The sequence below is a fragment of the Dasypus novemcinctus genome, chromosome 13, assembly GCF_030445035.2.
Source record: "Dasypus novemcinctus isolate mDasNov1 chromosome 13, mDasNov1.1.hap2, whole genome shotgun sequence".
Lineage (NCBI taxonomy): Eukaryota > Metazoa > Chordata > Mammalia > Cingulata > Dasypodidae > Dasypus > Dasypus novemcinctus.
This window is the reverse complement of record NC_080685.1, coordinates 19,005,464-19,077,214: the sequence shown is the minus strand read 5'-3', so window position 1 is coordinate 19,077,214 and position 71,751 is coordinate 19,005,464. Positions and strand designations below refer to the sequence as shown.

The 71,751-nt window shown below is 46.7% G+C and overlaps 1 protein-coding gene across 1 annotated transcript; it reads left to right on the top strand.

Moving 5' to 3' along the window:
• Positions 1 to 16,991: 16,991 nt before the first annotated feature.
• Positions 16,992 to 69,682, top strand: TRIM67 (tripartite motif containing 67). The gene is given in 12 exon segments (XM_058275369.1): positions 16,992 to 18,041; positions 54,637 to 54,732; positions 55,784 to 55,906; positions 56,872 to 56,982; positions 58,538 to 58,697; positions 60,936 to 60,957; positions 60,959 to 61,070; positions 63,902 to 64,012; positions 64,014 to 64,041; positions 65,952 to 66,255; positions 67,697 to 67,859; positions 68,889 to 69,682. Coding segments are annotated over 12 exon segments (2,346 nt in total). The 3' UTR covers positions 68,955 to 69,682.
• Positions 69,683 to 71,751: the final 2,069 nt, after the last annotated feature.

The following is a 71,751-nucleotide window of genomic DNA, read 5'->3' as shown; positions in this document are numbered from 1 at the left end:
ATTATTTAGAAATATATTATTTCCAAATATTTGGGAATTTTCTGAGTATCTTTCTGTTATTTGCTTTCTAAATTAATTCCACGTGGTCAGAAAACACTTTAAGTGACTTGAATTCTTTTAAATTTATTGAAATTTTTCATGTTCAGAATATAGTCTACTTTGGTAAACTTTTTGTGGCACTTGAAAAACTATATTCTGCTAATGTTGGAAGGAATGTTTTATAAATGTTGATTTCAAGTGTTCTATATCCTCACTGACTTTTTTCTCTGTTTTATCCATTAGAGTTGAAGGTTCCAACTGTAATTGTGAATTTGTATATTTCTTCTTTCAATTCTATCAGTTTTTTCTTTATGTATTTTGAAACACTGTTAATAATTGTATACACATTTAGGATTATTATGTTCCTTGAATTTATCCCTTTTTAATTATCTGATATTACTCTTTATTTTTTATATTTGTCATTCTGAATGTAATTTATCTGATATGAATATAGTCTCTCTAATTTTCTTTTGATTAGTGTTTGCAAGGTGTATATTTTTGCATACTTTTACTTTTCATGTATTTGTGTGTCTTTATATTTAAAATAGATTTCTTGCTTTTCGTCCATCTTTGCATTTTAATTGGAGTGATAAGGACATTGACATTTAATGTAATAGTTAATATAATCAAGATTAACTCTATCATCTTGCTATTTGTTTTTTTTTTTATTTGTCCCATCTGCTCTCTAATTCTTTTTTCCTCTCTTCCTGCCTTCTTCTGAACTGAGATTTTATCATTGCATTTTTATATCCACCATCTAATATTATTTTCTGTAGTTACCCTAGGGTAAATAATATACACCTTTAAGTTATCACACTCTGTCCCATTCTCTCTTTTCCTCCTGCAACATCGGTTACATATATGGTAGATCATTTGATTTTGTCCCACAACTCTTAAATCCATGCCATATGCATTTGATAAACTAGACTACTTGCTCACAATAAGGTGGAGTGGATGAAGATGAGAGGAGCAGGGTTGAGCCATAGCAACACCAATATTTGACTCCTTTAGGTTAGGCAGAGGTTCATAGGGTGGGTTGCTGAGAACAGAGTTTCAACCAGATCAGCAAAGCACAGGTTCAAGTTTCCAGTCAAACCATCAGTGCAAAATTGGAGGGAGAGTAGGCACTTAGAAAACACATGAGGAGCTGTGTTTCATGTCCGAGATGACGTAAGTACAGAAAAGAGATGACTTGTAGCAGATGCCATAAGCATCTGACATTGAGAATGTCAGCACCTAGGAAGCTCTTAAATATTTTATGAAGGGCTTTGGGCTTTCATTGGGTGTGGAATCACCTATATGATTATCAATTTATATGATTTTAAGGAGCAAGAGGGCCTCAGATGATGACTGTTACACATTTTAGATTGCTATCCTCTGCTTGGTTTGAAGTTCTATGAAGATAAGTCACCCTTACTAATGGTGCCTGGCACATAGCATGGATGCAAACATTTTCCAGTGAATGGTGATCTGAAATCAGAAGGCATGATTAAATTTCCATCCCACCTCTTGATGGCCAAGCACACATGAGCAGTCACTTAATCCTTTCCATCCTCTACATTCTGGTCTATAATGTGGGATGAACATAATCCCACATTGCAGGCTTGTTGTGATGATTAAATGGGGGAATATACAAATTAGGCACAAATCTCATGTCACAAACTGAGGGGGGAAGGATATGTAACTCTTTAAATTATCTCTGTAAGGGAATTTAGTTTCCATTTCAGCCAGCACATTCTGCTGGATGATGGACATTTATCATCAGTCAATTAAGTGTTCCCTCAGTCATTTCCCAGCAAACCCTCAGTTCTCCTCCTCTACTTCCTGGAGTAAATTTAAGTTCCAGAAGACTACACTATGAGAAAGTGTGTCTCTGTAGGTTTCTGTGTCTGTGTAGGGGGTATAAGCATGTAGTCTGTCACTGTCATGCTCACACATGTTGACATCATCTGCTGAAATGTCTGGTTTTTAGTCTAGCATCTGGTCATGTGGTCTTGTAGATTCTGAATAAAAGACCACTCAAAATTGACCAGATTTCCAGGCTATGTCTGAGCCACAATCAGCCACACAAGAAAACCAGCTGGGCTACCTTGCCTGTCTGTCAGGACATTTCAGCTCTACTGCCTTGATGCCCACTGGAGTCCTCCATGGAGGTTGCAGCTTTCCTGGCTGTACCAGAAATTACAGCTTTGATTCCCTCTATGCCCAGGTCCCCTGACCTACCTGCAGGATCTGCCATGCCTTACCCCTTCCTCACCTGAGACCAGTCTGGAGGCAGGTATCTGGGGCCTCTGCTGACATACCAATATCTCACCTCCCTATTTCTCCCTCTACTTACTTCCAGGGAATGCTGTTTGTTTTTTCATTCAGTTTGTTTTTTTCTTGAGGTGGGAAAATTATTCTAACTGATCATATAGTCTTCTCAAACCACTGTTTATGACCTAAGCTATGTGCCCTGAGTTATTTAGAGCTCAGAAATTTTATATACTCAAAACTCAGGTTTTTTGAAAATTAATTTTTTTCTCTTAAAATATTGTCTTTGCAATGAATTAGTAAGATAGGGAATCAATAGATGGATCTGGAACCTGGCAAGAAGTCCACGTGGACGTCAATAACCCCAAGATGGCTGCTGGAAGACACCACCCCCCAAGATGCTGCCATCCAGAACAAGATTTCCTCCAGAAGCCAGGAGAAGCCCCAGATATTCCCCAAAGCCTTTATCATTGGGCCCTCCTGGGGGATTGATGGGTGGGGTAATCAATCAAAACAGCAAACAGATGGGACTCCTCCCCTGCCATTAGCAAAGGGGTGGAATAATTAACAGTTCAAAAAGCAGGTGCAAGGCCTGAACTTGCTCTCTCTCCCCTTTGAATGTCAATTCTGGCCACCTTCTCTCCCCACATGGATCAACATACAAGCAAACCTGGGCATTTATAATCTATAATGGGAAATTGTAGTCTGTGAATCAATCTGCTTTATCACTTTTCAGTCCCTTCCTCTCTACCTGGGACCCATGATCTGTTATTTTCTCCCATTATCTCTTCCTTCCCTACCTTAATAAATTACTGGCCTAACTCACCCAACGTGCCCTTGAAATTCATTTCTGCAGCAAAGTCAAGAACCTAGACAAAATCTGGTAATATATTTGGAGAGCCAGCCCAGGAGCTTATTAGCGATTGAGAATACGGCTGACAGCCTGTTCAATGCCTTCTTTTTGTTCTCCATTTTAAACCGGTTCGCCTACAAGCCCCCACAGGATGTAACCTCAGGAGGGAAGAGGCTGGGGCGCGGGAATTCTCCGCATCGCTCCACACACCCAGGCTTGTTAGATCTGACCCCAGCGGGGAGGGCTGAGGCATAGGGCAGTGGCTCAAATCACAGCCCTGCTAAGACAGAGGTTCCCTGGCAGAGGGCCAGGTGCCACGAAGCTTATTTTTAAGCCTTTTAGCAGCCAGAATCTTTGCCCTCGGGCCTGCCTGCCATTGCCTTCTCCTACCCTCTGCCCTAAGCTGCAGCAGAGGACCGTGGACTCAGCGCCCAGGCCTTTGCAAGCGGCTTCCTAGCCGACCACACCCAGCGACCTGGGGGATGAAGTGGGAAGGCAGTGGGCAGAGCCAAGATGCATGCCCTGTGAGTTCCCTTCCCCAGGGGGATCACAGGCCAGGATACCGTTGTTTAATTAACCTTTACCCATGTTTTGCCTTCCTACTTCTTGCTACTGAATCTCTCAATGCAGGTTCATGTTAGAATGCTTTAGAATGTCTTAAAAACTGTAAAACCTTGCTAGCTAGGAAGTGATTGCCTTAGGGCCCCAAGTCTCTAATCACTCAATGCCTAGATAGTAAAGTCATAAAACTAGGACAGCTTTAAAGACCTCTGTAAGAGGGAATAGGACATGGTTCAACTGATAGAGCATCCGTCTACCATATGGAGGGTCCAGGGTTCAATCCCCAGGGCCTCCTGACCCATGTGGTGAGCTGGCCACAGTGCTGCTGCGCACAAGGAGTGCCATGCCACGCAGGGGTGCCCCACACACAAGGAGTGCACCCCTCAAGGAGAGCTATCCTGCATGAAAAAAAGCACAGCCTGCCCAGGAGTTGCGCCGCACACACTGAGAGCTGACACAGCAAGGTCACGCAACAAAAAAGAGATGTAGTTTTCCAGTGCCGCCGGAAAATGCAAGCGGACGCAGAAGGACACAAAGAGAGCAGACAAGGAGGGGGAAGGGGAGAGAAATAAATAAAATAAATCTTAAAAAAAAAACCTCTGTAAGAATAGGAAGATGAAAATTTTGCCCCTTTTCCAAGAAGGAGAAAAATTCTGCTTGGCAGCTTCAGGTTGAAATCTATTCGACCCCGAGTCAAACACAAGACAGTTTGACAATCCTAAAGTCTCTCTCTTGATTTTTTGGCCTGTCTCCTAAGTCCAAAACAGCCCCAGAAATGCCTGGCAGCAGGGGCTCTATAATTCCCAGGGTAGTGAGAACCAGAGAGCAGCCAAACCTTCCCAGAGATTTAACTCAGGAAATTCTGTTTGGGTAACTGTGCAGTCAGTCTCAGTCCCTGGAATGTAGGGGTGCCAAGAACCAGAGCAGTAAACTCTGAGTGGCTCCCATTCCTTGGGCTCTTCTGTTCAGAGGGCAGCCAAATATCCCCTAAGACTTATCTCAGGCACTTTGTTTTGGGGAAACTGCTCAGAGCGTCTCCCACCAACTCAGCTTGGGCACATTGGTCTGATCTCAGGAATTTGATCAGACATGCCCCAGGACCTAGGTCTCCCACAGGGATGCCTATAGGCCAGGTTCTGAAAATTAAATTCTCAGGACACTGAGAACAGAGCATCAGCTCCAAATTATGTGGAGTGGTGAATATTTTAGTCAGACTAGGACTCGGGGACACCAGATCGGTTGACTAAAAAGTGCTTCTTCATTCTTCCAGGAATAATGGGCGCAGCCTCTAGCATACCAGCAACCCCTGATAGGAGTGTCTTCTCAAGAATCAGGAAATCCTGCCTACTGCTGGTCCACATGGCCACAGCACAGCCAGGAGCAGCCTCTGTATGAAACCCTGAATTCCAGTAAAACCAGTGTAAGAAAAGAGGACAGAAAGATCTGAGGTCCAGAAACCACATGTTGTGTCTCCTTAAAGAAATAAGGAAATAAGCCTCAAACTTAGACTAACTCCCTGCTAGAATCAGCCTTCTCAGTTTAAACTCATCTGTGCCTATAAAAAGTGTGAATAGTGATCAAGATTCACACAAGTTACTAAACCTCTCCTGGAAAATAAAAAGGCTCATATGCCATCAATTAAGATCATAGAGTTCCTAGAAATGCTAAGGGTATAAAATTCTCTCTTCTGTTCTAATCTGTGTTTAAGTTTGTCAGTTTGCTTGTGCCTAGGAAATCAGATTTGGGGTTTGTATTAGTCAGCCAAAGGGGTGCTGATACATAATACCAGAAATTGGTTGTTTTTATAAATGTGTATTTATGTGGAGTAGGAGCTTACAGATACCAGGCCATAAAGCATAATTTACTTCCCTCACCAAGGGCTATTTTCACATGTTGGAGCAAGATGGCTGCTGACATCTGTGAGGGTTCAGGCTTCCTGGATTCCTCCCTTCCTGGGGCTTGCTTTTCTTTCCTCTGCGGGCTTACTTCCTGGGGCTTCAGCTTAAGGCTTCAGCATCAAACTCCAATATCAAAACTCCAAGATCAAGAACCCTCCAACTTAGTCCTTTGCCATGCCTTTTATCTGTGAGTCCCCACCTACCAAAGTGTGGGGACTCAACACCCTACTGGCACAAGAGGTTTACATAATTATTTAATCAAGTAAACCTACGAATCCAACATAATCTAATATTCCCAGAGGAAAAGATCAGTTTACAAACATAATCCAATATTTCTTTTTTGGAACTCATCAATAATATCAAACTACTACGGGATTCACCTGTTACAAATTGGATACTGGTGAAAGGTGACCTAAAAATGAGTCTTTAAATGTCAATACTGTCTTGCAAGTGGATCTAATGTATAAATCACAGGTGGAATTGATTCAAATGCTAAAAAAGCAGAGAAACTTCACAAAGTTGTTCCTAATAAAATTCTTGTGCCTTAGTTAATAAAGGTACCCAACTCACCTTAAAGTAAAAACTTACTAGAAATTTTAGCTAAAAATTAAGATGTTAATGGCAAAAAGTAACTTCAAAGCAGTGAAACCTGTCTGGAAGTCATCTCAATCTGCATATTCAAGTGATGGTAATGAAAAATTATCTTGATTCCTTTAGGAATCTTCAGTTTTCATTTTAAAAATGGAAAAAATAGCTTTCCCTGTACTGCTAAAGTAAAATGCCTAATTAACACCTTCATAGTAAAAGTGTAGAAATAAGAAGCAAAGTACTAAAAAGTTCATTTGATATGTTTACACGTTGCATTGAAAATGTTTTAAAACATGTATAAAAATCAAGGGATAGACTACAGCATTGTCAAACTCTCTTGTGCTTTCAAACCAGGCCTTCAATTCCCTCCAGGTTGCCTCTCCATTTGAGTATTGACCAGGTTGATCACTGAGCCCTAAAACAATAAAGGTATCTACTACATTTCTGGTTGTGCTCCTGAAGTTGATGGAGACTATGTTGCAGTTTCAAACTCCTGCAGCAGCCAAGGATAGCTCAATATAGCCAAATGTACAACGGATATTGCCTCCAAACTGGTTCTGTTTCACAGTGCTAAAGGGCACTATGCACCAGGCTGGTAGAATACTGGAACCTACCTTCCTAGCTTCTCTCTAGGGTCAATGATGATACAGCTTGCTAGCTTGTGAAGGACATGCCAAGTGGAACAATATCACCAGGGTACTGTGAAGAAAACTTAAACACAATTGGCATTATGGTCTGCTCCCAAGGACAGAGAGCATGTAGGATACTGCAAACTTGGAGCTTAAATCTATTAACTGCCCCTCAAAGAGAAACTTTGCATTGGATAGTACATTAATTAGTATTCAGTACTGTGCCTATATCCTTTTCTAGATATATATGCCTGATGATTATGGTGATATCTTTTCTATTAGACCATGTGCAGAGAAATATTGAACATGTCCAAAGTCCTGGTAATCTTCATTTTCTAAGTAGTTAATGTATGTGCCTTTAAGATAAAGGAATGTCCACCTTGCCTAAGAGCAGTGGGAGAAACAGCCCTTTTGGTTAGCCCAGGTCTCCTTCCTAGCCCTTATTCCAGAATTTGTCCCACTCATACCCTGGGGAGGACTGGCAGACCCACATGCCATCCTGCCAAGGCTAAGCATTTCCCACCAGAGGAGAAACAGTAAATGGGGTGGCTAAGACCCACTTCAGCTTAGCCCCTTTGAGATGGCCCATGGACAACCTTTCCTCACCCAGGACCTGGAAACCAGGTTCTGATCAAAACTTCACAAGAAAACAAGCCTCATTCTCAATTAGAGCAAAAGGAACTTTACTGTGTAGTTCTGATCACTGCCACAGCTATTAAAGTTAAAGGAATTCCCAGTTTGGTGCACTAATCCTGAGTGAAGCCAGCTGCCCAACAAAGTTCCAGCTCACCAGAAGCACCTGACGGGATGTATGAATGCCAGTCATTGGACAGCCTGAAATACCTCTTCAAGAGAAAAAGTTAAGTAGTGTCTATGTCAAAGTCAGTTGTTCTTTCTAACTCTAGCCCAAATGCCTATTGCTGGGGGGAGGGCAAACCAGACACCCCTTTAAAAAAAAAACTCATCTGTTTTTTTCCTGTAATTTCACCCTTTATTATAACTACAAGGGCAAAGCCTCACCTCATTCCTCTCCCCTACCATAGGAACTGAGATTGGCAATTTATATCTAACTCAGTTGCCTGTTGCAATCTCTCTCTAGAGTTAACCAACAGCATAAAATAAATGAAGGAAGAATACTGTTTCCCACCAACTTCAGGAAAATGCAGCCTTTGCAGGCACCTGGACTTGTCTATTTTTGTGGTCCAATATCCTCTTAGTCGGACAATACATTCTCATACTTCTAATCAAGTCTATTTCTTTCAGAATCAACATCTTGTTAGCCCTATGGTGAGATGCCAGATCCGTCTTCCTCCAACTGAGATAGAATAGCAGGAGGTTTTACACCTTGTCAGGTAGGGCCTCCTAACCAGCAGGAAGTAGCTGCAGAAGAATGATCATCTCCCTTCAGCACCCCTTTAAGAATAAAGGTATAAACTCTCTGAGGGGGGAATGAAGCAGGCTAGTGAGATAGGGAATCAATGGATGGATCTGGAACCTGGCAAGAAGTTCATGTGGACATCAGTAACCCCCAAGATGGCTGCTGAATGACACCCCCCCCCCCATAAGATTCTGCCATTCAGAACAAGATCTCCTCTGGAAGCCAGGAGAAGCCCCCAATATTCTTCAAGGACTTTATCATTGGGCCCTCCTGGGAGGTTGATGGGTGGGGTAATCAATCAAAACAGCAAGCAGCTGGGACTCCTCCCCTGCCATTAGCAAAGGGGTAAAATAATTAATAATTTTAAAAGTAGGCACACAGCCTAAACATGCTTTCTCACCTTTGGGCCCCTGTTCCTGCCTTCTGTGCCCTGCTCTTGCTATTTTTCCACTGCTATGGTCACCATGCAAGTAAAATCTGGGCATTTATAATCTATAATGGGAAATTGTAGTCTGTAAATCAGCCCGCTTTATCACTTTTCAGCCCCTTCCTCTCTACCTGGGACCCATGATCTGTTATTTTCTCCTATTTCTCTTCCCTCCCTACCTGAATAAATTACTGGCCTAACTCACCTGATGTGCTCTTGAAATTCATTTCTGCAGCATAGTCAAGAACCTAGACAAAATTCAATAACATAAATACTTAAACTTATGTCTTTGTTTTCTGTGTTTTTTTTTAAAACAAATCTTGCTTTCTATTTTTTGTAGTTTATTCCCTCTATGTCTTCTTTGTCTCTCTGATATCTGCCTTATATAGTAAACTCCTCTGGAGCAGAGATTGTATTTTTCTCAATCCTATACCCATTTCCAAATAGATTGGTCTGGAAGTTTTTCCATCTTCCTTTCTCACTCATGCAAGACACGGCGGTCATTTAACCCACTATGCTCAAATACAGTCTAATGTTCCAGCCAAAACAGTGCACTTGCAGTTCCTTCATTCACAAATATCTATTGAAAATCAACCATATGACAGTCACATGGGCTATGCTATGGGGAAAGAAAAGCAAAAGGGCAATAATATCCCATGTTTGTTGAGTACTATGTACCACACACTTTTCTAGGTATTGTACAAGCTATTTCCCTAAATCAGCACAACACTTTGAGGTATGTACTGTTATAATCTCCATTTTACAACTGAGGAATCCAAGTCTCTGAGAGGTTATGGATCTTGCCAAAGTTTTCCCAAATAGTAGACGGTAGGGCCAGGATTCAAACCCAGGCAGTCCAGCTCCTAAGCCCATACTCCTGGCCACTATGCCACCTCAAGAGTCCAGGATGTTTGTTAAATTCCCACCAAAACTTGAGGGATCCTTAGCTAGAAGTAAGTCAAATATGACTGGTATTAAGAAACAAAATCCCACTTAAATGTGTTGTGACTTCCTGTCATAAAGTAATGCTTTTGGCTAGTGAATTGAACAGTGGTACGCTTTTGAGTGCCTTCAGCACTTTGCCATTGACAAGATGCCCTGTCTGGTATATGTGCTCTTTCTCCTTGGTAGGTATATCCTTATAGGGGAGATAAGTGAATAAAGTGCTGTCAGATCTGAAAATGCTGTCATGTTATTACATGACTTTTGCTCTGATCTCTCTTATTCCTACCACGTAATCAATGGATAGTAACTTGGTATCCCATGTATAGTACTTTACAGTTTATAAACCTTGGGGGTTGTTCTGTTTTAATAAGGGAGGCCGCTAGACTTATAGGCATTACCAACTACATTCTAACACCCCATTGATTTTCTGTCTCAGAAAATATTGAGTGGAGAGAACTGGGACATCATGGAGCCATAGCTTCTACTGTGGTCAAGCAGCGGAAGCTGGGAACCCAACAAAGAGAGATAAATGGTCCATTAGAGTTGGTGGTTAGGGTGAGCGTGAAGGAGGAGATGAAGCTTTACAGACTGAGCAGGTCAAGGTACAGACAACAAATAGCAACTGAGAATGATAACACAAAACCAACAAATAGTCAAGGTCACAATCCAGTGGAGATAGGTTGAGAAGCAGAAAAATTTCCACATCTAGACAGAGGTAATTACAGTACCCAACTGTAGCAGTTTGAGATTATCGATGAATTCCGAAAATAAATATTGGATTATGTTTGTAATCTGGTCTATTACTGGGCATGATTGAATTATGATTAGGGCTTTGATTGGGCCACATCATTAAAGCATTACAGATAAAAGGCGTGGCAAAGGACAGAGTTGGAGCTTTTGATGTGAGGGTTTCTGATGTTGGAGTTTTGATGTTGGAATTTGATGCTGAAGACTTAAACTGGAGCCCCAGGAAGTCAGCATGCAGGGGAAAGAGAAGCCAGCCCCAAGAAGGAAGGAATCTTGAACCCAGAGAAAAGCAAGCCCCAGGAACGTTGGAGCCCAGGAAGCCTGAACGCTCGCAGACGTTGGCAACCATCTTGCTCCAAATAGACTTTGGTGAGGGAGGTAACTTATACTTTATGGCCTGGTATCTGTAAGCTCCTACCCCAAATAAACACCCTTTATAAAAACCAACCCATTTCTGGTATTTTGCATCAGCACCCCTTTGGCTGTCTAATATACCAACTAAACAAGGAGGTCACCTTAATTGTAATTTTAATAGGTAGATGGGTCAACCCAATCTCATCTTTCTCATTACACACCCCCTCCCCAAGCTACTTTTAGGTAGGAAAGGAAGGAAGGGAAAGGAGGGGAGAAGAGGGGTGTTTTATAGAACCCAAGGGCAGGAGTGTAACTGAGTCTCAGAAACACCCAAGGTTGTGGGATCGTCTGGAGGCCCTCTTCCTCTCTGTCTCTCCGTTTCTGCTTTATTTTTGTCTCTCTGCCTTTTTTTTTTTTTTTTTTTTTTTTTTGCTTTTTCAAGGATCATAACAGCTCTTTAGATTCTGTATTACAGGCTCTGGATTCCAATTCTACATTCCAGGAAAAAGAGATTCTGATTAGCTGTGCCTAGTGAGATGCTTATCCCTGGACTAAAGAATTGTGCCTAGAGTTTAGGATAAGTTGTATTAGCACCTACCTGTGGATTGGGGTCGATCCTGCCATTTCACCATCTCCCAGTATGTAACCTCAGGCCAGTCTGTATTGCTGTGAAGATGAAATTAGATAATATATATGAAAGAGTACCACGAAAATGTAAAGTTCTGTTACAATTCTCATGGCTGAAATGTGTAAGCATGGGAAAGTATTTTGAAGTCCAAATTGCTTTTGTGGTAATAATATTAGTTTCCATGCATTATTAAAAAATACCCTGGATGTATAAAGAATCCTGTGAATAGAATCAATATGCTTCATCTGGGATTTGATTCTAAAACCTTTTGTTCACAAAAAGTGCAATAAGAGAACAGGCTTTCCAAGACCAGGTCTTCTGATCTGCAGAGAAAGTAGGGCTCAGAACTGGACAGAGGGGCAGTTATTGTTTGTTGTTCAAAAAGTTAAAACAGAAGGTTGTTAAATACCAATCAAGGGTATTTGAAGGGAAAAATGGCTGGGTTTTTAATCTACAAAATCTGTTTTCTAGAAAAGAAGCTGAGTAAGTGTACACCCTGGAGAGGATGCTTTGTGTTGCTAATGATAATTGTTCCTCATTAACTTTGCCACAAAGAAGCTTTGGTGTGCACAGACCTAAACGTGGCTGAGTTCTTTGAACTAAATGCAAACTACCCTAGACCATATGGTTCCTGGGGTGTAGATTTTTATTAAATTCCTTGAATCTGCTTACAAATTATAAACAATAACAGCAACAACAAACTAAACTAAAAGTAAAAAATTACAAGCTTTTATTTCAATATTGTTTTAGAGAGTCTTATGCTTGAGGTTACAAAAACTATTTTTAGCTGATAAAACTTTAAATTCCATTCTAGTTGGGACTTGAAATTCAAAGAGTTCTAAAGGCAAAGCAGATTGATTGTTTTACCACTATTTGTTGTGTCAGCTGCGTGAAATTATTTAACTTATTTGTGCTTTTGTTGGAGGAGAGGTAATGTTAGACTGATTCTTAAGGGCTTCTGGGTCACTTATGTATGAAACCAGCCCAGAGCACATTATCCAGAGTAACTCATGGCAGAGCTTGTTTTTCTCTGCCGTGATTACAGAGCATTGTGAAGTTTTAATTACTCATTTACTGTTCAGATGTGTCCAAATGCTTCTCTTTTAAAAGAAAAAGGGTCATGGAAACTAGAGTCGTTGGGGTAAGACTAAATGGAATTATGTTCAGTGATGATAATTAAATATGGAGCATCTTTCTGAAATCCATAGGGAGTTTAGAATAGAAATGGAGAGGGCTAAGGGAGAGAGAACCAAGTAGAAATAATGAGGTTAAACACAAGAACAAATGGGAAGAAGAGGAGATGCACACAAACCCATACACACGTGCATACGTGTGCACAAAGCAAAGAGCAAAATCAAAATAGCCTATCTGAACCTCGAAATTAGAAGAAGGGAATTTCCATGGGAAGCTGTTGCTGTCTTCCACAGGAAAAAAAAATCATTCCCACCAAAGCTATATTTTTTCTGAGCAAGTTATAGGGATGGATATTTTTGAACCAGTCAATCAGTCAGCAGAGATGAAAAATTCACTGTGAGCCAGGCAGTATGGTAGAAACACAACAGGGGAACAAGACAGAGCCCCAATCTTTGAGGGACTTCTTGTCTAGAAGAGAGAGAGAGATTAAACAAATAAGATTAGTGTTAATAAGGGCTACAGAGGAATAATACAGAGTGCTTCCAGAAACCTATTAGAGGTGCACCTAACCTGGAAGGTGGGACTAATTTGGGAAAGCAGAGAGTGCAGCAAATGTGCGTTCCTGAGCTCATCAGTAACTTAGAGCTGGGAGGGAAGTACCCACTGGCAACTGCAACTTGGAGGAAAATGCTTTGAACTTGAAGTCTGACCCATTCTAGGCCTGCCATTACAAGTTGAGAGAACTTGAGTTTCCTCATCTCAATTCCTGGTCTGTAAAATGGAAATAATAAAGTATTTCTGTGATTCTAAGTGATTGATTATAAGATGTACCACTGATTTAACAATAGACTTTAAAGGCAAGGATGAAGAAAGGAGAAGTATGTGTCAATTATAGGATACTTCCTGATTTCAGAAACATTAAAATATGAAAATAGGGACATCTGAAAATTGAGAAAATGTGGTGATGCCTGCTTCCCAAGGTAGTTAAGAGGGCTGAATGAGATTATATAGGAGAACACCATTTCAGAGTGTCGAGTTACAATGCAAATATTATTACTTTCCCGGCTGCTATCATACTCAGCCTTTAACAATGTATTTGTGACTTGAAAACAAATCAATAGATGTCTCACTGAATACTGGAATCAATTTTTTTCATGAAAATCATTATTTTAGGTGAGATAGGACATTCTTAACAACAACTAATATACAGACATTTTTAAAACCAGAAGAATGTTCAAAGCTCAATTAATTCTATCCCTTAATTTTATAACCGAAAAAAAAAAAAAACCTGGACATTGGAGAAATAAAATGACTTCTCTATATTCATATGGTTCCTGACACAGGCAGAAGGAGGACTCTTTATAGGTGAACTTGACAACTGTTAGTACATATGGTTATATACACTGAAGCATTAGCACTGATTGTATAACCTTAGCTCGTTCAAAGCAGCTGTTGGATGCCAACCTGCAAAATGAGCAATGCTGTGGCAACACTGCAGCACAAAGCTAAGCTTAAGTGGTGGGGTCGGGGGAAGGGGTGGAGATGGTTGGCATGTGAGAAATGCATAGGTGTAGAATTCCGATGTCATTGGATGAGCTTCCTCCCCATGGGAAATGAAATCACATAAGACCGAGTGACAGAGGTGCTGGAACTGTAAACCCTTTCTCACAGGGAGATGATTTGCAAGCCCCTCCAGGGCACCACCTGCCCTCATCCACTAGTGGTTTACTTCCGGTCTGAAAAGAGGGGAGCAGAGTGGGTCTCAGGCATAAGTCTGCTGGTCGGGGCAGGAGGGTCATAGTAGAATCACAAGCAGGTAAGACTTTTCTTGTGGCCACAGTGATTCCACTGCCAGAATCACAAGAAATACATCCGTAAGTGCATTCAATTATAGAACGTCTGGTACCCTTGCATTTCTGCCATGACATTGAACTCTCCATAACAACTTTCTTGCAGGCTTTTCAAAGCATTGCAGACAGGCTCCAGCTCCTGGCGGCTTTATCTATTGAAGGCAGATTAGGACACGGGTTGTCACCTTCTCCCACCTGAGGATATTGATGCCTGGTTACATAATTGCTCTAAGCTCCCCAGTAGTTGAGGGGAAACAGAGGCAGGTCTTTAAACTCCGTGTGATGTTCTGTCTGGCACTAGACTGACCTGCTCTTCAACTCTGAGGCAGAGGATGTTAGGCAAACTGGAAGCAAGTTGCCCAGCAATGGGGAAAGCTGAGCTTAAGATTCACAGGATTTTGAAGCAGGTATAAGAAATGCAATCTGTGTTTACAGTGACCTCTTTGTCGCCTGTGAGATAAGCATTACTGTAATACTCATTTAACAGAGGCAGGATTTGAGACTTGGAAAGCCTAAACAACTTTCTCAAATTGGGGCTACTGGTCAGTAAAGGAACCAAGGTCCCACGCCCACGCTTTTGGGCCGAATGGCCTACTTCAGGGGAGCCTCGCCACGCCGCACCCTAAGGGGCGCCCCTGCAGGCCTCGCCTGTCCTTTAGGCACCGAGCCATTGCCGTAGCAACGGCCGCAGCTTTGTTTTGCTGCTGACCGTCCCCAGCTGGGGACGCTCCGTCACGCGGTGACAGTCAGACACGAAGGCCCCATGCCTTGCGCTTCGGCACCTATTTTTAGTCTTTGTTTGGGGTGCTGGAGAACCTGGGAGCCGGGGGCGGGAGGGTGGGGGCGTGACTTCAATATCCATGTAGTTTTTAAACAAACGATTTCCTAAATCGTGTGTTTCACGCCAGCGCGATACGTCCGTAGGCAGAGGCGGCTGCGCCGAGTGTGAGCCGGGCCCTTCCGCTTTTCCCCACCCACCCAGCCCTTCTGCCTCCTCCCACCCCTCCTTTCCTCCAGAGCAGCGAGACAACCGCAGAGCAGACGAAACAGCCAGAGCCGCCGGGCGGGAGGTTGTTCCCGCCGTTCTTGGCTCGCCTTTGAGAATGGGAAGATTTTTCCATTGATAAAACTTCACAGCCAAGCTGGGGGATTTCCCGCCCCATCCTCAGCCGCTGGTCGGGCTAGGTCCCAGGTGCTGGGTTCCGAGGGTGCAGGGGCCTAAAGTGGCGTGTTCTCCTTTCGCGAGGGCGCCCGGTTTTAAAAAAACCCAGCTGGCGTCCTCGCTTGGTCTGTAGAGAACACCGACAGCGACCGCGGACGAGCACCCTTGCTTGAAATGGGGGGACAAAATGGCCTGTGGTTCAAGCCATAAAATAAAACCTCAACCAATGACTCCAGGCTGTCCGACATTTTGTGACTTGCGTTTTTTTTGTTTTTTGTTTTTTTTCACTCCATCATAGATAGATTTCGGAAGCGGCTGTCAAACCATGCTGTCTATTCATTTCTATCCTACTGGCCCTGTTTTTTACCCTTTTATACTGGGGGTGGGGTGGAAGCTGATGCGAGGGGCGGGGCAGGGCGTTGGACTTATTCAAGATGCAATCTCCAAGCAAATAATGGATTGTTATTAACAGTGATCTTCTCAGCTAATGGATTGCTATTACCAATGATCTTCTCTGCGCAACCCTTAAAATTGCCCCCGTGATCCCCCCAGCACAAAAGGCTAGCCCTTATTTCCTGAGCTGACGCCTCCTCTGTCCTCCTCCCTATTACTCTGCTCTGGAAATTACAACTCCTCAGTTCCCTGCGCCGGGAGGCGGCGGCGGCGGCGGGAGGGAGGCGGGGAGGGGATTCCCGAGCCAGCCGGGCGCTCGCCCTCCGCCCGCCGGCTGCCTCGTCGCGCGGCCAAGGTCAGAGGCACTGCAGAAGCCGCGGCTGCGAGCCAGGGGATCAGGTCAATCCCTGCCGCCGGGAGAAAGCCCCAGCGCGCAGTCGACCCAGCGTCCGCGGCAGCCGTGGAACGAAGCCAGCCTCGCTCTCTGGGCCGGCGGGTGCCCAGAGGCCTCGGGACCCGGGCAGGGAGCGGCCGCCGGGTTCAGCATCGTCTGGAACTTGGCCTCCAGCCTTCCGCTCCCGGGGCGCTGTCCACCGCCTCGCGGTGCTGAATAAAGCCCCGCGGGCGAGCAGCTGGAGCTCACCTACAGATCGCCCCGATTGAAAGCGGGGGGCGAGGGGAGGGAGGAGGAAGGCAGCTCCCGGGCAGCTGCCTGCTGGGGCCGAGGGGTTGGAACAAGAGCGCTGGCAAACGGCAGCCGGGCCCCCCGGTCCTGATGTGGAGAGGAGGAGCGCGCTGCAGTCGGCGGCGGCGCTGGTGCTGATTCATCACATAGAGCGCCTCGGCAGGCCACCGCGCGGGCAGTGAGGCGGGACCGGCTCCGGACTCTGGCTCAGGTTGAAGCCTGTGGGTGCAGGAACCTCGCGGGCAGGTGGTGAGGACTCCCCTCCCTTCTCTTGCCCCCGATCCTCTTAGGGCGGTGGCCACAGGACAGAGAGAGGGGCGTGCCCCCGGTTGTAAAGCAGTCATGCCTATGTGATGCTCCCCGCCTCTCGGCTCACCGGTGCTAACCACGCTCGTCCTCCTCCGACCGCCTCCGGAGCTTCGGCCGTTCCCACCCGCTCCTGAGCAGCTCGGGCTGCCCGCGTCGCGATGGAGGAGGAGCTGAAGTGCCCCGTGTGCGGCTCCTTGTTTCGGGAGCCCATCATCCTGCCCTGTTCTCACAACGTCTGTCTGCCTTGTGCTCGCACCATCGCTGTGCAGACCCCGGACGGCGAGCCGCACCTGCCCCAGCCGCTTCTGCACTCCCGGGGCTCCGGGCTGCCCGCTGGCGCCGCCACCGCGCCCCCTTCGGACTACGACGCGGCGGCTGGCGCTGCCTGCAGCGGCGCGGGCGGGAGCGCGACTGGCGGCCTCGGCGGCACCGGCGGCGGTGCGGGAGGCGGCGGGGACCACGCGGACAAGCTGAGCTTGTACAGCGAGACAGACAGCGGCTATGGCTCCTACACCCCCAGCCTCAAGTCCCCCAACGGGGTTCGTGTGCTGCCCATGGTGCCCGCGCCACCCGGCTCCTCGGCCGCCGCCGCCCGGGGCGCCGCCTGCTCGTCTCTGTCTTCATCCTCAAGCTCCATCACGTGCCCGCAGTGCCACCGCAGCGCCTCCCTGGACCACCGAGGCCTGCGCGGCTTCCAGCGCAACCGGCTGCTCGAGGCCATCGTGCACAGGTACCAGCAGGGCCGCGGGGCCGTGGCGGGGGCATCGGCAACCGCGGCCGTGGCCATCTGCCAGCTGTGCGACCGCACCCCGCCCGAGCCGGCCGCCACGCTCTGCGAGCAGTGCGATGTGCTCTACTGCGCTGCCTGCCAGCTCAAGTGTCATCCATCCCGGGGACCCTTCGCTAAGCATCGTCTGGTGCAGCCGCCGCCGCCGCCGGCGTCGGCCGAGGCTACCGCTGTGCCCCCCGGCACCGCCCAGAGCGCCCCCAGCGGAGGCGGCGGCTGCAAGAGCCCGGGAGGCGCCGGGGCGGGAGCCGCAGCGGGCAGCGCCGCTCGCAAGTTCCCGACGTGTCCCGAGCACGAAATGGAGAACTACAGCATGTACTGCGTGAGCTGCCGAACTCCTGTGTGCTACCAGTGCCTGGACGAGGGCCGGCACGGCAAGCACGAGGTGAAGCCGCTGGGAGCCATGTGGAAACTGCACAAGGTGAGCGCCCCGCACGGCGGGGGCGGGAAGCCCGGGATGCAAAGGAAGAGGGTGCGAGGCTGAAGGGTTCTTGGCCTCTTCTTTGGAGAGTTGGGAGAGGAACGGCCAGAGGGTCAAGCAGGAATTCCTCCCTCCCTTCCTTCCTTCCATCCTTTCCCTCCTCCCTCCCTCCCCTCCTTCGTCTTTTGACACGTAATGAAAGCCAGGTGTTCCGAGCTCCCAGTTGGGGACAGTAGAGAAATGGGAAAATGACTTATTGCATCGTCTCCCACCTGCGATTTTACGATTCCATGCAAAAGGGCCCCCAAAATGCAAAGGCAGGTTCTCATTCAAGTCCCAAACTCTGTTCACCTGATGCTCTTTCCTGACTCAAAGCATTCAGGACCTCCTTCCTCCTTCTGAAAAGAAAGACAAGTGTCCCCACCTGCCCGCCCGCACGCCCTGCCCTTGGTTCACCCCTCTCTAGGAAGGAAGGTCTCTATCCCAGGCCTCACTGAAGGGCTGCCCGGTTCCTGCTGAGCAGAACTGCCAACGGTGTCCAGAGGAGAAATGTTCCTGTTCTCTCAACTTATCCCCAGCACTTTGTAACCCCCAAATGCCTCTAGGCCTAGAAGGAAGATGTAATTCCTCAAGGGCCTTGTGTACCCCAACTCTGTTGAGAATCTGGGTTTGTACCTTTTTAAGAAGCGTCATTTTCCCCCAGAGACTTTATCTGGTGACTCTGCCACTCTGGGGCCATGGGAGTGTGATGGAGTGCGCAGGGTAAGACAATCCTACTCGCCTCCGTTGGCCCACTGCCCACATGCCATTTTCCCTAGGGACCTGCCTGAGGGGGGGTGTGCACCCTCCCGTCCTTTGATGTGGGAATGGAACAGTCCCTAAAGGCAATTTACAAGAACTTACAGCTGACAATGTTGTGCTCAGTATTTGAAACTGGGAGAAGTCATCAAAATCTGGTCAGGCCTTTGCCTGGGCCACTTGGCAAAAGTGGGATCAGTTCTTCTAAGTAACGTTGACCTTTAATTTCCCATCCAAAAGCGTAAGCTGAGCAACTGAACTCACTGCCCCCAGAACTCAGTGAGCCAGGCCTGAAAGCGTTAGAGTCCCTTGTTCAAACTGCATTTGCCAATTCAGATACCTGTCATTCAGTGGCCTCTTTCTACTAAACTACTTCTCTCCAAAGAAACAAAGAGTTCTCCAAATTGCCCAACCAGAAATATTTATTATGATTCAGGACAAAAGACACAGAGAAATGAATCAATCTGACCAAGGTCCTCTTGTATCATCCAACCAGAAATGGGCAAAAAGGGAGCATCTATTTATCTATATATAGTTCAGCAGCTACAATGAGCACATGTGATTGTTGCAATTTAACATTTTTTAATAAAACACTGGAAAAGAAAACAAAAGGAGCACTTTAGGAATCCGTCTGGGAAAGGGACATTTGCCTAAGAGGGACCTGAAAGAAGGGCAGCGTTGAGTCAAATCCCTAGGTCTACAGCTGTGGTTCTCAGCTGGGTCTGATTTTGTGTCCCCACCCGACCCCAGGTCATTTGGCAATGTCTGGAGACATTTTAGGTCTTCACCCCAAAGTTGGGGGTGCTACTGGCAATGGGTAGAGGCCAAGGATGCTACATATCCTACAGTGCACAGGAAAGACCCCAAACCAATTATCCACCCTCACATGCCAATGAAACCTCTCTGAGAAGCCCTGCTCTACAGTCACACAGACCTGGCTCTAAACCTCAACGTTTGCAATTTACTAGCTGGATGTGTTTAGACACAGACATTAAACCCACAGAAAGAATATCTAATTCAGATAACAGTTTTAAGGACTAAGGACAGTCCTACCCCCTGTGTAGCCTCTAGCACAGTACCTGACCCCTAGTGGCTAACAAATGTTATTTATTATTTTTATACTCCTAATACTTAAAACAGCTAGAGTTGTTTTAAGTAGAGTTGCAGGTGGCTCAGGGCAGCAGTAAAGAGCGCTTATTTGACTTCATTGACTTGGTTACCTGGTGAATATATAAACTGGTAACTTTTGATATTGTTTATGCCAGAGTCCTAAAATAGCTTTGAGCTGCATGTGAATATCTGCCTTGAATTAGTTATCATTCATGTGATATTTTATTGCATATTGCTTCAATATGCTCACACTTGTTTCATCTTTCAAGAGAAGAGACATCATTTTACAAATAAAGAAATCATTTGCAAAGAGGCTGTGATCAATTACTGAGACAAAAAAGAATATGTTCTAAATCTAACACTCAGATTTCATGAGCTGTTAAATTTCACAGCCTAAAGGGTTATATTTAATTCTGGGTGTTGCCATCCAAATCTTCATGATTAGTGGAGACAAACCAAAGTGAGTTGAGATGAGAGTTTGCAATCTTTAGAGAGATTAAGACTCTCATACGAAAAAGTGAGTTGGATAATGGGCCATAGCTTCAGTGAGAGAAAAATCACTTTGGTATCAACAACAATCTGATAAAATTACTGTCCTCAGGCAAATAAGCAGGGCTATAAAGAAATAAGGACAGTACCTGTGATGCCTGTTCAAGAGAGTGGGGCAGTGTAACCCATTGTAACTTGTGTGTAATGTGCTATGCAGAATCTAGTGTCTCAATTTTATATCTGTTATCATTGTTTCATGGAACTAAGGCATCCTCCTAAATCCAGAAGGAATGCTAAGAGACACTTTTGTGAAAATCTGTTTTCAAGAAAGAATAGAAAGCTCAGCTGTTCTCTTTCAGCAAAAGCGCTTGTTTTTCTATAGGAAGGGACATAATTAAGTGCTTATTATGAGCATCTCAAAAGACAAGGCAAACGTGGGAGCATTGGGAGTACATGGTCTTGCTTTGTGGGCAGAGGTATAAATGACCATTGTGAGCTCCTTAGGATGGCTACTTTGGAAAGATTAATGAGAACACTGAATTTCAGACTCCCACTGTGGCAGTGTAAGTTCTTTGGGAAAACTTTAAATCTCTTATTTGTTGTTGTTGTTGTTTTTATCACCTAACAATCCCAAAGCCATGACAAAGCTTCATTTTGCTACCAGGATGAGAATTGGGACATGAACATATTTCTAACATTCCTCTGATTGGAGAAGCCTTCATCAGAGCCTTGCTTTAATTCCTCTCTGGTGTGACCAGAGCTTGCTATCTGATTAGTTTCTTGAAGAGACCTATGCATGACACTTAAATCTATTTTAAAACCAGATTGATTATCACCTTTTAAAAACAGTGTAAAAAAACTTTAGTGCTTGGCTAAAGAATATGCTTATGATTCTCCTGGAAGAGGATTAACCATTTCAAAGAACTTCTCATGTGAAGAAACTATATGCTGTAAAAGATAGGACAGGAAAGGGGCAGGGCAGCTTTTGGCCTTTTGGCCATTAATTAAGAGGTTCATTTTTCCTGAAGGCAGAAGGAAGGGGTCATTGTGTGCCTTACCTTTTCTCTCATGTGACATGTTACAAATGTCAGCCATCTCCTATAAATTCTGCTCCAGGGAGGACTCAGACCTCTTGGTATAGATGATTGACCCTGAATTAAAATGGGTATAAGTTGATTCCTGAACTGAAGTTATAAAATACTAGATAAGCCCTTCTTCAGAAGTTCTTTGAAAGCCATTCATCATAGAAGAGTGTTAAGGAAAAAAAAATTTGCTTGGTACCCCAGGATTACTCTTCCTATTGGAAAACTCAGCCAAGATGGAATTTCAGATCATTCCCTTGTCCTGAGGCTCTGCCAAAGGGCACTTGACCTTGGCATTCTTCCTATCCTATTTTGCAAAAGAGATCAGGAAAGTTTTTTTAGCCTTTAAAGCCTCAGAAGAAAGATCTCCAAATGAGGTAATACATAAGAGATAAAGGTAGAACATATCATCATAGCTACACTATGGTCATAAATACACTATTTTAATATTTGTGGTTCATTATATTTGTAATAAATATTAATTGTTGAAAATTATAAATTACAAATGTAGAAATTAAATACCATTCCCAAATTCTAATTTAGAAAGAAGAAATGTGTTTCAACATTTTAGAGTAGTTTTTACTCCTAGAATTATATTGTACCTTTCTTTTGAAACTGTCTTTTTTTACCTTAATAATACAGTATAAATATTTTTCCTGTCATTTTTGGTGGCTGCATGTCATTCTATCATAAGGGTTTATTATTTTATTTACTGAACACCCTGATGGTGAAATTTGTCTTTGCTGTTATAACCAATTTTCTGGTTGAATCTATGGCCATACCCTAATTATTTATAAACATGGACAAATTCTAGGACAAATTTCTTGATATGGAATTGCTGTGTGAAAGGCTGCCTGACTTTAAGACATCTTATTAATATTGTCAAATTTCCTTCCAAAAAGTTTATATCTATTTATTCTCCAATGGTAAAATTACATAAATAATAAAAATTCATATCAGGAGAAACAATAAGGTGAATTGTTTTATTTCTAGTAATTATTTTTTTTCTACTTTTGTTATTTTTAGGGCAAGACTAAAAAAGAATATCACAAGATTTTTATATTTTTAACTACTAGTTAGGGATTTGCCTTCCCTCAAGTATTAGTTTCACATGTCCAGTTATTTCCCAAGTATCCCCTCTTGGATTTTAAGGCCCTTGGAAAGACAAAGCCTTCAGTGCCCACCTAAGGAATTCTGGGGTAGGGCTGGGTGAGGAAGAAGAGAGTTAATGTAGAGAGAAGTGCTTGGCAAAAACCTTCTTGGAGTTCTGAAGTCTACAACTCTAAGGCTGGTTGCTGTGCACTACCTGCCAATTCTAAGTAGTGTTACTGAATGAAAATCTGTCAGGGCCCTCGGAGCATGTGGCACAGAAATATGCATATTTGGGAAGTTGAATCTTCCTCCAACACTAAAGTTCTTGGAAGCAGAGTGCCTAGACTGACTTCTGTCCCATCTGCTTCAGGCTGGCTAAGAACCAATGGGAAATCTGCTTAATCTCCTGGAAATAGGAGCCAGCTCTTATAACTAGAGGCTGTGAAGCATTTCCAAACTACCCTTTATGTCACCATTACCACTGTCTTCAAAGGCACCTTGACCGTAGCCCTAATCCACGCTTGGATTTATTTCCAGGCAGTCAGTCATTCAGTAATAACCAATAGAACCTTTCTACTACAACCTCTGAAATAAAATTGCTTTATTACTCCTCACTTCTGGAAAACAAAGTGTTCCTTTGGGAAAAGAAGTCAAGGATCTGTATGCTTGAATTTCATTTATTTTTCTCTTTGAACACTGTCTAGCGATATAGAGGTTTAACATTGAAGAGGGCAGTAAAGATTATGAAAGAACAACCTTCCTCTTACTATTTATGAGTGTATTTCATAATGTATGCTGTGATGGTCACCCTACGGCCAAAGTCCTGGTATATTTTTAGCCTTCAGTGGGAGGACTTTTATATGAGTAGACATTCGCCATGACAGGGTCTTACCTATAGATGTCCACAACATAGAGTGTTCTAGAGGGAAGGGAGCTCTTCATCGCTGAGACAGACTAGGGCAAGGGTGGTGGTTTCACAAAGTTTTACAGGAAGACAGCCACACTCCTTCATTTACATATTGTCTTTGGCTGCTTTCAGCTACATTGCTTTCAGAAGAGTTGAGTAGCTTCTTCTGAGGTCATACGGCCCACATAGCCAAATATATTTCCTATCTGGCTCTTTACAGAAAAAAATTTGCTGTCCTCCAGACTAGGATCTTGCTACTGAAAGCCCAGTCTGCAGACCAGCAGCACCCGGGGACTTGTTGAAACAGCAGACTCTTTTTTTTTTTTTTTTTTTTTTTTAAGATTTATTTATTTATTTAATTTCCCCCCCTCCCCTGGTTGTCTGTTCTTGGTGTCTATTTGCTGCGTCTTGTTTCTTTGTCCGCTTCTGTTGTCGTCAGCGGCATGGAAGTGTGGGCGGCGCCATTCCTGGGCAGGCTGCTCTTTCTTTTTCACGCTGGGCGGCTTTCCTCACGGGCGCACTCCTTGCGCGTGGGGCTCTCCTATGCGGGGACACCCTTGCGTGGCAAGGCACTCCTTGCGCGCATTCCGTGGCAAGGCACTCCTTGCGCGCATTAGCACTGCGCATGGCCAGCTCCACACGGGTCAAGGAGGCCCGGGGTTTGAACTGCGGACCTCCCATATGGTAGACGGACGCCCTAACCACTGGGCCAAAGTCCGTTTCCCGAAACAGCAGACTCTTGAGACCCACCACAGCCCTACTGAGACAGAAACTGCATTTTGGCCAGATCCTTTAAGTGATTTGCATGCACATTAAAGTGTGAGAAACTCTGATGAGACTGTTTTTTGGGCCACAGGCTACTGCACCCATCCCACTCACTGGGAAAATCATCTGAGAAGAAGACATGTCCCCTCAGTCCTGAAACTGATACTAAGTAAGTGGACTCAAGGAGGTCAGAGAGCTTTGCACCACAGAGTCTGACTTCATTTCTCTGAGCTTAACCTTTAGACGAAGCAAACTCTAGGTGGTGGGAGACAATATGGTGCTCACAGACCACATGGTCCAGAGATTGAAAGTGATCTATAAGGGATGGAAGCATTGCAAAGCTCCACCAGTTCTTGGAGGACTAGAGTGAAGGGACCTCAGGAGAAGAGAAGCTTGGACATAAGCTCTTTCCAGCTTTCCTGGAAGTGAAAAGAAATATATCTGATGTTTGTATCTCTGGATTCCCTTCTACTTTGGGTCTTAGTTGTTCTCTGAAGAAACAAGGAGAATGCTTTATACACTCTGTAGCCAGATTTAAAGGGCCTGTTCAGATAGTGGTAGAGGTTGGGCCCATCAAAACCACAGGACCTAAAGGGGTAAGAGAGAATCCAGGCATACCTTGAGGGAGATGGCTCTTGTAGATTGACCCCTCCCTATTTGGAATTACACTTTGAAGAGCACGGTACAACAAAAATAAACTGTGAGGGGTTTTTTTATTTGTATTTCCTAAGGTAGGCTGTTGCCCAACAGAGATCATAAATGCTAACCTCCTCATTTGGCAGATGGGGAAACTTGAGGCGAAGGGGCTAGGTAAAGTTACGTAGCAGGTTGTCACATGATTTTGCAAAACATGACCCTTTAACTTTCCTCAGTGTACGTTTGGAGGAACTAAAAAAAATGAGACAGAGTGCTGGGTGTCTATCTGAAGAAAAACATGCACACAGCATTTCCTGGAGAGTACTGAGGAATGGAAGAAAAAAGGGTTAGCTGGAATCTCTTCTAGAAAGTAGGAAAAGAGAAGGGGCACAACCCCTTTCTCATCCAGCTAAAAGGAGGCAGCAGGAAAAGGAAACAATAGGAGAGAAAACAAATCACTCAATTCACAGCAAGAGACTTTGAGGGCTGAAGGAGACCTAGGAGACCAGAGAACACGGCCTCTTTATTTCACACGTGAGCTACAGAGGGAGGAGTGGTTTGAAAGGGAGAGAGACTAAGAAAGGATCGGCAAAGACAGGGCAAGGTGAGGTGAGCCGTGGAGTTCAGGGGGATGCATGGGATCTAAATGACAAGGGTATGGGACAGGAACGCTGACACCTGTCAGCAATCTCTCTAGGAGGCGGGATCGGACCTTGGCCTCATGTCAGCTAAACAAGTCCATCCAGACAGTTGCACAGTTTCTAAAAAAATAGGTCAAGGTTGTGTTAGGAAATCTAGGCAAATAGCTGTACTTACCCAATCTCCTTGTTTACAATTTGTCCTTGTGTACAGTTTGATTCGGATGATAACTATAAAATCAGGAAACCATTGAAATGCAAAAAATCAGAAAGCACAAGCCTTCTAAAATGGAGAACTGTGGTTTACCATCATTCAAATTATTTGTTGCTATATGGCTGGCCTTATCAGCTGAGGTGTGTACACACAAAACTAAAAGGAATTTTTAGCATTTCCTATAAACAATTTAGAAGCTGAAGTTGCCTCTTGACCAGTAAGTCCTTTTTTCTGAGCTTGTATCTCCAATGAGTATTTACTCTTCAATTCACCTAATTATTTCTTCAATTCACAAGTAGATCTTGATTGCTTATAGCATACCAAGCCTTAGCACTGAGGCCACAGATGGACATCTTCTCTGCCCTCAAAGAGCATCAATCTAGTTATTACTAGAAAGTAAACAAATAAATACATTGAGTAATTTCTAATCACGATAGGCACTAAGAAAGAAATAAAAATAATGTGATAAAAATACTTGAGCAGACTTTTTTGGATAAGAAGGTTGGGAGAAAACATCTCTGAGGAGGACATGTTTGAGCTAAGTCCTGAAGGCTGAAAGAGAAGGGGCCAGTCATGGACTGTTCTGAAGGCATCGCGTTTCAGAGAGAAAGCAAGAACCAAGAGCCAGAGGTGCAAATAAGCTTGATGTGTTCAAAGGACAGAAATAGGCCAGTGTTTGGGGAGTGCAATGGAAAAGTGGCATAAACTTCCTTCATTATCTTTACTCCTAAGTACTTTAAGCCTTTGTATTCTATTGCTTTTTTGATTTAATTTTTGGATGGTTCTTTGCAAATGTATAGAAATACAATAAATTTTTTAGTATTATGATCATGTAGCTTGCAACTTTGGTGAGCTCATTTATTAGTTCTAATAGCTTTTGGTAGATTCTTTGGGATTTTCTATATATAAAATTAGGTCATTTATGAAGAGAGATAGTTTTACTTCTTACTTTCCAATCCAGTTGCCTTTTACTTCATTTACTGCCCTGGCTGTAACAGGAAAGTGTACAATGTTGAATAGCAGTGGTGAGAACAGATATCCTTGTCTTGTTCCTGATCTAAGGAGGAAATAATTTGATATTTCAACTTTAAGTATGATGTTAGCTGTTGATTTCCTCAACGATACTCATATCAGACTGAGAATGTCCCCTACTATTTCTAGTCTGTTCACATTTTTATCATGAAGGGGCATTGCATTTTGTCAGATTCTTTTTCTCTCTCTTTGGAGATGATCATGTAGCTTTTGTCTTTTCTTCTATTGATATGATGTATTACATTAATTGATTTCTGGATGTTGAAAAAACTATGCATTTCTGGAATAAGAAAAGTGGCAGGAGATGAGAACAGAAATAATAGGCAAGGCTAGAGGACTTGGGAGTTGGCAAACCAGTGAACAGGTTGGATTTTATAGTAAATGCAAAGGGAAACCATTAGAGGGCTTTAAGCTGGGGAGTGGAATTCATTTTTAAAAGATCCCTCTGACTGCTGTTTAGAAAATGGATGGTAGTGGGGCAAGAATGGAAGCAGGAAGGCCAAGTAGATGCTGTTATAGTAGCCTGGACTAGAAATATGGGAACTTAAATTAGGAGAGAAGCAGAAGGGATGGAGAGAAATTTATGTATCCATATCCTGCTTGGGGTTCTCTGAGCTTCTTGGACTTTTGGTTTGATGGATTTTATTATTTTTGGAAAATTCTGTATATTATCTCTCCTGATAATTATTATGCTGTCTTCTCTCTCCACTCTCTGAGATTTCAATTATACATATCTTAGATTATTTGATATTGTTCCACAGTTCTTGGGTACTCTGGGTTTTTTTGTGTGGGTGTGTGTGTTTTTAATTACTCTTTTTGTCTCTTTGTGATAGATTTTGGGTAATTTCTATTTACTTCAAGTTCATTGACTCTTTCCTCAACTGTGTCAAATCTACTAGTGAGCCCCTTTCAATCTTCCCTTAGAAATATCTCTCTGTCCTGTCTCCCTTCAAACAGTAAGAAACCTCTTGTGGCACTGCTTTTACCATCTCCTCTGGGAGAAAGTATTTTTTCTTTTTCGTTCTGCCAGACACAAGATTTACTGCTTGTCCCCAACAGCATAAGGCTTTTATTCTCTAAGGGAGAAGGATCCCAGCAGTATTTTGTGCTTTCTTGCTGTGGCTGCCACTTTCGTCCTCCAAGTCAATATCTTGGGTGCAAATATTTTCCTTTTAAATCTAGTGGGCACTTTAGATTGTGTAACTGATCAGGTTTCACTTTTCACTTTGGCTAAAACATTTAGAACCAAATTTATGATATAATCATAGTAGATGTTGTAATGTTATAAATAATAACATTTTATGTCCCAATCCCTGTTTTTCTTTCTTTTAAATTATGCTGTTTTGAATTTTATTGACTCTTGCAAGCTGCCTTAAATCCTTTTTTTTAAAAGATTTTTATTTTTTATTTATTTCTCTCCCCTTACTCCGCCCCCCCCCCCCCGAGTTGTCTGCTCTCTGTATCCATTTGCTGCGTGTTCTTCTGTGACTGCTTCTATCCTTATCAGCGGGACCAGGAATGTGTGTTTCTTTTTGTTTTGTCATCTTGTTGTGTCAGCTTTCCATGTGTGCAGGACCCATTCTTGGGCAGGCTGCACTTTCTTTCACACTGGGCAGCTCTCCTTACAGGGTGCACTCCTTGTGCATGGGGCTCTCCTAAGTGGGGGACACCCCTGCATGGCAGGGCACTCCTTGCGCAACATCAGCACTGCATGTGGGCCAGCTCCACACGAGTCAAGGAGGCCTGGGGTTTGAACCGCGGACCTCCCATGTGGTAGGCGGACACCCTACCCATTGGGCCAACTCCGCTTCCCTTAAATCCCTTTTGAAATAAATAGATGAATAAACAAGCAAACAAGTGTCCTGCATGAATGAAACCAAAGAGAACTAGAATCCTCTGAAAAACTGCATTAAAATAGTCCTCTACTTCTGAGCAATGCCCTAGTCACAGTTACAAAAGAAGGGGATGGAGAATGATGCTTGGCAAATGTTCACATCAAGGTATGAAGTCTTTCTCAGTTTTGGGGACATGCAACTGCCAGTCCATACAATAAAGAGGCTCCAAAATGACCATGCCTGATCTGGACAGCAGAATCATTTATCCCTTCCCATGCGACCATCATTATAGACTAGCAGCTTGTGATTATTACTATTATTAACTCTCAAATAGGTTTCCTTTACTGAAGCATTTGCAGATATCACTGATGAATGTAAAACCCTGCTGCCTACCCAGCAGGAATTTATACCTCTAGCCTATGGAGATGCACAGAAAAGGCAGTCAAGAGTCAGTGAAGGCAAGAAGACCCTGCTGTGGGGTTTTTTGAACTCTAAGGAGTCTAGGATGTTACCCTACTTATGAGCTAATAAGTTAGCCTGACACTGTTTCATGAATGGTGGTAGAAAACATGAAACTCCTGGGTCAGAGATTAAGAACAGGGTATTACTCTCTGCAATAGCAGTAGCCAAAGCATTGGCCTTTTTCTGCCAGTTCTCTGAGCTTCAATCCCCACAGTGTGATGTGAAGAGGACCAGATGACACCTGTACATGCAGTGGGTTGCATTACAGGAGAAGCACCTTGAGCATAGGGAATTCAAATATCTTATAAAGGGCATGCCTTACTTTTGCTCTGAAGGTAAACATTACTTTTTTATATGGGATTGTAAGCACGGAGGCTTTGCTCCACAAGGAGATACTATTTCTATTTCCAAGTTTGTTGTCTCTACAGACGTTCTTGGAAAGATAGTCCAGATCAAAGAATAATCAGTGCCTCACTTGCAAGACAAGGAGTAATATGAGAAACCCACAGAGAATTTTCCTCCAACAGAGAAATTCAAACAAAGTTCAGATAGTTGCTCAAGTGATTTCTGTCATTTGAGCACTGTGTACCTCATGGGTAATTTCCTGGGACTAACTCTGGTTCTCAAAACTTCCTGTTTCAGGTGCCTCTTTTCCTGGAGGTAGCCCACATCCACATCTCAGGCATGTACTTTTCTCTTTTCTTTGCTGGCCTAAAACAACAACAAAAAACAAAACAAACTTCTTGTTTCAGTTAGGTGCCAGAGGCCACAGGGCCACCTGGGCAAAGCAGGCAGGGTCGGAGCTGCTGTCTGTAAGTTTCTTGCTCTTCTGTAGTTTGCTGGGTGTCATGAGATGATGGGGTGCAGTGTCTGGGATGATGAGAAAGTTGATCAATGAAAAGCTGTGCAATTAAGGTGGCTTTCATTCTTGAGTCATATTGTGTCCCCTCTAGCATATGATGGAGAAATATCATCTCATGAATTTCTCTATTATTCAATCAAAATTTTCAATGTAATAAACCATCTTTGAGCACCAACTATAATCCAAGGGCTGTGCTCACTACCATGAATACAAATAAAATAGACCACAGTAGAGGCCATGGGAGGAGAGGGATAATTTTCCACCAACCTAATATATGCACTAATATTAATAAATGGAATACCTGCCATATTAATAGTATGATTAAACTGATGGGGGAACAGACAGAAAAAAGGCAATTCATTCTGCCTGGAGATTTGGAAGAACAAAGGGGAAAACAGTAGTGAGGAGTTTGAAGAGAAGATGCTGCTTGAGCTGAGGAAGTTTAAGAGTTTAATTAGGAAAGTAAAGAGGAAACTTTTCAGTTTCAATATAGCACTGCATGAAGTGTTAAGAAAGGTGTTTAAAATCTAGTTCCCTTTTCAAAGAGCTTATTATTTGCCAGTAGCGTCCCAGAGATTAAGATATATTCACTTTCACTGAAGCAGAAGGATGTTGAGAAACATGACATCATTTCCATAAACACTTTGAATGAATTGGGTTAGAGCATTGTCTTTGGGTAGTGTCTTAGTTTGCCAAGATTGCTATGACAATACACGATGAATTGGCTTAAATAACTAGAATTTATTGTTTCAAAGTATTGGCAAAGTTTGCTTTCTCTTGGAGTCTGTAGTTTCCTGGCAATCCTCCATCATATGTTGATCTCTCTCCTTCCCTCCATCCCTCCCTCCTTCCCTGATTTCCTCTGATTTCTGGCTTCTACTGACATATTTTGTATGTGTGTGTGTATTTATTTATTTTTGTCTTTATTTATTTTTTTAATGTTACATTAAAAAAATGTGAGGTCCCCATATACCCCCCACCCCCCTTACCCCACTCCTCCCCCCATAACGACAATCTCCTCCATCATCATGAGACATTCATTGCTTTTGGTGAATACATCTCTGAACACCGCTGCACCTCATGGTCAATGGTCCACATCATAGCCCACACTCTCCCACAGTCCACCCAGTGGGCCATGGGAGGACATACAATGTCCGGTAGCTGTCCCTGCAGCATCATCCAGGACAACTCCAAGTCCTGAAAATGTCCCCACATCACATCTCTTCCTCCCACTTCCTCCCCCAGCAGTCACCATGGCCACTTTCTCCACACCAATGCCACACTTTCTTTGATTACTAATCACAATAGTTCATGAATAGAATATCAGTAAGTCCACTTTAATCCATACTCTATTCCTCCATTCTGTGGACCTTAGAATGATTGTGTCCACTCTACATCTAAATCAAGAGGGGGCTTAGATTCCACATGGATGCCGGATGCAATTCTCCTGCTTTCAGTTGTAGGCACTCTTGGCTCTCTGGTGTGGTGGTTGACCTTCTTCACCTCCATGTTAGCTGAGTGGGGTAAGTCCAATAAACCAGAGTGTAGGAGTTGCAACTCTGTTGAGGCTCAGGGCCTGGCTATCACATGGTCAGTCCAGAGATTCAGGTCCCCTGGGTATACATTAAACCCCAGCACCAACTACAGATCCGATAAAAGTAACAGGAGAGACTTATTGACAAAGATCACATCTGAGTCCAGGTCCCTCACACAGAAACACAAACTCCAAAGTAGAGCCAACTGACATGGCACTGAACTCCATCTGCCATGAACATAAAAATCTTTGGAAATGGAAAGGACAAATGAGTTTATATGGCTATGAGTCTCCAAAAAGAGCTGGGATGTTATCAGAGGGGTTGCCCTTATGCACACCTCAACAGAGTCCCAGAGACAGATAAAGTAGATACAACCCCAGGTATTGGTTCTTCTGAGGGCTACAGAGACCCACAGCTTCTACTGACTTATTGTGTTCAAATGTCTTTTGCATGTAAGGAGGCCAGTCACACGGATTAAGTCTTACCTTGATTCAATTTGGCCTCATTTAAGTAGAATCTTGGAGGATCCTATTAACAAGTAAATTCACACCTTAACTAATAATAGCATCTTCACAGGTCCTATTCACAAATGGGTTCACACCACAGGACTGAAGGTTAGCACTGAGCATGTCTTCTGTGGAGAACGTGATTCAGTTCCCAACACTTGGTCTTCCCCAAGAGCAGAACAAGAACCTGGATGAAAATAATTTATTTTTTATAATTATTGTTCTCAGGGAGAACAAGTAGGAAAGGGTGACAGTTTGAATTTTGCTAATCCCAAAAAGCAAAAGTTTATGTTTTAAACTCATTCATTCTTGTGGATATAAGACCCATTGGCCTGGATTATGTCAGTGGGGTGTGATTCATGTTGAGTCTCTGCCCTCTTGCTGGGTCTGACATAAGGGAGACACAGAGTGACAGACACAGGAAAGGGAGCTGCCATATTTGATCCTGCCATGTGAGAGACGGGACTGCAGGAAAACAGAAGCCCCCTGAGAGGCTCAAATTGCTGAAGCCTGATTGCTCACAGCTGAGCTCCAAGAGACGATAGCTTCTGGACGGGAAGGTGGGGACCTCCGCAGAGATGGGCAGCCATTTGCTTTACCACGTGGCAAGAACGCCAGGATGAACAGTAGCTGACTCTGGTGAGAAAGCATGTCTGCTGATGCCTTGATTTGGTCATTTCATGGCCTTGGAACTGTAAGCTTTTACTCTGAATAAATCCCCATTATAAAAGCCAACAGATTTCTGGTACTTTCATCAGCAGCCCTTTGGCAAACTCAAACAGTAAATGAAAAAGAAATGACAGAGGAACCTATTGAGAGGCCGTGTTTAACATATCTTAGAGGCTAGGGCATTTATCCCTGGACTCTTATCCCTCCACTGGTTGAAGGTTGTCCCCAGAGAGCCTGCCTGAAGCTGGACAAGTCCCATTATGCCAGAGAAAGCCCTGAGGCAGAGAAAAGAGAGGCACATGAGCTGGGAAACTGCTTGTGTGGAGGAACTGCAACTTTGGATGAACTCTGTTGGGAAGAGGGCATATGGGAGTGAAAGGGGCAGCATCTTGCACTAGCCGTCATTCCTCATACAACAGACAAGTATGGATCTTTTAATGAGAGCTAGGCCCTGTGGACACAAAGACGAATAGAACATGGAACCTGCTCATCAGGAACTCAGGTGACCGGAGGAGTCAGATAGGTTGGTATACAGCATACCCATATTCTACGTGCTATGTAATGGCAGCATCAATCAGGCTGTATGAGAGTCCAGAGAAGAACTTAACTGCTTTTAAAGAATGAAAGAAACATTTCCGGAGGAAAGAGATGCTCCCAGGAAGACAAGGGGAAAGGGGAATCCTAGGTGGAGGGAACAGCATTTTCAAAAGAAAAGAGCAGCTGGAGAGGAGGCCTCAAGGGGAAGCCTGGCTGGCATGGATGGTGCCCAGAGAGGTAGCAGAGGCTAGATCAGGAAGGCTTCCTGTGACTCCTCTCGTCACTTGGAACCCTTATGATAGGTCAGAGAGAGTGACCGATGCATTTTTAAACTGCGGAGACACAAGGGCAGTGTTGTTTTTAGAAAGATCAAAGCAATTACCATGTGGAGCATAGACCGAGGAGTCCAGACTGGAGGTGGGGAGACTAATTAGAAGGCAGAGGAAATGGTGCCCATGAGGGACTGTGAAGCTCAGAACCATGGAGTGATGGAAGGAAGGGAAAAGAGAGGGCAGTTAGGAGGGATAAGGAGCGAGAAGTGGTCAGATTTAATGACTTATCTAATATGGTGGATGAGAGGAACCTGAGATAACTCTAAGGTCTCTGGGAAACTGGGTAAAATATTGGCGGTGTTATTGAAAATGACAATAAAAATGAGGGAACTGAATTATCCTTCTTTTAGCATCTGAAACTTACAGAAAACATACTGGATCTGGAGACAGCAGTGAAAGGATGACTGGATAAATGGATTCCAGAAGCCACATATAAGGGGAAATCTAGCTTGAGAGGCTCAGAATAATTAAATCTTAGTCTCATTTTAATAAATTTTAATGAAGAGCAGGAATAGCCTGGCTATAATCCTTTTGAAGATTCCTATAAATTTTTGTCATTTTCCCATGTTGTTATATTTATTCTATTTGCTGGTAAGACTTGGCAGCAAAAACTTTTTTGAGCATCTCAATTTGTTTGCTAAGTTAATATGATGACATGGGAAGAAAACAGGCAAAAAAGAAGTGAGGAAACTAGATGAGAAAGAGACCCTAAGAGGAAATTGCAGTGGAAGAGTATAAAAGAAGGTTGAGAAGAAGCAGATTTTGAATTAGTAATTAGCTCTAGAACTTTAGATGAATAGGAGGGCTTGTCTCTCCATTTATGCACAATAAATAAAGGACAATGCCAGAGCACAAGTAACTGGTGCTAAGAATATATGGAACCAACCCTAAATATAAATAAGTACAGAGGAGAAAGTCATGCCAACAATAGATATCAGGAAAGGCTTCATAGAGGAGGTAAGAGTTGATTTGGATTTCAAAGAATTGGAAGGATTTGGATAAGTGAAAAGGAGGGAGGAAGGAGGTATCCAAATAATAAGGCAAAGGTTCTTTTTTGTGATTTAACCAGGAAGAGAAAACTCTAAAAACAAACTCTCATCAGAAATGATTTTCACAAAAATAATTGATGATTACCAGGGCCTGGAGTTAGCCTGGTCTTGATGAAGCAATGGATTTGGTTCTTTGATGAAAAACCTCACCTGGCTTTGCCCAGTGTGGCCTTTGTGCATGGCCAAGGTCAGGATACTGGTCCAGGGGATTCATGCATCTGACATCCTATGCCAGGCTTGCACTTTGTACTATTAGAGTGTAAGCCGAATTACTCTCTCTCTCTGTTCTCTAATTGTTCTTCATGCAAGCATAATCTTGTTGTGCCCAATTTTACTTTTCTGCCAACTGGGTATTCTCAGGGTCTCCATGGGCACTCATTCTACTCTCCAGACAGTTTTAAAATAAAATCTCATCTTGATTAGGCTCTTCTTATTTACACCCATCAGTGGTGTCTCTTATCTAACAGAGACGTGCAGGATCTCTTTCTTATTTTAACCAGTTTCATATATCATATACATGACACTGTACTTGGAAGGTCTCGAGAGCAAGGATTGTGTCTTATTTATCTTCATGCTCTCAGAACCTAGTAGAGCAGCTGGCATCCAGTAGCCCCAATAAACATTTATTTGATAAATGAATAAAGGACCAAGATGTATTCGGCTATCAATGCCATAAATTGTTATTCTAGTGCAGCCTCTATTGACTTCATGGTGAACCATGGGACAGAAGGTATCCTAAAGAGGGAGCATTATAGGAAAACTGAGGGAAGGAGAAATTACACATTTTTCTTGGCCCCATACTGAAAAGAGCCATCCATATTCATTAGCGTGGCTCTTATTATAGGGTAGGAGTTTCAGAAACAACCAGCTGATCTCATAGGATGATGGAAGCCAGGAAATGTTGGTGTGACTTTTCCCAGATATTAGCACTCTTACACCTTGTCCAGAGAATGTATCTATTATAAGTTCATTAGACTGACACAAGTGAAATATTTAGTGCTACAGGGGTAGTAGAAGGCAGGGAATAGAAAATTAATTTTAGAGGTCTACTTTCAAACCTAAAACCTATCGCTTACAATCAAATTAGATGGTATAATACATTTTAAGGGCTTAACACAGTGTGTATTATTACATACTTAGTGCTCAATAAAAGAAAGCCAGAATAGTGTCAAAGAAGAGGAACTTGCTTCAGGGTGCCATTTTGTGCATCTCAACTTTTGATCACTGTTTCCACTTGTGGTTGGGCTGAGAAACAATTATTGTCATAATTGACCTAACCGGCCCTTTGGAGTGGCCACTTCACCAAGTCACACTGAGTGGATGCCTAGATAGATATATCTCAGGATTGCCTCACCAACTTTATGGTCTATCAAAAAAGAGTATTTGAATTGAAATAAGGAGATCTGAGTTCAGTTTTGAACTATGTCTTTGGTCAAGTTCCTTGACCTCTCTGAGCCACAGTTCCCTCACTTGTAAAAAGCAAAAATGAAAACCTACTTCACAAAGCTTTGACGATGCAGTGATGTGAAGTAAGGAAAAGTACCTGTCGTATCTATGAGGCCCTCTATTCAGTGCAGTCTTGACTTCTTTCCTGAAGTTTGCCAAGAACTTGGCCTGCTTCCCCTCTTTTCTAGAAAACCCAATAGCCTGTAGGAGCTGACACTGGAATGTGATGGAGCTTTCCAATATACTCCTTTCCTCTGTTCCATACCCTTTTCTTTTTCAGTCATAACATTAATCATTAAGGCAATAATGGGTCAGGGTAAAAACTATTATAAATGTTCTACAGGTTCCAGAAATACCACAATGTTCTCTTTATTATTTCTCCTTGTCTGTAATACCTGACTTTCTTTCTCGAGACCTAGAATCTACTCTTTTTTTCCTTCTTTGATTCCTGAAGATGTTCGTCCCTGGTCCTGGCCCATTCCTCTTAAGATTAAGAAGGGTTTACTCTTCTTGGGGATTAAATCATCCCCCCCCACAAAAGATACACTCAAGTCCCAACCCCTGGTCCTGTGGGTATGAACCTATTCCTAAATAGAACCTTTGAAGATGTTATTATTAGTTAAGATGTAGCCACATTTATGAGGGGGAGCCTTAATCCCATATGGCTGACTTCCTTCTTACCAAAGGAAATTGGACATGGAAGTAGAAGCCAGAAGAGGAGATAGAAAGAGATAGACTGCTATGTGACAGAGGCAGAGAATGAGCCACCACAGGAATGCTACAGACTTCAGAGAATGCATGACCTGCTGATACCTTCATGTTGGACTTCTAGCCCCCAAAAATCGTGAGACAATAAATTCCTGTCATTGAAGCCAACCCACTATGTGGTATTTGTCATAGCAGTCCTGGCACATGGAGACAACTCTTGTTTCTTCTCTCTCACTGCCTCTCCCTCAACTCTTTTTCTTCCTCCCTGCCACCAGTGTCTACAGAGGTTATGCCAGGGTACCTGCAGCAGTAAGGGCAAGTTCTCTGGAGAGTCCTAGAAGGGGGGCTCATCCGTGCATTATTCCAGCTTTCCATAGGAGTGATGATGTGTGTCATTCCTTACTCCCACTCTCTGCCCAAAGAGAGGGTGGATTCCCTAACTACACACGCTCTGAAAGTTGTCCCTGAAGAGCTCAGCTCCCCCTGCCTCCCCAGACCTTCCTTAGATAGCCCATGCTCTGGATGTTTATTGTCATCATTCTATTAGTGGCAGAAAAGATAGTTAGGAAGGGTGAAGGGTCCCTTCAACTCTAGTGTCAAGGAAGGAAAGTCTTTATCTCTTTAGTTTACCATATGTCATTGAAATGATCTGTTTTATATGTGCCTCTTCAACCAGACTTAAAATAAGATCTTTGAGGGAAGGACGGTTTTCCCAAGCCCTTCACATAGAGCCTGGGACCCAGAAGACACTTAATGTTTGTTGAGTGAAATCAGTACAATGGGAACAAGTAACAGACGAGATCACCACTCCTTTAATGCTACAGAGAAACAGCTTGTCAGTATTATCCCCAAGGTAAAGATTCCACACGAGATTAATGAACTTTCCCAAGAGCACGTGGCTGGGGAGTAAAGCCAAAATCTAAATCAAAGTCTGCCTAACTCCAGAGACACGGTGCTGGGTTGTGTTATTTGTTCAAAATATTTTCTTTCTCTCTGTGGGAGAATTATACTTCTTGCCCCATTTATATAAGACTGGGCATATAACATACTTGGGCCCATGAAATGTGAGTGTAAGTGATATGTGCTGCCTCCCAGGAGAGGCTCTAAGAGCCAGTGTGTGATTTGACTGTAGCTTCTTTTCCTTCTGCTATTAAGTCAGGATGTCTCAAATGGAGGTGACTCCTTCAGACTCGATGCTCAAATGAAGATGGCAAGAAACAGAGCTGCAGGTGACCTGCAGTGGGCATTCAATGTGAGCGAGAAGCAAACCTTTGCTGTTGGAAGCTCCTGAGTTTGGGCGTTTGTTTGTCACTGCAGCATAACTGGCTGAAGTTCTTTGATACGACTGTGCTTATACCATTTTCCAATCTTACCTCTCTCTTCTAAGCCTTCCCCTGGCTGTTTGGTCAAACTCTTTCTATCTTTTGCTTTGTTACAGAGGAATGAGGGAACACATTTTTTTTTTTTTAAGATTTATTTATTTATTTATTTCTCCCCCTTCCCTCCATTGTCTGCTCTCTGTGGCCATTCGCTGTGTGTTCTTCTGTGTCTGCTTGTATTCTCGTTAAGCGGCTCCGGGAACTAATCCTGGGATCTTCTGGAGTGGGAGAGAGGTGCTCATTCTCTTGTACCACCTCAGCTCTGAGGGGACACATTTTTAAAAGCCAGTTTTGACTGGGGCCATATTTAGATTTCTTCTTAGTCTTGAATTTTTTTTTTTTTTTATATTTGGCTTTTTATTTCCATGATTCCCCTGAACTAACGGGAGATCACTGTTCCCTGTCACACATGCAGCTCCTGGAGTAGGAGCTTCCTGTCCAGAAGGGAGTAAAGATTCTCTTTTTGATGACCTGGGTTTCCTTTGAACTTCTTTTCTCTACCCCAAATCTATTTCTGGATATTTTGGTTTTGTTTAAAATCCATGTCTTCTGCTATGCTGCAAAAGGGTAGAAACGTAAAGCTGGCACCTCCTGAGCAAGTTTAAAAGTGGAGGTTTGAGAGACTGAGTAGATCTCACAAGCATTTTTTACTTACAATATCTCCACATGGTTGGCGATGAATGAGAGCCATATAATCCCCTTTTAATAGTAAGCTACCCCAAAGCGTAAGGAGTAAAATTGCATGGCAGTTCTTATATTATATTGCATGTCAGATGCAAAGCTGAACTGGACCTCTAGACCTTGCTCCTGACCCATGGTTCATTTGATAAACTTCCCTATCTTATTGTTCAATAAATAAAAAGCCACTTACTTCACAAATATTTATTGGCCATATACTAGCAGCTAATACAGAGATTAAGCAAATTCGGTCTCTGTCTTCCAAGATCATGTGATTTAGTGAAAAAAAAAAGTAAATACCCAATGATGGCAGAACGTAATGAGGTGTGGGAACGCAGAAAAGGAGCATCTCAACCAGACTCAGGGAGGGGTATGAGCTTTTTGAATGGTGATGACAGGGAGCAGACGAAGGAACAGGGGGAGGGTCCAGGAGGCAGACAAATGCCCAGGGTGAGGACACAGAGGTATGGGGCAGCCTGACAGGTTGTGCTAAGGTGGTTTGCATGTTTGCTGGCAGGGGCCAGCTGCTGCCCTCGCCTCTTAACTTCAACAGGAACTGACAAGCCCAAGTCCCCGGGGGAGCATGAGCTGCCCAATTATTCTGGGTCTGGAATCTGCACATGTGAGCTCTCGAGGGTCTCTTGGCACTTACCACCCCCCCTTTCAGCAGGAGAAGCATCTTAGTGCCCCCCGGTGTAGCTAATGATGGGAAGCTGGTTGCTGGCGGTATCGCCCATTCGCCCTGCCTCTTCTTGTTTTTGACCTCAGCCTTAAGTCTTATCTAAGGACATTTGGTTGGTGGCTCTGGCACATCAATACTGGCAACCTGAAAATCACTGTTGACAAGCTGGTCATCTCTTCCCTGAATGCCTGGGGCAGGAGCTCACTGGGAACTCCAAAGCAAGCAGCCTTTTAGGAGGCAGGGTCTGAAACTGAGCCGTGGTTGGGAAAGAGAAGAGGCCTCTCTCCATCCCCATCTCCTGAGGGGTTGAATTTATTAAGGTTCGGCGGGATTCGCTAATCATAGCATTGCAATCTTTGTGTTTGTTTAGCGTTCTAATTGCTAAATCAGTTAGGGTTGTTTGTTGCGAGCAAAAGAAACCAACTGTGGTTATCTTGAACCAAAGAGGATTTATTGGAAAAATAATACTTTTTTTCTAAGCACTCACTGAATCAGAGCCAGGTTTGAAATCACCCCACCAGTGGACATATATAAAGCGCCGAGCGTGGCCCAGGCATTGTTCTCAGCACTGAGCTCCTGAAGCCTCCCAGCAGCCCTGGAAGATGCGTCCTGTTATCTGCCCCCTTGTGATACTGGGGAAAACCAGGCAGGGAGAGATGACGCGGCTTGCCGAGGTTACAGAGACAGGAAGTAGGTCGTGAAACAGCACTGGACCCTGGAATGGCTCCACCGCCTTCTTCACCCAAGGACTAAGAAGCAGGACCTGCAGGAAAGTTCGAGCAGGAGACTGTCAGGGGACTCTGGCCTGAACGCCGCCTCTCGAGGTCTCTGTCCCTTTGCTCAGTTTTGAACCCCCAGGAGGTGGCACCCTCCTGGCCTAGATTAACTCCCGTGCCTGCCCTTGTCTGGGGAAAGCAGGGCTCCTGGAGCCCTGACCACAGACCCGCCAGCTTGAACCCAGTGGCGGGGGAGGGGGCCATTTCTCAAAGCAAAATTGGGGTGCTGTTAATAAGAGTTAACGGGACGGTCAACGGCAGGAAACAGTGGTCCCCACCCTGCGCGGAGGGCCTCTCTGGGCTCTCATTGCCCTGTATCCCCTCTCCATAGACCAGCCTGCACGAGGGCCTGACCCACTCTCTCATTTAAACCTTGAAGCAACACCTTGGGGTGCAGCTGTTACCCCCATTTCACAGATGAGGCTAGGAAGGCTCAGAGAGGGTAAGAAACTTGCCCCCAAGTTCACGTAAAATTAAGATTTGCTGTTAGGCCCCTTCTGACCCAGAAGCCCAGCTAATTCTAGGGGTCCCCGAGTTCAAATCTGGTGGGCTCCTGACCCTTGGGGGCCAACCAGGGGAGGGGTGGCTTATTCGGTCTCCAGGGCCTGAGTGGGTGTGACGCTGAAGGTGCCCCCGCCTTGGGGGCGTCCAGGGAGGGGAGCACTTCAGTTACATCTCCTCTGTCTACCCACCCCTGAGCGGGAAATTCTGCGTCCGCTGAGCCAGGTTTTGAGTTCCATCATGCCCATTCCGGGCCATTGATCATCGTTTACAACAATTTCACATATCCCTAACCTTGAGCCTTTCGGGGCAACAAGGAGCCTCTCCTTTCCCCCAAGCCCACCCCTCCATTCCTCACCTGCTTAGCAAGGGTCTGACGAAAGAAAATGGGGGAGAGTCAGAAGGGTGTCTGGCTCGGTTTTTCCCTGTCTGAAGTGGGCCCAAGTTGCTCAGAATGAGTGGCGCTCAGAGGCTCCTGCCAAGGCAGGAATCCCAAGAAGAAGCCGCTTTCCAGTGAACAGGCAGGATGGAGGGAGCCACCCAGGATGGAGCAGGGAAGGCGGCCAGCTCCAGATCGAGGCAGTCGACAGGCTCTGGGGAGCAGAACCAGACGTCTTTAAGGCTGTGGGGTCTGGACCTTTGCCTCAGGGAGCCACGCCTCTTACCTCCGGGGGCTGCTGCTTTTCTGCTGGCCCCAGAGCAGTGTGGCACTAATTCACCAACGCAGAAAACACTTTTGAGGACCAGACACTGTTGTGGGGGACACAGAGATGAATTTAATCCTCACCCTCTAGAATCCCAGTCTAGAGCCAGACACAGGTGAGTAGATAAGTGACTAGAACACAAGATAGACCGTGATAAGGCTGTGATGGGGGCGTAAGCAAGAGGTCAAGAGAGAACTGAGCTGAAAGGATCCCCCAAACTCATGGGTTCTGGGAAAAGGAGAAACTTGAGCTGGCTCTTAAAGAATGGGTTTCCCAAAGCCAGGACCCAAGATGGACATTATAAGTGGAAGTGGCAGCTTGGACAAAGGCTTATAACCTGGGAGGAGCAGGAGAGGAAAGCAGGTCTGCTGGAAGACAGGTGCTTGGGTTGCACCTGCTGATCCTGCTGAGCACATTCCTCCCTTAGCTGTAGACATCTACCAGGTGTTTACTGAGTGAAGAAATGAGTGAATGGATGAAGGTCTTGAAGGCTAGGTTGAGTTGTACAAAGTTTGTCTTGTGTCAGCCATAGCAGGAAGGCCTTGAACCTCAAGAGGAGGAGAGAGAGAGGTGGGAGTACATTCAGGCAAAGACAGAATTTCCTAATGAAGAAGAACACATTTCTGGACAGAAGAGAATCAATCAGGATCTATCTGATTTTATGGTTTAAGCAGGGCACCTGTGATCATCCCGCCTGAAGGCTGATCCACAATGCAGGCTTGAGCTGAAAAGTGGCCCTGACTGTAAGAAAGTTTTGGACAGTCTTTCCCAGCTCATTGCCCCAGAAACACCAAGGAAAGCATGGGTACTGGAAAGTAATCGCTGAGGCTCTCTGAATTGCTTCCTTCCTCCTGCAAGAGGCCTGTTTCACCAACATATTTCTGTCACGTCCATCGCTGCCGAATCAGCAAGGCTGATGAGGCGGCCGATCTTCACAGGAATATAAATCTTGAACTGAAGATAAATCTATGAACAGATAGCTCAGTAGCTATCCAGACTAGCCGCGTGGTGTGGACGTCATGTCTGGGTCCTCACCTCTCAGCTGGCAGCAAGGAGCATTTGAGAAGATGTGGGAAAGAACTGCCTCCTGTTGACCTTAGGCTCCCCTGGCTCAAGGTTGTGAAGGAGGAGCTGTGACACTGCACTGGTGCAAGGAGGAGAAAGAGACCAGGTTTGGTGGAAGGTGGGCATGTCTCAATCACAGGCCTCTATCGGGTAGATGCCTGGAACTTAGTTTCTCTGCTTACTCTGGAGTCACTGCCTTTTTATTTTAAAAAATGCATCCTCCACATTTCTCTTTTATTACTCCCAGTCTGCCAGTAGATCAGGGCCTTTTAACTTTTAGAGATTATCATCATAAACAAAGTTTAAAAACCAACAGCTCGTTACTGGGTGGCAGGTAAGAAGATGGTCCAGGTAACCATTTAACAACCTTCTCCTCTGTGTGTAACAATTGTGCAAAACAGGGACTATTCAGTTCCCCTTTATGTATGTCCCAGTTCTGTTGTCTTCCAAGGGGTTTGTGAAGAGTTTGTTTCTAGGTTAACCACCACCACTGAACTGGCCCAAATTTAGTTACACTGGATGGGACCTCTGATGCCTTCTCACACCCTGTTTCGGCTTGAAGACCAGAGGATTCCCACCACTACCACCACCACCACCACCTCCACTCCCTGCCCTTAATTATGAGAGTCTCTCTTTCCTGAACAACCTGCTCACAGCTGGAAAATCCCTGGCCCTACAGCAGCGTCCCCTCCCTAGCCAGCACGGATCAGCTGTGTGCAGGGGGCAGTGTGGGAAAGGCAGACCAGCAGGAGGCAGTGTGGGAATGGCAGGCCAGCAGGAGACAGTGTGGGAAAGGCAGGCCAGCAGGAGGCAGTGTGGGAAAGGCAGGCCAGCAGGGGGCAGTGTGGGAATGGCAGGCCAGCAGGAGACAGTGTGGGAAAGGCAGGCCAGCAGGAGGCAGTGTGGGAAAGGCAGACCAGCAGGGGGCAGTGTGGGAATGGCAGGCCAGCAGGGGGCAGTGTGGGAACGGCAGGCCAGCAGGGGGCAATGTGGGAATGGCAGGCCAGCAGGAGACAGTGTGGGAAAGGCAGGCCAGCAGGGGGCAGTGTGGGAAAGGCAGGCCAGCAGGGGGCAATGTGGGAATGGCAGGCCAGCAGGAGACAGTGTGGGAAAGGCAGGCCAGCAGGAGACAGTGTGGGAAAGGCAGGCCAGCAGGAGGCAGTGTGGGAATGGCAGGCCAGCAGGAGGCAGTGTGGGAATGGCAGGCCAGCAGGAGACAGTGTGGGAAAGGCAGGCCAGCAGGAGGCAGTGTGGGAAAGGCAGGCCAGCAGGAGACAGTGTGGGAAAGGCAGGCCAGCAGGGGGCAGTGTGGGAAAGGCAGGCCAGCAGGAGGCAGTGTGGGAAAGGCAGGCCAGCAGGAGACAGTGTGGGAAAGGCAGGCCAGCAGGGGGCAATGTGGGAATGGCAGGCCAGCAGGAGACAGTGTGGGAAAGGCAGGCCAGCAGGGGGCAGTGTGGGAAAGGCAGGCCAGCAGAGGGCAGTGTGGGAAAGGCAGGCCAGCAGGAGGCAGTGTGGGAAAGGCAGGCCAGCAGGGGGCAGTGTGGGAAAGGCAGGCCAGCAGGAGGCAGTGTGGGAAAGGCAGGCCAGCAGGAGGCAAATTGCTAGAGAAGCCACCAGAACAGGAAGGCCAAGCTCTCTCTGAATGGGGCTGTTCGAAGATGCAACTGAAACCCAGAAGAGGTAAGGACTTGGTTAGGCTGATAGCCATATTTTATCACTGTGTTCTGCATAATCACCTTGACCCCTCAGTCGCATTTGAAGTAGTCTTAAGTAGGAAGGTGAGGACTGGCAGGTAGTCCTCTATCACATTCCTATCTTATGCATTCTCAATTCTCCCACCTTTCCAAATAAATCCCCATCACTCTGCAGGACTGGAGCAGAAGGATGTCTTGGCCACATTTCCTCCTCCCAGATTGGAGCTGGGCCCCCAGGTTTCCTTGCAGCAGGCACATATCCCAGGCTGAAGGAAAAGTTGCTTTGAAAACATTTTTCAAGTTGCTATGGAAGTTCTGTTGGCAGCTGGACATTGGAAACTTTAATGGATTGAAGAGAATGAAACTCAATTCTGAAGAAGGAACTGCTGGAAGATCGGGAGTCCTGGCGGGACCCGCTCCAGAGAAGAAATTCAGGCAGGACAGGGATGGACTGTCCCAGCCATCAGCCCTGCCTCTGAGTCATTTCAGTGGTAAATCGACTCTTTTCTATCTCCCATCTTGATTGAGTATCCAAAAGGCAGTAGGATGTAGTGGAGAGAGTATGGCCTTGGATTCAGAAAATCTTGGGACCAAGTTCTGGCTTTCTAGCTGTGTAAGCTTGAGCAAATTACTTCACCTCTCTAAGCCTCGGCCACCTCTTTTGTAGCATGGGGATAATAGTAACTCCCTGGGAATTATGAGGATTCCATTAAATCTGGCACATGAAGAGCTAACCCCTTGCTTATTCCTTTTGCTCTGCTTGATTGGACATCACCCGCATCAGAAAGTGTCCCCACTGCAGGATGGTGGAGGACACTAACAGCAGGCATTGGCTGGGATCAGGCAGCTAGAGTGTGGCCCTATGGCCAAGAACTGCACTGTTCCCAGCAAGTTCCACCATTCTGGCCTCATGGGGTGAGTATCAGTGGGCAGATGTTAGTGACATGGCTGGGTCTTGCCTTGAGGACTGTCCTGTGCCCGCAGAAAGGAGCTGGCCATCCAGATGGAAACAGACTTTCAGTCGGCCACTGTTGAGGTGACTGCTCCATGCTCAGAGCTGGGAGTGCATAAGCCAGACCCGCCTTTCCCCATGGAGCCTATAGTCCCCTGAGGTAGCAGGCATTGAACAGTTAGAGCAATCACATGGGAAATGAGGGGTAGAGAGGATGTGTTCATTTGCCAGCCTGGGGTTGGCTGATTAATGACCACAAGGTGTTCATGTCCTAACCCCTGGAACCTGTGATTGTGTTACCTATCGTGGTGAAAGGGACTTTACAGCTGTGATTACGTTAAGGACCTTGAAGTGGGGAGATTCTCCTGGACATGGGTGGGTGGGTCCAAGGTAATCACAAGGGGTCCTTATAAGAGGAAGGCAGGAAGGTCAGAGCAGAAGCAGGAGCTGTGAGGGCAAAGCAAGAGCTTAGAATTTTGTAAGGAAGGGGCCACAGCCCAGGAATGCAGGTGACCTTTAGAAGCTGGAAAAGACTCCCCTAGAGCCTCTGGAAGCCCCCCTAGAGCCTGCCAACACCTTAACCCAATCCCAGTGAGACTGATTTTAGAGACTTCTGACCTCCAGAACTGCCAGATAATAAATTTGTGTTCAGCCACTACATTTGTGGCATTTGTTCCCAGTGGTCAATAGGGAACTAATACACCATGGGAGCGCATAATGAATCTGGGGACTCAAGGTCTTCCTCGCCCCCAGTGTAGTCTTCCATTTTGCATTAGCCCTAGATGGGGGAGAGGAGAACAGGGGGTCTCAAAGAGAACAAATTCTTCTGTCTTGGGGGTTGGACGCAGCAGCTTTGAAGCCCAGAGAAGAGGACTGTGGGAGTCTGGAGAGCGCTGTCCCGATCCCACCTCTTCTCCTCACTGGCTCCGTGGCCTGGGGAAGTGTCTTAACCAGGAGCGTGGGGAGCCAGTGGGGCGGCTGCTGATCCTCTGAGCAGCTTTGCTTCAGGGGAACCCCAGCTCTGGGCCACATCTTGTCGGGGCAAGACTGTCTGAGTCACCCTCTGCTCCTCTCAAATCTTCTGTTAAAGTTACTCTGCTTCTGGGGAGGGGGGTGGTCCCCTGGGCTGGTGACCCCCAGACTAGCATGGCAGGGTCCTGCAAACCTTGCTCCTCTTATCGCAAATGCTGGCCAGGTGTTTTCCTTAAGTAGACTTCCAACTAAGCACATTGTGCCCCTTAGCATCCCATTCTCCTACTCCTTAGAGCAGAATCTCCACCACCTGAATCCTTGGGTATAAGGACTGGGAGGGGGAAATTCTGTAGAACTGCTATGTCATGGGGGCGGGGGTAGGAGACCCAACTTCCCCCTCTCAGACCTCTGCTTGGGTGCTAGCCTTGCCCCACGAACCCACCTCATCCTCCCTTTTCTCTCCCACGATGCTGTGGAGTACTACTTTGTTGGTTCAGCTTCCAGGTCTGTTGCTACATCTGCTTCAATAGTAAGGCAACCAAAGGCTCATTGCCACATTTCCAAACCTAAATTTAGGCTGCTCACTATATTTATTTTGGTTACTGGGCTCTTGCAGCCTCTGGCTGGCAGTTCAGAGAGGACTAGAGAACAAAGCTCATCTGTGCTGGCTGGGGAGGGGAGGCTGCCGTGGGGTCAGGGATTTTCCAGCTGTGCGCAGGTTGTGCAGGAAAGAGAGACTTTTGTAACTGAGGACGGGGAGTGGTGGTGGTGGTGGGAATCCTCTGGTCTTCAAGCCAAAACAGGGTGTGAGAAGGCACCAGAGGTCCCATCCAGTGTAACTAAATTTGGGCCAGTTCAGTGGTGGTGGTTAACCTAGAAACCGCTAATGCCCAGAAGTCATGGAAAGCATCTCAGTCTGCAGGGTAGATTGGGTCACCCTGTGCTCAATACCATATGGAGCTGTGTGCCCTAGAAACGTTGTATTCCAAACGGCCACATGGCCATTTTAATTAAGTCCAGTGTGTGAGAGAATTGAGACTTGAATAGCGCAGGGAGTTAGTCCGACAAAATCTAGAGCAAAATCGTTTCACTGACACAGATATATGGAGCACATTCCATGTGTGAAGCACCGTTCTGTCCAGTGCATGGCACAAAGTGGTAGCAGGCATCACCTTCCTCTCCAAGCCTGCAGCTAGTTGGGGCTTCTGTGGGAGGTAGGGTGGGGATCAACAGGACAAGAGAGCTGAGGAACTGTCCCGGGCCATTTATCACACAAGACAATGAGATACACCAGAATCAGTCAGGTCCTGTTTAGGAGGGAGTGTGTAGCAAAAACTTCAGGGGAAGTTGTCATCTGGGAAGGTCTTCCCACATGGGTGGGATTTTGACAGGCAGAAATAGACAAAGCCAGAGAGGGAAAGCATCCAAGGCAGAGGGAACTACAAAACGACAAGAGCTAAGGCAGGCAGGAGGAGAGTATAGGAGAGGATCCAAGGAATCCAGTTTCACTGAAAGGTAGAGACCACGGTGGGGAGTGCTGAGAGGGAAGGCTGGAGAGGGTGGCAAACATGGGGAACCTCGGATACTAAGCTGAGGGTCTGGAACTTGATTCAGTGGGTGCAGTGGACATTGGTGGTAGGGAAAATGGTATCAGATTTGAGAGAGAAAGTCAGATAATTTGGATGTATTGAATGTGTTTCAGAAGTGACCTTTAAGTGGTGATCTTTGTCTAGTAATGGGACACTGCCTCCACCACACACCATACACGTGGATGGTATAAAGCCAAAGACTCTGTGGCTGATGGCTGATCATTCTTCTGGGGGTTCCTTGCCTTTATTCATTTAAAAGCAGGATCTATAGAGCCAAAACGTGGGATTCACTAGCTCATATGAAAAATATTCCTCCAGACATTAGTAGGTGGTGGCAACTGCATTCAAACAGTTAGAAATTGCAATAAAATGGGTCTTTCATTCCCTTTCCCCCTTCACACCAACAATAGTTTCCTCGAGAGGGACATATTATACAGTTTCTAACCCTTTAAATTCAAGCAAGAATGGCCACTAATTAGCTATATGGTCTTGAGCAAGTGCACAGAACGTCTGTAGGTGGAAAGAAAAAAAATCTGAAGAAATATTTAATGAATGTCTACCACGTGTCAGGCACTTTTATATATTAGGGCATTTGATGATGATATAGTAATACCTTATATTTGTATACTCCTTTATAGTTCAACAAATTTTACTAAAAGCTCAGTTTTTTCATGTGTAAAATGAGAAGTTGGACTAGACCATTTCCAAGGTCCTCTTATCTCTTGGATACCATACTTCTACTGTATCATCTTAATGTTGGAGAACAGAGACCAAAGTTTAAAAGGAGGTCACTTAAGGAGCTTCTCTACAGAAAGTGGGCCAAGCATAGGAAAATTATCCTCATAGAAAACTGACCAGTGGGTCCTAGTTGAGTAGTTTAGATAAATTCATATTGAGAGCTCCAGAATGAACAATTACAGAACACATGGAATTAATGGAACCCACGACTATGTTACTTGGGTTATTATATTACTAAGCATAATAGTAAGAACCCCCACAAAGTAGGAATTATTATCATCATTCCCATTTTACAGGACATACTACAGAACAGAGAGGTTAAGCGTCTTCCCCAATCGCATATCTAAGGAGTGGCAGATCCATGCTAAATGCACTAGCATGCATGTAACACCATCTAGAATATGAATATAAAGCTTTGAAGGAAAACTGCCATGTGTGCCTAGAAGCTATTTCTTCGGGCTGCTGGTGAAGACAAGATACTGGACCAGTCAGGCAACTGGTTTCACCAAGCATGGAAATTCTCATGTTTTTAAGCTGTTATCTAAACTCAGAGACTCTACAGGAATGTAATTCTAACCTTAGAGAAATAGGAAGATAAAAAATGCAACCTTTTTGTTCAGGTTAAAATCCATTCGACCATTAAAAAATTCCATCTTCTGTCTGGGTATTTCCTTTCTTTCCAAGAGTTTCGTATAATCAACATCCATGGAGACAAAATGATACATCTCACTTCTCAGACTGCAGGCTCATCTTTCAAACCCCAAAGGGACAATTTTAACTCTCTGCTTGCACTCTAAAGAGTCCCTGTGGAATAAAGGAAGCACAGCTCTCAAAAAACTGAAACAAAATACAATGTTCTGGGAAGCGGATGTGGCTCAAGCAATTGGGCTCCCATCTACCAAATGCAGGGTCCTGTGTTTGGTTCCCAGGGCCTCCTGGTGAAGGCAAGCTGGCCTGTGCCGTGGTGAGCTGGCTTGTGCTGCAAGCTGACACAACAAGATGACGCAACAAAAAAGAGACACAGAGGAAAGACAATGAGAGATGCAACAAACCACAGAGCTAAGGTGGCTCAAGTGATTGAATGCCTCTCTCGCACATTGGCGGTCCCAGGATCAGTTCCAGGTACTTCCTAAAGAGAAGAGAAGAGGAGAAAACAAGCAGAAGAAAATGCAGCAAATGGACACAGAGAGCAGACAGCGAGTGCAGGCATCAAAGGGCAGGGGGATTGGGGGAACAAATTAAATAAAATAAATCTTTTGGTTTTTTTTTTTAAGACTTTATTTTTATTTATTTCTCTCCCCTCCCCCCCCCCCACCCCACTGTTTGCTCTCTGTGTCCATTCACTGGGTGTTCTCCTATGTCTGCTTGCATTCTTGCCAGTGGCACTGGGAATCTGTGTCTCTTTTTGCTGCATCATCTCGCAGCGTCAGTTCTCTGTGTGTGCGGCGCCACTCCTGGGCAGGCTGTGCTTTTTTCACACAGAGTGGCTCTCCTTGAGGGCCACACTCCTTGCGTGTGGGGCTCCCCTACGCGGGGGACACCCCTGTGTGGCAGGGCACTCCTTGCGCGCATCAGCACTGTGCATGGGCCAGCTCCACACGGGTCAAGGAGGCCCTGGGTTTGAACGCTGGACCTCCCATGTGGTAGGTAGACGCTCTATCCGTTGAGCCAAATCTGCTTCCTAAAATAAATTTTAAAAAATATATATACAGTGTACTGTAAACCCTTCATATATTGCCAAAAAAATAAAAATACATCATTTGTGCCTTGAAAAATGATTTCCACCTTCACCCCCGAAAACCTTTGCTCCTTTTCCTCTAGGACAAATCAGATCCAGTCTCACAATGCTGAACCTGGGCAAGGAGAGGCTGGGATTTGTGGTCATTTCACATATGAAGAAAATGGGTGAAGAAAAGTACAAGCTTCTGCCCATATGAGGCTCTACCACCTGGGAGACCAGATGGCCAAGGCACAGGGGCCCTCATACCACTGCGAACACTTCTGGCCCCTGGGGTGGTTTGAACTCAGGTGTGCCCTCCAGACTGGCATTAAGAAGAAGCAGAGGGAAAAATTAAACTCAGGTGGCAAGCCTGGAAACACACCGAGCTGTGTGGGCTTGTTCCCCTTTCTCTCAGCTGGCCATTTGCTTGAAGTCACTGCTGTCATGCATAGTCACTCTGTTCTCAGCCTTCATTCTTTGCCTGCTCTTCTGGCCAAGCCGGAAGCAGGTCACTGGGCCTTGGGGAAGGCCTGGCTGTTGTGAGGCTGTCGGCTGGCTGGGGAGGAGGTGTGCTGCTTCTGGTGCTGGGTCAACGGTGTAGGTCTCCTTACTTAACTGCGTGTCCTGCAGAAGCAGGGTTGCTGGGCTCCTCTCCACGGGAAGCGTGCTTGATGTTTCATCCTGAGCAGTGGTAGTAGGTCAGCTGTGACCCATCACACTCTTAGCAAGAGACTTTCATCAAGCGAGCTTTTGTTTTGCATTCAACTGGGGAGCATTTTTGGAGCCCCTACTTTGTGCCAGCACTGCTGAGTGGAAATAGAAACATAAATGGCCACGTCCTTGCCATCAAGAACTTTACATGCTTTGGGCAGGGGGTGGAGCCTGGGGTAGGGGACCTGGTGCAAACTCAGTGGGCTCCAGGCTTCGTTGGGTGTGACCGGGAGAGGCTTGCTATTCTTTTCTGAGCCCGGGTAAACTTCCATTTAACAATCCCCATCATTAGAGATCTCCCTTTATGATGCTGATGTCTATCACCTTTCAAGTGCAATTATTTTGGGTTGGATTGAGAAGTCCTGGGCCCTGTACCCCTCTAAGGATATTCAAGTGTATGGACCTGAGCTGTCCAATCCAGTACCACTAGTCTCCTATGGTAACTTAAACTTAATCTAAATAAAAGGTAAAAATCAGTTCCTCAGTCAAAGTGCCAGCCACATATTAAGTGCTCAGTAGCCACCTGTGGCTTGTGGCTGCTGTGCTGGCTGACAGTGCAGATTATAGAACATTTCCATCCTCACCAGCAGTTCTTATGCATATTCTTACTGTGTAGATAATAGACAATAGAGTGTGCGACACCTTGGTTGAACTATGGAGGGGAGGGCCATAAACCCGCTGACAAGAGGGTGGGGATGGTGAAGTGAATGGGGTAAGGAAAAGGCTTCTCCAAGGAAGCAACACCTTAGCTAAGAGGCTCCTGCTTTCTCCAAGCCAGAAAGAGGCCCAACCTTCACCTCGCCTTGAAAGCTGGTGCTGCTAGGGTCCAAGGCGTTTTACTTCTCAGTCCCCCATCTCTCTTGGTGGCTTCCTGTCCACTCCATGGCTTCATCTGTGGTCTTTGCCAGAGATTTTCCAGCAGGGGCTGGGTTTGTACAGTCCAGTGGATCTCAAACTGCATCAAAATTTCCTGGAAGGCTTGTTTAAACAAATACCTGAATCCAATCCCAGAGTTTCTGATCAGTTGGTCTAGGGTGGGGCCAGAGACTTACATGTATAACGGGTTCCCAGGTGATGGTGATACTGCGGGACCAGGGACCATACCTTGGAAACCCCTAAGGTGATCTGAAGAACCAAATTCATTCAACAGATTTCTTAGTGGCCACCATGTGCCAGGTGTTCTTCTAGCACTGGGATACAGCTGTGAACAAACCAGACCAAGTCCCTGTCCTAAATAGCTTACATTCTAGGAAGCGGAGGCAGACAATAAGTAAACCTCGTATGTCAGATGGTGATAAATGTTAAGAAGAGTAAAGTTAGTTGAAAGGAGAGGGCTATTTTATTCAGGAAGGCCCTCACTGGCAAGGTGACATTGGGGCAGATACCTAAAGAAAGTGGGATGGGTTATGCCCCAGGATTTTTTTGACCATTTTGCTCCGTCCTCAGCATCTTAATTTCAAAAATTAGAGTCATAGTAAAAATCAATGTTATCAGTCTACTCAATAGCTAGACTTTGAAGACAAATTAGATTGGGTGTATATGTGGATAGTGAAAAAGAAGCATGATGCTGGTGAGAATGTAAAATGGTATAGCTGCTGTGGGAAACAGTGTGTTGTTTCCTCAAAAAGTTAAACGAAGAATTTCAACATGACCTGGTATTCCCACTCCTAGGCATATACTCAAAAGAATTGAAAGGAGGGACTCAAACAGATACTTGTGACAATTTGAAACTTCTTGTGGATTCTAGAGAAGATCATGTTCTTAGAGCTAAGCCATCCTGTGCCTGTAAACCCACTGTAGATGGGACCTTTGGATTAGATTCAGTTAAGGGGCCTTTTGATCAGATCTCTTCAGTTAAGAGCCTTAGATTAAATTGCTCTTAGACTGGGTCTTAATCCTCTTACTGAAGTCCTTTATAAATAAAGGATTAAAAAGCTGCGGACATAGAGGAAAAGAGCCCCAGAGATAGAGAAACTCCAAGAGGCTGGGAGAGAGGTCTCGGAGTCAGGAGGCTGGAATCAGCAGAGCATAGAGGCACAGAAAGAGGCCCCAAAGAGGCTGAAAGAGACAGGCCTGGAGGAGAGGAGAAAGCTGAGTCATATGCCTGACCACCCACAGCTGATGACCCACAGTGAGCCAGGAGAAGAAGGCTGAGACTGGCCATTATGCCCTCCCATGTGCCTGATCGCGCACAGCTGCAACTTGGTGACACAGCATCTCTTGATGATGCCTTAACTTGGACACTTCCGTGACCTTAGAACTGTAAGCTCTTAACCTAAAAAATTCCCATTATAAAAGCTTACAGTATATCGCTCCCAGCAGCATTTGGCAAACTGAAACACTTACACACCGATGTTCATAGCAGCATTATTCACAAGAGCCAAAAGGTGCAAACAACCAGTATTCACCAATACATGCAGTGGATAAACAGAATGTGATAAAAAAAAAAAAAAAAAGATTAAAGATCTGACCCATGTTGTAATAGGATGAACCTTGAAAAGATTATGCTAAGTGAAAGAAGCCAGAGCCAAAAGGATAAATATTGTATGATTCCATTTATATGAAATATCTAAAATAGGCAAATGGAGGCAGAAAATAGATAAGGAGTTTCCAGGGATTGTGGGTTGTGGGACTGGGATGTTATCTGCTTAATGGATACAGAGTTTTTGTTTTGGGTGATGAAAAAGTTTTAGAAATAGACACTGGTGATGGTTGTACAACATTGAAATGTAATTAATGCCACTGAATGACACACTTGAAATGGTTAAAAAGGCAAATTTTGTTATATATATTTTACCGCAATTGAATTTTTTTAAAATTTAAACCTATTTATAAGATTCCAAATGTTAGAAATGGTCAAAATAATTCATAAATAGAGCTTATTTAAAAGATGGCATGGAGCGGGTGTGGCTCAGTGGTTGAGTGCCAGCTTTGCACTTACAAGGTCCCAGGTTCAATCCCTGGTACCTCCTAAAACAAAAAAAGAAAAAATATGGCAATACTGTGAGAAAGTATAGATTGCAATTAAATTTTTTTAAGTTAAAAATAAAGAAGCTAAATGCTGTAAGATTTGATTCCAGCCTGCAGGCCAACCCTTGGTTCTCAGCAACTAACACTCATGCTTTAGAGGATCCCCTCTGGGGCTCCTCTGGTCACACCTATCCCCGAAGTGTTCCTAGGTGGAAGAGGACGGCCCACCAGGGACCTGTGTGCCCCTTCTGGAGATACCTGGAGACTTCCCAGCCACAGCCTCCAGCTGTCTTCCAGGACACAGGCCTCCTCCCCATCCATCTGCCCTAGGGTACACTGTACCATAAGGTGTGCCCTCCTTAGGGGTAGGGTGGATGGTGCACGGCCTGTAGCCTGCGGTGTCCCACAGCTGAGCGATAGAACTTCTGATGGAAAGAGAAGGGGATCCATTTATGGTTTTGTCCTGGGTTCTGCACACATCAGGGGCAGGCTTGAACCAGGTAGCTAAGAGCACTCCTTACCTCTGTCCAGATTTGGGGTCCAGATAGAATAGGGTGGGCCAATTAGCACTCATCAACGATTGCTGGAAAAACACACTTATGTTGGGACCCTGCATCGGTAGCGGTAGCTTTATAAATGAGGACAGCATAGGTGCGGAATCGGCTCTCTTCTCTCTTAAAAACAGAAGTCTTCATGATTAAGTGCAAATTGTATGCCATCAACACCTCACTTTTCTTTTTAACACGTGGTTTGTTTTTAGGCACAACTATCTCAGGCCTTAAATGGAGTTTCTGACAAGGCAAAGGAAGCTAAGGAGTTTCTGGTTCAGCTCAAGAACATACTGCAGCAGATCCAGGTGGGCATATCTCTGGCGCTGGGAGGGACACTCAGTGTAGAAAGTTTGTAAAAATGCAAAAAGTATGAAGAAGAGAGGAAAAGTCTTCTAAGTATGCTCTTCAGTGATGGGCACTAGAAAGTTTAAATGTCCTACTGTACAGCATTGGATGCTGAAGGCAGCCCCACTCAACCCAACACGACTCATAAGATGCCTGATAAAGGAAAGCAAGGCCCTTGTACTGGAAAATACCCTAGAGATTTTATATGAAATCAGTTAGAGAGACTCATAGACAGAAGAGCAAGAAAAATGTTATCCAACACTCTCCACAGTCATGGAGGGCCCATATGGTGTGAGTATATTGCACATCAGGCTGGAGGAAAGGGACTGAGAGCTGCTGAATCTTTAACCAGCCACTCAAAACTGTCCTCCTTAATGAGCAGAAGTTCACGATTCAGCTATGGGGTCATTCAGCTCTGAATCCACATAGGTCGTCAAGATACAGAAGGATTCTTTTTAGAACTGAGAAAGATCCCACAGCAAGAGAACCATACATGTTTGTTTGTTTTATCTTTTTCGGACTACAAAATCAAAGGTCTGTGTTACAGAGATTTGGAACAGTAGAGAAAAATGGAAAGAACCAAGAAAAAAGTTCACCAATATCTCCACCACCTGAGGTGACCAGTCTTACCAATTCGACTTATGTTTTCCATTACTTTAGACACGCACACACTCGCAACATGCTGAGGTTATGGAATCATGCTATACAGAACCTCATATCCTGCATTTTTTCTTTAACAGTCTCTCACGAGCATCTCCCATAGCATTAAAAACTCTGTGAACAAGTTTTGACCGGCTATGGAATATTCTATCGTATCAATGTGTCACGATTCATGGTACTGCTCTCCTAATTCATATTTAGTGTGTTATTAAGATAGAACACTATAAGTAAAATTTTATAAAAGTAAAATCATAAATAACCCTGGGAGGCATTTCTCTGAAATACTGCCCTATAGCCCTTGCCACCAAGAGTTAGCGTCTCTTCTTCTAAAGCTCTTCTGCTTTCCCCTAGGAAAATGGACTGGACTATGAAGCCTGCCTGGTGGCTCAGTGTGATGCCCTGGTTGATGCTTTAACGCGGCAGAAAGCCAAGTTGCTCACCAAGGTCACTAAGGAGAGGGAGCACAAACTGAAGGTAAGTACCTAGTTGGCTGGGACACTTAATCCCCACTGCATCCTCTGCACCCAGCATGGAGTAAAAGCATTCAGTGGGCGCTGGGTAGATACGTGAATGAATGAAGCCAGGAAGGAGTGAGCAAGCTGGCCCCTGTGCTGAGTTACACGAACGTGACTTTGACAGAGGCCCCATCTTTCCCTGAAGTCAGTCAACATCAGGCATTCCCTCCCAAGCTGGAGTCAGATTCCCAGTATCCTGTGGTTTTAAAGCCAGAAGTCCACTCTCTCCCATCTTCTATGAAGTCCCTGTTTTCTGTCGAAGGGACCTCTCCTGTTTTCATCTTACAGAACGGAGGTGACAGATGACAAGGTGGCCTTGCTCTGCTCAGGTCTGTAGCTCTGCCCATCTTCAGGCTCTTTCTGATGTCTCTTGCACTCAATCACCAGTAATTACAAGATGACCAATTTCCACCAAGGGAATCCCGGCACGGGTCAGGTGCCCTGTGAATGTTCTGTATTGATGAAGGTCCAGTTCATGGTCTAGGGAGCTCCATATAGTTTAAAGACATTTCCTGAGTCAGCAATTATTACCTTCAAGGAAAGAAGGGATGAGTGTTGGGGTTGGTCCATTGATTATAAGTAAAGCAGCTGAAACCCACTGTATTGTCTGTGACTACCCAGTAAGTCAGAAGTAAGACAAAAAGTTGGTCATGGGTTCCCTGGAGAGCTTCAGATTATGCACTTTCTCTGCCTTCCAACCCAGAGCTCAGAAGCTTTGCTCTTTCAGGTGTTGTGGTCTGACCATGGGAGAAGTGGGTCCACTTATTTCCCTGGAAAGAATACACAGCTCGGGGGCAGAGAGAGGAGAAGGTGCAGGGCAGTGCAGATCAGGACCACCTCTTCCAGTGCTTTCCTGTGCTATTTCTAGAACTCTCACTGCGGCCTGGTTGCAGAGACGGGTTCTAAGAGGACTTCTCCTTGCAGATGGTGTGGGACCAGATCAATCACTGCACACTGAAGCTGCGCCAGTCAACAGGGCTGATGGAATACTGCCTGGAGGTGATCAAGGAGAATGACCCCTCTGGGTTTCTCCAGGTGAGCCCCCTCTGGAGGACTAGGTGGGCTTGGCTTCCTTCCTCCAACTCCACCACCATGCCTCAAACTGGCTATCATCTCAGGCAAGGTCCCTTCAAAGGGGTGGAGTAGAGCAGATTCTCTTCGCTCAGTGATTCCAGGAGACTTGGTTCTCGTCTTGGCTCTGCCGCTCACTAGCTGTGGCCCTAGTTCTGCCTCGTTCATTAAACAAGGAGGCTACCTATCATATAAGACCAAACTGCTTTCTTTTTTTTTTTTTTTTTTAAGATTTATTTATTTATTTAATTCCCCCCCTCCCCCGGTTGTCTGTTCTCTGTGTCTATTTGCTGCGTCTTGTTTCTTTGTCCACTTCTGTTGTCATCAGTGGCACGGGAAGTGTGGGCGGTGCCATTCCTGGGCAGGCTGCACTTTCTTTCGCACTGGGGGGCTCTCCTTACGGGGCGCACTCCTTACGTGTGGGGCTCCCCTACGCGGGGGACACCCCTGTGTAGCAGGGCACTCCTTGCGCGCATCAGCACTGCGCATGGGCCAGCTCCACACGGGTCAAGGAGGCCCAGGGTTTGAACCGAGGACCTCCCTTGTGGTAGATGGACACCCTAACCACTGGGCCAAGTCCGTTTCCCCCGAACTGCTTTCACGCTTTGATTTTCAGAGACCCCAATTCAACATTTTCCCCCACTCCTTTGCCAAACAAGCTGGAAGACTGCAGTGGGAGAAAGGAGTTAGCAGAATCCCTCTGGTCCACTGTGGTTCTTTCTTTCCTGGGGTGGGGGATCCTCAATGTACAGAGTGCTGTGGGCCTGGGCAGGTGACCAGTGGTTACAGAAGACAGTGCAGCCTCTTCAGTTCATCTCTCCACTCTCCAGCTCGACTCAGGCCCTACGTAGCCCTCTGGAACAAGGCAGTGATTCAGACGGGAGTTCAGTCGTTCGTCTGTGAGGGCAATGATGAATCCCCTTCGTTAATGCCCGGGAAGGTACCTCAGGTTCATGGCTCCACAAGGAGCAGTAAAAATTTCTGAATAAACAGGCCTTTCCAGTACAGGAGAACAGACCTGTGGATCTCGTACTACCGAGAGTTTAGAAGCAGAGATTCCAGAACAGCTTGGAGGAAACATGCCAGGGAGAGTGTGCTTCAAAATTCCAGAGATGTGGGATATGATTTCTTCAGACCCAAGGAAAAATTGTTAGCATTATGTTTCACTATGCAAAATGCTAGCTCTAACAAAAAGCTATAAAGAAGAATGCTTTAGTTGATTTTTAAGAAGCAGGTTTGTTGGTTTTTTTTTGCTTTACAGCAAGGTTTTGCCTAATTGGTTGCAATAGCAAGTGCTTCTTTCCACTTGACCTGATTAGTTTTTAAAGTGTGATCTGAGCGATCCAATGCATTCTTATGAGCCCATGGTTACATGGGGAAGGAGAGCACTTAATCTCTGAAATGGGCTTGAGAGCACAGCCCCTTCTTGCCCCTGAGCCAACAAAGATGAAAACCCTACCCCTTGCTGCACCATCTTTTCTTTGCCATCTAAACCCTAACCTCTCTGCTCTCCCTTAAGATCTCGGATGCTCTGATAAAGCGTGTCCAGGTGTCTCAGGAACAGTGGGTCAAAGGTGCCCTGGAGCCGAAGGTGTCCGCGGAGTTCGACCTGACCTTGGACAGTGAGCCGCTGCTGCAGGCCATCCACCAGCTGGACTTCATCCAGATGAAATGTAGGGGTGAGCCGTGGTTGGCCCCGGTTCAGTGCTTCTTTCGGAAGAGCCGTCCAATCTGAGGGGGCAGTCTGGTGGCGTGGAAGACTTGTGATGCATGTAGCGTGGCAGAGAGGAAGGGGGGCGACGCTGAAGTCACAGACCCGGGCTCAAATCCTAGCTCAGCTCCCCACGAGCTGTGGATCTAGGGCGGCTAGGGCCCCAGCCTGAGCCTGAGTTTCCCCATCTGCAGAATGAAGGTCACTCTTTCATTCAAACGTATTTCTTGAGTGACTACCCTGTGCCAGGCACAGGTTATATCACTGTGCTTGAGATATTAACAGTGAACAAGTCCACAGATTCCCTCACAAAGCTGCACTAAGAGTCTAGTGAAAGCAACAGACAATAAGCAAATGAATATATAATATAATGTGTAATAGTAACAAGCACTATGAAGAAAGGGCAGGAGAAGGGGGCAGCAGGAGCAGTGGGGAAGGGTGTTTTGAGGAGAGGAGGGGAAAGAGAGAGAAGTAATTTAGGGAAGAACATTCCAGGTGGCAGAGGGATGGCAAGTGCAAAGGCCCCGAGGCAGGAATAAGTTTTCTGTGTTCTAAGAACAGCAAGAAGGTCAGAGGCCAGAGCAGGATGTTCAAAGTGAAAGGTTATAAGAACTGAGTTCCAAACAGCCACAGGGGCCAGTAAACTAAGGATTAAGTAAAGTTTGCATAACTTGTTCTGGATCACAAAGTTAGCAAGCGCTGGCCAGAACCAGTCCTGTTCTACACAGTGCCTCTTCAGAAACATGTTTAGGAGAGGAAATGAGGCGGTTTGTGTTTGGTTTTTTTTTTTTGAAGCCTAGATATCCAAGGACAGAGAGCCACATCTGCAAAATCTGTAACTCAGGAATCCTTCCTTGCAAGATACTTGGCCATTTTTTAGGCCAAAGGAAAAAGCAAGTCTCTTGCAAAATTCCATGCTCACTCCCACACACGTAGCTTGCACCTCTGGTGATGTTTGGAAGTGCCACCTGCTCTAGGTGTAAATGAGACGTGGCGCCTGGGAGCAGGAGGGCCTGGTGGTGTGTGAGGAGGCGTGGATGAAAGGAAGGGCCTTTCTGACCTTTCAGTGGGGGCTGCAGAAGGCCGAAGCCTGGAGCTGCTTCAGATCCTGCTCCTGCGTCCATGGAGTACAAGGCAGAAAAGCAGACAGGAAGCCCAGCGCAGCCATGGAGACAGGGAGAGAATGCTTCCACACTTGGTCAACGAGGGCCCCAGGGCATCAAGCTCTACTTAGCCATCCCTGAGACCAAGGCTGTACTCAAGAAGGGGATGTCCCAGAATTAAACTGCCACTTAGAACTCAGAAGACCTTGCTGTAAATTCTGGAGCCACATTTAAACCTACGGTTTTCACAAAAGTGGTGTTACTCTTTTGCCACATACAAGAGTGGGATACACTTTGGTATACATACATACATATGCATATGTATGTATGTGTACTGCAACATACATTCTAAAATCTCTTGACCCTGAGCAAAGTCAGAAAATAAAAAAGAATTCTCCCAATCTCCATTTCATAGGACTTATGGTACATTTGAGTCAAATCCTTAATTCCATGGGTTGCCGGTCCAGTTCTCCAAATTTGCTTCCCTTTCGGAGCTTTAGTTCCCATGGCCTTTTATAATAAATGCTTTCTGCCAAAGGTTTAGGTACACCTTTACCTGTGGCTCCACCCCTCCCCGCCCCAGGGTGAGCTAGGGGCGCAGGGTCAGCTCGTGACCTGCAGAGAGGAGGCCGGAGGAGGCCGGATGAGCTCGTGCTTGGGAAGCACAGGGAGGCGGACTCTGCTGGAATCCCCCAGGAGCTGCTCACAGGCTCAGAGTCCAAATCAGTGATATTCAATTGCTGGGGTGGGAAAGAGGGTCTCCTTTCCTTCCGGGCATCAGCTGCGCCCCATCCCTGAGACTCCCATCCTCCCCGCAGTCCACCCTGTAAGGTGGAGTTCACGGTTTCCTCTGCTTGCCCTCCTCCCCAACCCCACCCGGAGGCTCTGCCTCTGGAACTGAGTTGTGCATAGGAGGAGCTGGGAAGAGAAAACAGAGGCCAGGAGTGGCCACAGGGCGACCAGAAAGAGACTTGCGTCACGTTCTTCCCCGCCCCCCGGGCACCGGGGGCCCCTGGACAGGAGAGAGGAGCCGCAGCGGGCTGGGCACGCGGGCGCCGGGGCGGGTGCAGGGCGGAGGCGCTAACCCTGCGGTCCCGTCGCAGTGCCGCCCGTGCCCCTGCTGCAGCTGCACGCGCAACAACAGCGTCACGCTGGCCTGGCGGATGCCGCCCTTCACCCACAGCCCTGTGGACGGCTACATCCTCGAGCTGGACGACGGCGACGGCGGGCAGTTCCGGGTGAGACCCCTGCCCGCGTGTCTCTGGGGGTCCCGGTAGCGGAGGCCTCTCAAGGAGCTTGGGGCGGGGGTCACTGCCCTTAGATCTCCTGGCACCCAGGGAAGGAATCGGGTGCAAGGACCAAGAGGGTGGGTGGGCCTGGGGCTGTGGGATGTGGGGGTTTCTCCCAGGACTGCAGGTAGACGTGGTGCGCGGAGCACATTGGGGATGATGGTCCAGAGAGCGGCTGGGGCTGGTTCTGCCTGGGGCTGGAGCAGAAGGCGGAAAAGGTGCCCCCTGCACAGACCTGCTTCCTGGTTGACTCTGCGTCCAACTTATATCAATTCTTCAACGACCCTCGCCAGTACTACCGCCCCCTTCCAGCAGCGCCCCCAGCTGGGTTCATCTTGTTTCTCTGCAGGTGGCAGTGTCTGTAGAATAGGAAGCGCCATCTGGCCCCTTAGGTTCCTGTGGACACTGGCAAGGTGTTGGGTGGGCAGAAGACGCTTAAATAAGCGGTCATTGGGTTGGGATGACATTCTACATTCACGTCTCCATTGATGGAGTAGCATGGGGACCAGAAAGGCTCTTCGTGAGTCACGAATGCATCCTCCCCTCCCCATCTGGTACAAATCCCGGGACAACCCCACACCTCGCCAGGTCCCTGGCAGACATCTGCCTACCAAGGAGCACACACTCTGGGCCTCCTCAGATCTCCTTCATTATGGTCCAGAGAAGACCACATAAAGGTTCATTCAAAACACCACGATCATAGCAATTCTTGCTCTTCTTCTCCAGAGAGCAGTACTCTTCCTCTTTCTCTCAACGGGATTTATGTATATGTCCTTTCATTTTATGCTTTAAAAGAATGTAGGAGTTGGGGGTAGAACTGCCGCAGTCCCTTTGGAATTTTTGAGTCCCACGGGGACATGGGCGATTTAGGGAAATGAGAAGACGAGGTCGTTTAAGCTGGGGATGGCACGGTCGCTCACGGGGTCCAGAAGCTCAGTCATGGCTATTCTCAAGGGGGCTAAGAACAGAAAGAGCTCCTCACCCCAGAGGAGAATAGAGTCTGTGCTTTTAAAATGGGAAGAAAGCAAAGACTTTCTGAGTTATTAAAAGGAGCAGGCACAGGCTCAGATAACGATGGCTTCTCCCCTTTGAGCTGGGCCCACTGATGAAAATGAGCTCCAAGGGCTAAAATGTATGAGAAACAGGCTGTTAAGGTGGGAAAAGTGGGGACTCTGAATTGCAGACAGACCTGGGCTTGAACCCTGGCTCCTAAAGAGACCTGCGCGATCTTGGGCAAGAGCCCTCCCTTCTCAAGGTCTCGTTCTTCTCAAGTGTGAAATATGAACAACAGTGACGTTGGCCTCATGTTGTGAGCATTAAAAATACCTCGGACACTGCCTGGCATAGAGCTATTATTATTAATAACTTAGAATAATAAGTGCAAAGTAAATCCCCTAAGGAACCAGGCAGGAAAGCTGTTTTAGACAAATTAAATGGAATATAAGGCTGTGAATTTGGAACGCTTAGTAGGACAGGTAATTTTGAAGTAGATGAGTGTAATAGTCAGCCAGCCAAAGGGGTGCTGACACAAAATATCAGAAATTTGTTGCTTTTTGTAAAGGGTATTTATTTGGGGTAGGGGCTTACAGATACCAGGCCATAAAGCATAAGTTACTTCCCTCACCAAAGTCTGTTTTCATGTGTTGGAGCAAGATGGCTGCTGACGTCTGCGAGGGTTCAGGCTCCCTGGGTTCCTCCAGGCTCAGCTCCTCTGTTTTCTCCACAAGGTCAGCTGTAGACAATGAGGCTCTCTAGGCTTTGCCTCTCTCCACAAGTTTAGCTGTAGACTATCAAACAAACGGCTCTGTCTCTCTCCCTGGACTCCAGCTTCAGCATCAAACTCCAACATCAAAACTCCAACATCAAAAGCCCTCAACTCTGTCCTTTGCCATGCCTTTTATCTGTGAGTCCCCACCCCATTGTGGGTGGGGACTCAACACCCTACTGTCACAAGAGGTTTTCATAATTACTTAAGTAAACGTGTGAATCCAATATAATCTAATATACCCAGAGGAAAAGACCAGTTGACAAACACAATCCAATATTTCTTTTTGGAATTCATCAATAATATCAAACGGCTACAATGAAGAACAAAGTCAATCCCTAGAAAAGGATCTTTGGGGTCCAAAGCCCAAATGTCTCGCCCTCTTGGGAGACCAAGAAGAAAGCAGTCCCAGGGGGACCCAGGAGGGGAGGTGCCAGCCTCCTGGCTGGAATATGATTCAGGTGAGAGGGAAGCACCCCTCTAAATCCACATCAGCCGGGGCCCCAGCCTGTGCTTGATCACGGCTTTCCTTCCAGCTACTTCTTCCCCATCCTGTGTGATGTTGCTTCTTAAAAAATATGTTATGGGGAGTTTTGCATATTTAGTTACCTGAGCTCTTGCTTTCTCGTTTAAATTCTCATTGAAAACGAGTTGTCTTCTTTTGCTCTCCCAGAGAAGGAAGGAAGGGGGGTAGGTTTCTACACCTCGGTCTGCACGGCGGTGGATTGAATCCCAGGACTTGGGCGACTTGATGACAGGGGCTGGCCTTGTCAGAGGCGGGAGCTTTCTCAGGCAGAGCCGGGGCTGGCTGGAGAAGCGCGGCCCTGCCTCCTAGGGGTTTCCTCGCCCCTCAGTCAGCCGGCGCTGGTGCCCCAGTGTGGACACGGTCTGTTCCCTTATTCAGTATCTTTAATGGGGGTGATCGCGCTTTTAATGTCAAACTGCTGCCTAGCAATTTCCCAAGAGAAATTTTCCCAAATAATCGCCACGCCGAATGGTCTCGACTCTCTTCTAGGAAGTGTACGTTGGCAAGGAGACGCTGTGCACCATCGACGGGCTTCACTTCAACAGCACCTACAACGCCAGAGTCAAGGCTTTCAACTCCTCCGGCTTCGGGCCTTACAGCAAAAACCGTGGTGCTGCAGACGTCTGACGGTGAGGGCCGCGGGCCTCTTCACCACAGGCAGATGTGGGGACCGTGGGTGACTTTGTTTCCCCAAAGGAGGAAAAGAGCCCCTCCCCAGACCCAGTCCACGTTTCACCCCCGTGGACTGTGAAGATAGAGACCCTAAAGTAGGAAGAGGGAGGAGGTGGAGGAAATGAGTTCCAGAGAAGATACAAGTCTAGCAGCCCCGTTCCTGGCCTGCACGTGCCACACACTCACACACACACACACCACACACACACACAGCTCCTCTCCCTGCGCCCTCCCTTCTCACGGGCCGTACAATAAAGAAACATGCCTTTGCCCCCATTTTGCTGGACGTGCAGAATGGGACCCGCCGTGGCACAGCCCTGGGAGGCCACCCGTGTCCCACTTCCATGGGGGTAGGATGGCCCCAGAGGTAGGAGGGCCTGGGACACTCCTGCAGGGGCGGGGGACACCTGCCGGCCCCTGGACACGAGCTTTCTTCACAGAGGGACGCTCGGGACGAGAGCGCCGATCTGGTGGTTTGGACATTTAGCTGTGTCCGTTGAGGGTTTTTGTTTGTTTTTTTTTAAAGATTTTTGTTTTTTATTTCTCTCCCCTTCCCTGCCCCACCCTCCAGTTGTCTGCTTGTGTCCATTCACTGTGTGTTCTTCTGTGTCCGCTTGTATTTTTTGTCAGCGGCACCCAGAATCTGTGTCTCTTTTTGTTGCGTCATCTTGCTGCATGAGCTCTCCATGTGTGCGGCGCCACTCCTGGGCAGGCTGCGCTTTTTTTGCGCTGGGCGGCTCTCCTTATGGGGCTCTTTGTGCATGGGGGCTCCCCCTACGCCAGGGACACTCCTGCATGGCACGGCTCTCTGTGCACGCGGCAGCACTGTACATGGGCCAGCTCATCACATGGGTCAGGAGACCCTGGGTTTGAACCCTGGACCTCCTATGTGATAGGCGGACGCCCTATCTGTTGGGCCAAATCTGCTTCCCTCCGTTGAGGTTTTAGGCAACAGGAGCACGTTAATGTTCAGTTGGATTTAGTCCTTAGCGAGGAGCTGTAATGTAGTAACGAGCCACGTTCCGAAGATCGCCCATCCTCTTTAAAGGGGGCAGGGCCCAGCCCAGGTGCGGCCCTTCTCCCTCCCCAGGCAGGGCCCAGCCCAGGTGCGGCCCTTCTCCCTCCCCATGGGCTCCCAGGACAGCGCCAGCCCCGGTATTGATTGTCATGATTTATTCCAGCATCGCCTCTGATTGCCCTTAGTAAAATATAACGCTCCTGGGTTGCCTCCCAGGGGCAGAAGCTGTTGTCGAGGGCTGAAAAGCACATCCACCTGCAGAGGCATTGTATAAACCACCGAGGACCCCTCTCTTTCTGCCCCAGTGGGACCCCTGGCCTGAGGACGGACGGTCCTTGCCTCAGGGGTTGAAGTCGTCATTTTAAAGTGAGAGCCTCCCTCACCTACAGCCCAGGGGCTTTGACGAGCACAGGGCGTCCTCATCCAGGGGGCTGTGAGGCGGGAGCACGGAGCTTTGTGACCTGGGCCAAATCACAGCATTCACCGGGGCCTCAAGTCTCCCACCCCCAAAGCGGGGCCCCGGTGCAGTATCTGCTTCCTCTTCACCTGTAATAGCGTGGGAAGGATTTTGACGCGTGTTAGAAACCAAGGCTCAGGGAAAGCATTTCGATGCGGGGGCTTGGAGGCCTGTATGCAGATGTGCCCTTGGCAAGGTCGGGTTTATGGGTTTGGGAGCTGCGTGAACACAGAGCAGGAAGGAAGGGAAGTGTGCGCGCACGCGCGTTGTGTACTCACGCGAGGAAGAACGTTGGGTGCTGGGCTGAGAATCGGTGTCTCTGAGCCACGCTTAGAGGACAGCTGGTGAATTCCATCTCTCGACCCTCCTCCTCTCGCCTCTCTCCTTTCCAGTGGCCTGGTTCACATTTGACCCCAACTCTGGCCACCGGGACATCATTTTATCCAACAACAACCAGACGGCCACCTGCAGCAGCTACGATGACCGGGTGGTGCTGGGCACAGCTGCCTTCTCCAAGGGCATCCACTACTGGGAGCTGCACGTGGACCGGTACGACAACCACCCCGACCCAGCCTTTGGGGTCGCCAGGGTCAACGTGGTCAAGGACATGATGCTGGGCAAGGACGACAAGGCCTGGGCCATGTACGTGGACAACAACCGCAGCTGGTTCATGCACTGCAACTCTCACACCAACAGGTGCGCCGCCTCTGCCCCTTCCTGGGCAGGGAGGTCTTTGGGGGTGGGGTTCCTTCTGGGACTGCTGTCCCTTCTGCTGTCCCCCAAGGCGAGGCCTCAGGTGTGTGTGAGGGAGGGGTCTTCAGACACTTTGGTTCCCAGTTTTGAAGTGGCTTTGACTTTGACCAGGTCGAGGTGACTGTGCCGTCAGCCCACTCGAGAGCCTGCGCCAGCGACTAGGGGAGCATTTGCCCAGCTCCCCGTGACCCCCGGGAGGCGCTGCCGTGCTGCTTGACTGGCCTTTTTCAAGCCAAGCAATGTATTTGTCTTCTGGGGTCTGCTCCCCTTCCCTTCACACAGAGTCAACCAAGGCTTTGGGCAATGGCAGGCGTGGCTGACACCACCGGGGCTGGTGTGGTTTGCCAGCTATGACCGGGTTTCGGTCGGAGGGAGCAGATATTGCCTTCCAGGGATGTTTATCCAGAGTGACCCCAGAACCCTGCATCCCTCCCATTTCAGGGTATCAGGGACCCATGGGGCCAGGTCTGGAGAGAAGGGAGGCCTTTTTGGGGGGTTCACTGTGCACGGCTCTGTCCAGGCCCCACACACAGCTGCTGCTTTAGTCTGAGGCCGGGCCCTGGAATGGGTGTGAGTGGGCACAGAAGACACAGGGCCTGGGAGAACCAGGCCGTGCCCCGGAGAGGGCCTCCTGCGGGCAGGCAGGGCGGAGGACAGTGGGCCCTACCCACAATCCATGTTCTGTTTTCAATTGGGACCCTCTCATGAAAGCCCTAATTCCCTGGAGGTCCAGGTCTCAGATAGCGGCCAGGAAAAGGGGGATTGAAAAGACTGATTCCTACAGAGTACAAATGACAAACAAAGGTCTTCGCGTATCACCCTTTAAAGAGGGGAGTGCACTTCCAGAAAGAGCTCATAAACCCAAAAGGCTAGCTCTTTGCCATCACCCTGAGGCTATCGTTTTTAGTAAACGATGCTCCTGGGTTATCACTGTCTTAGTTTGCTAGAGCTGCTGTAACAAAACACCACAATCTAGTTGGCTTAAAGAAAAGAAGTGTGTTATCTCATGGTTCTGGAGGCCTGAAACCCAAAATCAAGGTGCCTGCAGGGCCATGCTTCCTCTGGGGTCTGTATAGGGTTCTGGCAGTGGTTTGCTGGCAAGTCATACCTTCACCTCTGCTTCTGCCACACGGCCACCTCTGTCTCCCTTCTCTGCATCAGACATCTGTGTTTCTGTCCAGGTTTGCTTTCCTTGTACATATCTAGCCATACGGGATCAGGACACTCCCTAGGCCAGTTTGGCCTCATCTTAATTAATAACATCTTAGAGACCCTATTGACAAACGGGTTCCCATCCACGGGACTTCAGCATGTCCCTCCCTAACAGTCCCCTGCATCCAGGGCTCGGTGTGGTGACAGGTCGTCCCTGGGCTTCTCTCCCCAGGACGGAAGGCGGCGTGGGCAAAGGGGCCACGGTGGGCGTGCTGCTGGACCTGAACAAGCACACCCTGACCTTCTTCATCAACGGGCAGCAGCAGGGGCCCACGGCCTTCAGCCACGTGGACGGGGTCTTCATGCCAGCCCTCAGCCTCAACCGCAACGTGCAGGTACTGCAGGCACCTGCCAAGCCTTCACGGGGCTGTCCCCTGAGAGGACAGCTCACAAGGAGACACAGGAGATGCTGACTCCACGCTGCCGTCAGCCCTCTCTTGTTCCCTCTCGCCCTCCCTGCCCGTCTTTTCTCCGGCACCCGCATCAGGCAGGCAGGAAACTTGGCCTTTTAGATCTCAAGGCCGGATCCCAGCCTGAGGTGAGGGCCGATGGCTCGAGTTGCCAGGAACTGACAGAGACAAAAGGAGAGCCCAGGGAGAGCGGGAGGGAGGAAGGCGCAGCGACGCGGGGCAAGGGGGGCCGCCTTCTGGGTCTGGTCCTTTCTCGTAGGGGCAGGCGGGGTCCCGGCTGGTGGTGCCCAGTGCCTGGCACCTCAAGGGGTCAACGTCCACACGCTCATTTTCTTCCTGTGCGAGAGGAATGGAGGCTGCCTGCAATACAGGCTGTTACTCTGTGAGGCTCATAAAACAGGCCCACGAGTGCAAAGAGGGCGAGGAAAGGGAGTTGAAACAAATATATAAACTAGGAAGTGGAGGTGGCTCAAGTGATTGGGCGCCTTCCTCCCACACGGGAGGCCCCGGGTTCAGTTCTCGGTGCCTCCCAAAACAGAAAACGAACAGAGAGCAGACAGCGAGCGGAAACAATGAGGCGGGGGGAGAAACAAATAAATAAAATAAATCTTTAAAAAAAAAATATATATATATATATACACAAACCATAAGAACTGGTACAATGACAGGGATAGAGCCTCATTTGCCTGAGCTTCCAGCCGCTAGGGTGAGATGGGAAATGCTGTCAGCGGTGGAATTCTTATTATTAGGAAAGAGGGACAAACCAGCTTGGACTTTATTTGGGTAGTGCCCACGAGCAATGTAATAACACACTCAGGCACAGACAGAAGCCTGCTGGCGTCCCTTGATGACCCACAGCCAAGCAGAGGACACTGCACGTGGCTGCCGTGCTATGGGAGAGCTCAGGGCCCGCACACCAACCCCCACCCACAGTTCTCCGCTCTTCTTTTCCAGGTCACCCTGCACACAGGATTGGAAGTGCCAACAAACCTGGGGCGGCCAAAGCTGTCAGGCAACTGACCTCCCAGCTCCAGCTCCATCAGAGTCTGGGACCACGGCATTCACAGGAGAAATTCCCTGCCATCCCAACTCAACTCACATGTCCCACCAGGGCAGGAGGACCGAGTGATGGGTGCAACCACAGAGCCATTTACTATCGTAGACACATGTTTTCTTTGAGGGACAGAGAATGGGTCTGCAGGCCTGATTTGTTTATTCCACTGTCCGTTGTAAACAGGGGGTATGTTTCATCTTCATTCCACCTAGAGATTACAGCAGAGGTTACAAAGACAGACAAAGGAGGAGCTTTCTCAAGGGAGTTGAGTATTCTGGTTCTTATGTTTAGGTTTCCTGTCATCTGTTTTCAAAAGCTTGTCTTTTTGGAGGGGTGGGGTTAGGGGATGGGCAGAGCAGGCTTTGAGACTAGTATTATTGGAACAGGAGGTGAGGAGACACCACTTAATTTCTTTCCCCAAGTGTTAACCCTTTGCTGGAAGACCAATCTATCTTTAGAGTCCCAAGATGGCAAGTTCTCATCTTTGCTAGGAAAAGTTATCCTTTAACTTCAGTATGAACTGTCACTTGTGGACCAATCTAGGATTGATGGAAAGGGGCATTGATTCGTAATCTCTGCTTCTTTCCTTGAACTGTTGGGAACCTTTTTAAATGGCTTCTTGAGGCTCTTTATTAATCACCCAACTTCTCTTCTCTTCTCTTCTCCTCTTCTCTTCTCTTCTCTTCTCTTCTCTTCTCTTCTCTTCTCTTCTCTTCTCCTCTCCTCTCCTCTCCTCTCCTCTCCTCTCCTCTCCTCTCCTCTCCTCTCCTCTCCTCTCCTCTCCTCTCCTCTCCTCTCCTCTCCTCTCCTCTCCTCTCCTCTCCTCTCCTCTCCTCTCCTCTCCTCTCCTCTCCTCTCCTCTTCTCTTCTCTTCTCTTCTCCTCTTCTCTTCTCTTCTCTTCTCTTCTCTTCTCATCTTTTCTCTCTCCACACACACACACCAGACAATCTGCTAAAAATCATTCACAACTCTTAGTTCTCAAACACAAATGAAAACACTGGAAATTTAATGTCTAAGTGACAAGTCTTCACTTTGGTGAGGGCTCCTTTTCTGGAACTGGCCCCCCGTAAACTTGACTGCACGTGGATTTGAGCTGTTCTTCCAAAGTAGCGCCACACTCAGCCTTATACGATTATGCCATGGGAGACCCCAGGAAGCCTCCTCCAGTTGTCTGGAGACCAGCTCTTCCATTGTCCTGAGAGCAAGTGGCCCTGATGACAGGGGTGGTTCTACTGATGGAGGCAGAAGGGCCTCTGGAGAAGAAGGGCGGACATAGATGAGTGACGGCGGGCTCCCATCAAGAAGGCCGAATGGTCCATGGGCAGGAGGGATCCCTGGGCTGCCTGGTCTCCCATGTCCCACTGTGGGACAGAGAGTCCCAGGGGAGAAACTGAGGCCGTGTGCTGCCCTCCTGTCCTGGGAGGGCTCACCCTGTCCTTGGAGTTAAGTATTGATTCATGACCACCTCTCAGAAAGAGGGCTCCCTCCAGGGTCCCCAAGCATTTTTCATCTCCTCCTTCCTTCTTTTTTCATTATATTGTCACCCGCCCACCCCCGTTTTCATATAGTAGTGACATTTTCTCTCTCTTCTTTTTAAAAGAATATATTTTATCAAGCATTTTATTTTTGAGGTTGAGAAGTAGCCTGTCTCTTTACTGGATTTTGTTTTTGTTTGTTTTGTTTATGAAATTTGACCCATCAATGGAAACCGACTGTTTACTAGGCTCTAAATTCTTATTAGATACGGTACTTACTTTCGGAGTCGCCACCGGCCAATGCTGTGCAGATTTTTACCCCTTAAATTCAGCAGATCCAACAATCCTACCTCAAAGCTTGTGCTTTTGAACAGCAAAGCTGCCTTGTTCAGCTTTCTCCGTGGATGTGACAAGTGAGACCGGTTGACCAGTGTCTCCAGAAACGGGCCTGGTACTGTGCTCAAGCCACCACTGACACGGTCCCAAGGACCATCAGCTCAGTGGAAGTCAAGTCCTTGACTCTTCATTTCTGTCATGCCGTGTGGGCCTAGGGAACACAGAGGGGCTCTGCCTTCTGTCCCAGAGCTCCTTCTAGAGCCTGCAAGGTCATGCACAAGCTCTGGGCTGCTCGGTGTCTTATCTGTGCAGCTGCTTCTCTCTGTTTCCATTTTCCTTGGCCTTGCTCCTTAGCCATAGCCCTGGGTAGACTCAGCTTGCAGAGATGATTCCAAAAGACTGGAGGAAGCAGGGAGAAACACCTTCCTGGGGCCAAGGAGGCTATGGCCCACAGGTCCAGATGCCATCAGTTTTGGGACAAGGTTCATTTCGTCTTTGGAAACGACGGTGAGCATCTGGCTAGGAAGGCTGGTCTAGGTGGGGCCAGCTGACAGGGGCAGTTTTTTCTTTTTTTTTTTTCTTTTTAATTTAATTTTATTTATTTTTATTTTTTATTTTATTTTATTTGTTTAGGGGTAGGGTAGCTTTTGACAGCGGAGCCCAGGAGGAAAGGCTGTGGCGCACCTCACGTCATCAAAGCCAAGGTCACCTGGCAGCCCTGGCTCCGCAGGGGAATCACTAGCTTTGGGGAGCAAGCCTCCAGCTTCTAGGTCAGGGGGAGAAGTGGGATGCCCAGAGGACATGGACAATGGAGGAAAAGGAAATCCCTACCCTTCCAAGTGAGCTCTTAAGAAGAGCCAGAGGTTTAGAGAAACAACTGCCAGGACCCCCTTCCCCGCCTGGCAGGAGCCCCCGGAGGCCCCGGGCGTCTCAGGAACCGGGGGAGAAACC